Source organism: Temnothorax nylanderi, unplaced genomic scaffold, assembly GCF_030848795.1.
Source record: "Temnothorax nylanderi isolate EJ_2023f unplaced genomic scaffold, tnyl_v1.0 TNYL_tig0241_pilon, whole genome shotgun sequence".
NCBI classification, from domain to species: Eukaryota; Metazoa; Arthropoda; class Insecta; order Hymenoptera; family Formicidae; genus Temnothorax; species Temnothorax nylanderi.
The window spans coordinates 71,781-132,728 of NW_027249303.1; the positions used below are offsets into that span (position 1 = coordinate 71,781).

General features: G+C 34.8%; 2 protein-coding genes, 2 long non-coding RNA genes and 2 pseudogenes across 7 annotated transcripts in view; 3 read left to right on the forward strand and 3 right to left on the reverse strand.

The window, feature by feature from the left end:
• Positions 1 to 45, reverse strand: part of LOC139779766 (F-box/LRR-repeat protein 4-like) — a 7,753-nt gene extending 7,708 nt beyond the window's left edge. Inside the window, exon 1 of the mRNA XM_071718242.1 lies at positions 1 to 45. This exon is cut by the window's left edge and continues 33 nt beyond it. Coding sequence (XP_071574343.1) covers positions 1 to 45 — 45 coding nt within the window.
• Positions 46 to 21,549: 21,504 nt separating this feature from the next.
• On the forward strand, positions 21,550 to 23,594 carry LOC139779779 (uncharacterized; annotated as a pseudogene).
• A 312-nt stretch (positions 23,595 to 23,906) lies between these two features.
• On the reverse strand, positions 23,907 to 26,201 carry LOC139779780 (uncharacterized; annotated as a pseudogene).
• A 7,058-nt stretch (positions 26,202 to 33,259) lies between these two features.
• Positions 33,260 to 45,490, forward strand: LOC139779767 (F-box/LRR-repeat protein 4-like). The gene is made up of 6 exons (XM_071718243.1): positions 33,260 to 33,337; positions 34,577 to 34,753; positions 43,664 to 43,778; positions 43,868 to 44,316; positions 44,412 to 44,778; positions 44,855 to 45,490. The coding sequence occupies exons 1-6, from the start codon at positions 33,260 to 33,262 to the stop codon at positions 45,013 to 45,015; spliced, it is 1,347 nt and encodes a 448-aa protein (XP_071574344.1). The 3' UTR covers positions 45,016 to 45,490.
• A 10,034-nt stretch (positions 45,491 to 55,524) lies between these two features.
• Positions 55,525 to 58,034, forward strand: LOC139779785 (uncharacterized). Of its 3 annotated transcripts, XR_011719997.1 has the most exons (6): positions 55,525 to 56,008; positions 56,076 to 56,379; positions 56,492 to 56,736; positions 57,158 to 57,442; positions 57,694 to 57,734; positions 57,842 to 58,034. It is a non-coding gene; the product is annotated as an uncharacterized lncRNA (long non-coding RNA). The 3 variants fall into 3 exon arrangements; XR_011719995.1 differs by having other exon boundaries at positions 55,720 to 56,379; XR_011719996.1 differs by lacking the exons at positions 55,525 to 56,008; positions 56,076 to 56,379 and adding an exon at positions 56,413 to 56,427.
• Positions 57,655 to 60,609, reverse strand: LOC139779787 (uncharacterized). 2 transcript variants are annotated; one of them, XR_011719999.1, is made up of 6 exons: positions 60,455 to 60,609; positions 60,129 to 60,387; positions 59,618 to 60,041; positions 59,303 to 59,496; positions 58,616 to 58,770; positions 57,655 to 58,519 (listed from the first exon to the last, which is right to left on the reverse strand). It is a non-coding gene; the product is annotated as an uncharacterized lncRNA (long non-coding RNA). The 2 variants fall into 2 exon arrangements; XR_011719998.1 differs by having other exon boundaries at positions 60,129 to 60,574.
• Between the last annotated feature and the right edge of the window lie 339 nt (positions 60,610 to 60,948).

Here is a 60,948-nt window from a genome sequence, read left to right on the forward strand (position 1 = left end):
CGAACAACAGTCGGGCGATGACATCAGGGCGCATTGCGCCCCCATTTTTTAATATAAACGTCTCCACCGAATCGTCGAGCTCGAGTCACGATAACGGCTCGAAGCTCCGATACTCCTCCGAGCGTCGAGCGCCGAGCGCCGCCGACGGGGATCTGTAACTCCGATCCGCGCCGCTTTCATCCCTGGCGTTCGTCTCGCCCGGAGATTGGCTACTTTCACCGATTCTCGCCCTCCGACAGGGTATAAGACCTCGACACCGATCCGAAAGGAACCGCTTCGCTCTCGAGTCAGCTCCAGTCCGATCCGCCGCTGAACTCGAGATACCTATGAAACCATTCCGCTCCTACAGAGTCGACAACCGAGGTTGCCTCGGTTGAGTGATCTCGGACGTCCACTCTTCCCGAAACTCCGAATAATCCCCCCCGATAATCCCCGAATCACCGGCAAAACAGTGAGGCTGAGGGAACTCCGCCTCAGTCGAGAAATCTCGACGCCGGTGCCTCCGAATCCCGACCTTTTCCTCACGCCATAAGGGCATCGGGCCCGTACTCTAAAACCGGGATCATCGCGATACGGTTTCCGCCGCGCCATTGCCGCCGCTCATGCGTTCCGATCCCCACCGGATCGCCGTGTATTCGCGTCCGCAATCACCCAGTTCGCGCTGTATTATATTTTCGTAATCTTGTGTTATATTTTGTGTTATATTTTGTATTATATTTCGGTACTTAGATTCTTCGTGTATTATGTTCATTCGTTATCCGGGATACTCGCTACGTGCGCCTTTAGACCGCTAGCCCGAAGCTATACTGTCTCGACGACGCCCGAATACGTCCGTCCGTCTACATACTGAAGTATATTTCGGTGTAATAAATTGTTATTAAGATTGTATGTTAAATCTCCCGTGTTATTCGTTTCTGGACCTATCCCTCGAACCCCGGAATCCGCCGAGCTAGTCCGCGTTCGAGAAACGGAAGGTTGTTATACATGTGTACTGTCTATACACATACAGATATCAGCAAATTACTTCCTTTAGCATTAACACAAACTTATATATTTTTCAAACTTGTTTTGCTCATAATTTTAAATAAGCAATGACCGACGATTAAGGTATAAGGAAAAGTTACTCAGGGTCATGTCTTTGACAACATATGTCAAAGTCAAGATCATTGGAAGTGCCTCCCCTTATCTTCATTTTTACCAACTGAATCTTATACACATACAAACACAGTCTATCTATTCTCGCTATTAGCAGTTTGCAGGATTGGGTAAGTTAATTTTTGTTTAAACTAACAATAGATTAAGTTAAAGTTAATGGCCTATTAATTTAGTTATGCTAAAAGTTGCATTAACAAAAAAAAAACTGTTACTCATTAACAAAAAAACTCGGTTACGTTAAGATTAAATTAATTTAATTTAAATTAAAAGATAATTTATAAAAGCATTATTTATATTATATTAGAATGTCGTAATCTTTTGATTACTGGATAAAACCCGAGAATAGGCTTTAGTCGACACTATGGCGGAGAAGGAGACACTGAATCGTAAATATTGAAAGTAGATCGTGTAAATTTGTATATCTCAAACAATCAGAATTGCAGTGACTACATACGTTTAAGTATAAACATTTGGCATGAATAAACGAGTTATTTCAGTAGTACAAACAGGAAATAATTATAGTCCTTTCAATGAAATCAACAATATTATTGTAATTAAGTCTTCTTGTAATTTAAGAGACTTTCTTCTTAAGTTATAATATATATAACGTTGAGTGTATACCATAAATGTAATTCTCAGTTGAGAAGTTAAATATGCTATTTGCAGATCAAAGTTTTAATCTCTCAGAGAAAGGACCATGTAATCAAATATTTCGTAATTTCAATTCAATATACATAAATATAAACCATGCAAAAGAAATAATAGTAACTCAGAAGATAATTCAAGCATAGAATAATGCGTAATTCCTGGAAAGTTATAAAGCATAGAATATAGTAAATGTAAGAGTAAATTTGCAAATTAATAATTAATCTGTACAAAAGTAACAAATTCTGAAAGTAATAATATATTAGTTAAAATCGTTTATCATGTCTTCGACTCATAAACCAAAAGAGAAAAACTTGTTTATAAAGCATTAATCCATAACACATTAATCCATTAGTAATAGAAAAGTATCAGTATATATGAATATTCGCATAAAAAGAAATATAATACACACTTTGCCTCGCATAAATATACAGCGAAGGCCAATTAATCTAAATTTAATATAAAAGACTTTAATCTTAGTTAATTATACTTTTGGTTGCAACCAGAAAAAGCAATGTATTGAAAGTACTGACGTCAGAGTCCTGAAGGGACTATCATTGAATGCAAGAAGTAGCTTCCAAAGAAGTTTCTCGATTTCTTCTGTATTATCGAGATTTCTGGAACCAAAGATCGAAAGGTACGTAAAATGAATGTCTGTAGCTATCAAGTTGATAATTGGTTTAATCCAGAAATCTGAGAGTTACCTTCTCAATGTGAGTTCGCAGTAACGCGAAATGTACGTAATTCTCTGCTTAGTATAATTCTCTTAACAGAGAATGCAATGGCGGTTGCCGTTCGTCTCCTCGTGACTGAGAACAGTAATGGCGGTTGCCGTTCGTCTCCTCGTGGACTTCCGATTAGCCAAGCGTATTATGTAATCGTCTTCTTCACGTAAATTTCTCAATTTACAGAGACGGATACAAAGAAAGAACTGAATAGGAATAATTTTCTGTATTTTCCACAAGAAAAGACTCGTAAGCCCGAATGCCAGAATAATATACTAAGATATACTTTACAGAGAGATGTTACTCGAAAAAAGGAAAGAACGGGAATGTCGCTGTTAGCCGTGCACGCTCGTGCAAGCTCGTGCACGCACATCCCCTCTCAAGCGTTCCCCTTCCACGCGGTGCACGTGGATCAGAAACGGTATGCGCGATTAGAGTTCCTATAATAAAGCGGGGAGCACATACTTCTGCACATCGCATAATACGTAAGCATAAGAAAACTGATTGGTCTATTTCCTTATGCACATATGTGTATGGACCAATCAATTTTCTTATGCTTACGCATTATGCGTTATGCAGAAGTGTGTGCTCCCCGCCTAAGAGTTAAGCCAATGTGGTGACGATTTTTGATTGGTCCCGCCATATGTTTCAGCCAAGTTAGTGGGAGTGAGACAAAGCTATCATGGTCGCCATATGCTTCAGCCAAGAAGTTAGTGGGAGTGAGACAAAGCTATAACGGTGTCCTAACTCTTATTGTAGGAACTCTATGCGCGGTAAACGCTACAGCAATCAGTTACTAACATAGAGATATAAGAATAAAGTGCGCGAGTCATATGCTAATACGTAAGAGACTGCGATATAGGAATAGAAAAAGAACGCTGCATGTGGGCCCCTTCTGTCTTTGTCTATGCGCGCATGCGCCTTTGCGCTGCTCATTGTCTATAACGCATATAGAGATATAACCTATAATAACGCATTTATGTTCTAACCCTTTGAATCACTTTGAAAATATATCCTTAAAGAATAATTCCCAAAATTACAAAATTATTACAGCAAAGTACATAGTATTACTATAAAATATTACTTTTTTGAATATGGAATTGAATATGGAATTGAATATGGAATTGTATATAAATATACTCAATATATATGTTCTACGCAGTACAATATTGCAAATCTTTTAAAATATGTTAACTTTGTAAAATCTATCGGATCTCTAATGTATGGATATCTAATGTAAGGTGGCATCTTTGAATCCAGGAAGGGTATTAGGAAGTTTCTTATGAACTGACAGTTCTCCACACTCTTATCTGTAATTAAACAGTTTACATTGAATTCGCATTAATATCGATACGTTAATTTACGTTCGCGTTTCATTGGAATTCGTATAAGCTGCTACATGACTTTCAAGATAAGCGGTGCATTATTATTTGAAGATGTCGAATTTTATTCTTGTTTTTTCGAATATTTACCATTAGTATCGGTCGGCTCGTGTTCTGGAAGTAACGAGTCGATGGTTGTAGGATGTTTGACGTCAGTTAAGGGCGACTTCGCGGCCACATCATTGTCATGTGCAACAATCTTAGATTTACTGGATTCGGTGCTTGCAGGATCCGATCTTTTCCTTCGGTTGTGTACCATCTGGAGAAATATCGTTCTTATGAAATATTTAGTGACTTACATGATCAATTCGTGTACAAATAAAACACGATAAATATAAGCGTTTGTGTTATAATTACTCCAAGAAAAGCTGTTTGTCAATAATACAGTGACGTACATATTTGTCGCATAAGACAAATTGCTAGGTGTTATATATAGGTATTTCGAATTAAATATTACATTTAAACATATCAAATTAAATAAAATTTGAACTTTTAATAAAATGATAGTAATATAAATAAAATATTGCGAATGTTAAGTTAATGAAACATCATCATTTAATCAGATCAAGTAATAGGATAATGAGCATTCACCAAGGGTTGAATAAGAGAGCGGCCTCCGCTCATATGGTAAATAAATTGCTTTCTACGCCTCGATTCTTCCATTCTTTTACGCTTAGCCTCTTTTGGATCTTAATTTTTTTCTGTTGTCTGAACTCCCGGAAGATATCGCGTCGATTCCTGGTCCGGTAATTGTTCCGCGCGATATTGTTCAGTCGGAGATCGTATCCAGTGCTGCGAAACAGACTGATGTTGCAAATAGTGTGGATTGCTATCGTATTGATGTTCATAGCCGGGTTGAACGGGGACGCCGGCAATTGCTAACGAGATTGTCACTGCTAAGAACTGGAATAATTAAGGAAACTTTAAGCAGATTATTCTCAAACAGATGTTCGATATGGCAGAAATTTGTTCCCTAAATTATTTATTTAACAATTTAAAATTGTTGAGAGACATTACACACATATTTATGGATTTACTATGGCATATTATTTTGTTAATATAAAAATCGATTTAGAGGCAAAGTAAAATACAAAAGAGAAATAAATGTTTTATTATGTATTAATTTCTACAAAATTGCTGCCTAATGACATACATATAACTTAATTATTGAAAAGTTCTAATTCCAGAAGTTAAAGACTCATAAAAATATTAAATAAATGTAAAATATATATCAGAAAAGTTTACTCACTAATCCTCGATGCGAAAACATCGTGTTGCTCTTACAGTTTCACTTGATGGGACTAACGCGATTCCTCAGCGTCACTAACTGTCTGGAGTTGAATAACGGTTAGAAAAACGATTACAGTCAAGTGAGTCAAGAATGAAGTAACAGACCCGAAGCCGAAAACTATGTGTCGCCTCGCGGCGTTTTCCGCCCTTTTATATCCGAAATGGCCAGAACCCCCCGCGCGAGATTCTCACCACTTCCTACGCGTCTTAAGGGGAGAGGTTTTCTAGAAGTTTCTAGTGTCACGTTCTGACTGTTGTTCGTCCGTTTTTTGGTCAATGCATTTAAGCAATTTACCAGGGATTTGGACAAGTCGTGTGAAGGATATTATTATTGTTATTGTTATTGCTTTTGTTATTCGGGACCGAAAAGATATCTAAGTTTATAAATCTTATAACGAGGATCACTTTTATTTATTTGATTATAATAGGGATAATCGATGTCGAAATCGACAGGAATAGGTTTAAATGGAGGTGCGTTTTCTAATTGTTGCAATTGGTGAAGGAGGAGAAGAGGATCTTGATTAGAAATGACTGCTTGTTTAATCTGGAACCTAATCCTTTTAATTTGAGTTCGTCTGCCTCCCTTTTTCGTCATCTAACCCGAATCCTCGAAAATGAATTTTATAGCCCGCCACACTCTTCGTCAGCGCTCAAAAGCCAATCCGCCACACTCTGCTCGCCACACTCTTCGTCAGCGCTCAGATCGGCAGCGTAAAGGCCAAATTCACTTTCGGGAATTAATTATTACGAATTCCAAGAATCAACCCCGTAATCGCCACGCTTTCGGCAGCAATGGTATCTGCTCGCCACACTCTTCGTCAGCGCTCAGAACCAATCGCCACGCACTTTGTCAGCGACAACTGCGAGTCGAATCTTAGAAGTGATCGATTAAGATTTCTAGCATGAGATGAGATTCCAGATTTCGAGCTTTTCTTTTCCAAACTTATCTTACCTTTATTCTTAAAATTTAGTACAAGTTATGCGTGAGGCGCAGTCTTAAGATATAAGAGTGCAGGGATTAAGTCCCAAGATTGAGTTGAGGAATTGAGTGAGATTTAGGAAAACGATTTAGATATTTGGCTGAGCAACTAAAATGCTAGGGCCAAAGGAGTGGCTGAGCAATTGAATGCTAGAGCCGAAGGAATGGCTGAGCAATTGAATGCTAGAGCCGAAGGAATGGCTGAGCAATTGAATGCTAGAGCCGAAGGAATATCTGGAAGGAGCCGAAGCTCGGAACTATCTGGAAGGAGCCGAAGCTCGGAACTATCTGCTTTCCGCGGCGTTTTTCCGCCCTATTTATACCCGAAAAAGACCGGAATCTCCCGCGCGAGATTCCCGCCATTTCCATCGCGTCTTAAGGGGGGAGGTTTTCTAGAAGCTTCTAGAACATTCTAGAAGCGTAGTTTTGGGCCCCATCTGGCCCCCAGCCCTCCAAGGGTCGTCCGATAAGATAAACATTTACAGGAAACTGAGCGTTTGCTCGGAATTCCGAGCCTAGTGTGCGTCGTTTAAGCGTTCAAAACTTCTAACGTGCGTCGTCGAAAATGTAAAATTTCCGTACGTAACACTAGAAACGTAGTTTTGGGCCCCATCTGGGCCTCAGCCTATCAACAGCCGTCCGATAACCGTAGGATAAATCAAACATTTGTATTGATTTGAGCGTTCGCTCGGAATTCTGAGCTAGCGTGCGTCGTCTAAACCGTTCAAAAATTCCAACGTGCGTCGTCCGAAATTTTAGGATAAAATTTCCGTACGTAACAGTACAAAAGACCGAATTTATTTCGCGATAACGTTCACGCACCAGCGCTGATGATTACATCGCTGTGAACACGGTGCGTGCCTTTTACGTTTCGTTTCATAACTTTCAGCGTACTTTAAACGCATCAGTGCTCCGTTACTTCGACGAGTTATTATACGATGAGTTTACGACCTGCTACAACCGGCAGCCGTCAGCTACGCGTTATTTATCTATTTGAAGAGATCAATGATGCATCTCGATCATCAATGGATCTTGCGATTACTGATTACATTAGCTGAGGGTTATGATTTAATGTTCGTTCGATATTTGTTCATCTCTGTAGTTTGCTGAGACTTGCCATTCAATTCTATTCGGACAAATATAACAAATATAATTCTCTGACCAATTTTTATCGCGTTTCAAACATTGCGATGTTTGCCCCGTCAATAAAAATAATGAAAGATAAACATTCGCGCATGTCATTGAAAGTAGCTTTCCGCGGAATCGAGGAAATTACATTTCATCAGAGAGAGATGCACCCGGGGGCGAGTCAGAAATCTCGATCAGTGTTTGCCCTCCTTTTCCGGGACTCGCATATTTTACAGACGTACGGGCGGCGCCTCGATTCCCATCACGTTTGGCTCAATTAACTCTCATGGCTAACTAAAATTGAATTTTCATTTCATCGCTGTGTGCACTTACCGGTTACAGTCAAAGTTGGGATTGTTAGTGAAAGTGCTCCGGTGTGTTTATATTCCATGATGAAACTTTACGATTTTGGATATGCAGTCCGGATATTATCGGTTTTTATTTAGTCGTGAAACTATCTTCTCATTAATTAACTTATCTAAAGGATATACAGAATGGAAATATTAATCGACTCTACTGGCCATTATAGTCGCCAACTCGGTCGCCAAGACAATACGACCACGATTTGGTTCGATTATCGTCATGTAATCTTTGATACTTATATATAAGGATCTCATTTAAATAATTAAACAATAAGTATAAGATTATACGATCGTGTAAGATATACAATCAAACAAAGGGAAAACGCCGTAATCGGTCAGGACTGGATCTTGCTTGTCCGAATAATAGGTATATTAATTCTTGAGTGACTTTTTACGTACAATTCTTTTGCCCTGGCAGACCACGCGCCGTTACTTTCGGACATAACGCAGTCTCAACATATCACCACATGCCTCAGTGGTCGAATTGGTGAGACGCCCGTCACGGAATGAAGGAGGTCCAGGTTCGAATCCTGGCTGGGGTGTTATTTTTCGCAACATTTCCTTTATGTTCTCAGTGTATCCTATCCTATATATATATATATATATATATATATATATATATATATATATATATATATTAGGGCGACCCAAAAAAAACGATTATTTTTTTTTTCAAGTCTCCTATGAAAATATGTTAGTTTATCATGTTTTAAGAGCCCCCTCCAAAGGACAACTCAAAAAAAAATTTTTAAAGGGTCGCTCAAAATTTTTTAAAATTTCCAAAATTGTCAAAAATCGATTTTTTTTTTTTTTATATAATTTTTCTCGTGATTTCATTTCTTTCTACATGAAAAATCATGAAGATCCTGAAAATTTCAAGTCAAAATTTTAATATTTAAAGGTCGCTCCAAATTTTTTTAAGTTTTCAAGTCGAGTACTTTATATCTTTTCGAGCTACTTCTGAACATGAATATTAACGAACTTAATATTTTTCTTCTTGAATTTGACATGCTAAAGAATGGAATACCTTACCTTTCAAAGTAATTAAGAAGACGATGATAAAACTATATTTTTGACTTTTGCTTGTCATTAACATGAACTGTTGAATCACGTATGAATTACGCTCAGTACAAAAAGCAACGCAAATAATACAAAGACAAATTGACAAAGACAAATAATACTTGACTGGCGCGCCTAACGTCAATAAATTGAACTAAAAATAATTTGAAAATATATCTAATAATTGACTATTGTTGTGTTTAAAAATTATAAAAATGTAAAAAAAAAATTATAAAAACATTATTAAAATGTTAATTTTTGTAAAATAAATTAATTTACATAATTTAAAAAATTATGATTTTTTTACAATTATACTAAAATAGTGAAAATTGTTCATTAAATTTTTTTTTGTTTCTCGTGCTTTAATTCCATTCTTTAGCATGTCAAATTCAAGAAGAAAAATATTAAGTTCGTTAATATTCATGTTCAGAAGTAGCTCGAAAAGATATAAAGTACTCGACTTGAAAACTTAAAAAAATTTGGAGCGACCTTTAAATATTAAAATTTTGACTTAAAATTTTCAGGATCTTCATGATTTTTCATGTAGAAAGAAATGAAATCACGAGAAAAATTATATTAAAAAAAAAAAATCGATTTTTGACAATTTTGGAAATTTTAAAAAATTTTGAGCGACCCTTTAAAAATTTTTTTTTAAGTTGTCCTTTGGAGGGGGCTCTTAAAACATGATAAACTAACATATTTTCATAGGAGACTTGAAAAAAAAAATAATCGTTTTTTTTTGGGTCGCCCTAATATATATATATATATATATATATAGCCTATCATATATATATAGGATAGGATACTGAGAATATAAAAGAAATGTTGCGAAAAATAACACCCCAGCCAGGATTCGTGAGACAGGTTAGTTTTACCCTACTGATGACCAGTCATTGCGATAGTAATCCTGCTCAGTACGAGAGGAACCGCAGGTTCGGACATTTGGTTCACGCACTCGGTCGAGCGGCAGGTGGTGCGAAGCTACTGTAAAGTTATTACTTTCTGTTATGCACCGCTGCTTGATTACGGTACTGACCGCGAGTTTCACGGGGAGAATGTCAGGGAAAGGACGGATTGCTGGGAGAGACACAATGAGATAGTTTTATATGTGGAAGGGTTAATTTTATTCCACCCGAGTCTCAGACGCCTACTCAGTTCGACACCTGTACAACGACTGCCGGTCGTCGCCGACCGCTTACTCTTCTTCATCCCGTTCTGCCAATCCGGACGCTTCTTCCTCCGCATAGCGCTACGGCGCATACCAGTATCTCAAGCGGCCAGTCACATAACTTTCAGCCCATTCAGGCACGGCGCGAGATTTATCAGATCGGAAACTTAAGCACAAAACAAAATCTTACAGTTCGGCCATTCTGCGCATACATTCGTCCCGAATGTTCACAATGGGATTTTAATCTCGAAAATAACAAAATAAAATATGCCTTAAACAAAATACAATTGTTAATACAAATCAAAACATTCAAATAAACCTTTAGTCATTATTCTTTGGCATAAATCACAAAATTATTATAATTATTTATTCAGACTTTTCATTCTTATGACTGTAATCTTAAATTTAACGCACGCAAAACTTACACTAATTAAACTTATAATTTCCGCACGAAATAAACACTTTGCTTACAATATACAATCAAATAAAATTACAACTCTGGTTGTTTAATCCAATGTTTTAATCGATCTGGGGAAAGTATAGAGTTATAAGGCCTGGAAGTTACATTGAAACCTGGAATGTCTTGAATCACATATCTATTATTATTTAAGGCCTTTGTAACCATATACGGACCCTTATAACACGGTTTTAATTTTCGATCTTCACCCTGCTTTAGAGTAGTATCTCTTATCATAACATAATCGCCCTCTTTATACTGAGTTGGTTTCTTATGCTGCTTATCATAATAAGCCTTATTGTAATTTTTTATTTTTTCAGTTACTTCTAAAGCCAACATACGAGAAACATCTCGCTCTTCTAATACCTTTAATTCAGTTTCAGCCAAATGATTTAAAGTTTTTACCAACTCACTATCCGAGTGATTACGTTGCTCATAACCTAAAAATAATTTTGAAGGAGAAGCCTTCACTGACGAATAAAACGTATTATTCATTACATATTGGATGGTTCCAATCACGGAACTCCATGCTTGTTGTTCCTCAACAATTCGTTTTAACGATGTTTTTAAAAATCTATTAACTCGTTCTACAATACCGTTCGCCCACGGTGCTGCTACAGCAACTTGTCGATGTTTGATATTACGCGATCGTAAAAATTCTGCAAATTCGCTTGAAGTGAATGCGGTACCCCTGTCTGACACTAACAAGGGAACGGTCGGAAGTGTCCCTACCCGATTTGGATGCGCTTTGGATATGTTGTTGAGCATCAAAAAATATTAGACTCGTATTTTTTTTTGCTGCTTATCTCGACGTTTATTGGTTGAAAAAAACCGATTTGGAACCTACCCGATTTGGATGCGCTTTGAATATGTTGTTGAGCATCAAAAAACATTAGACACGTGTTTTTTTTTTTGCGGCGTATCTCGACGTTTAGGGGTTGAAACAACCCCTCGAAAATAACGGATTTTATAGTTTTTTGCGAATATCTTCGAACATGTAAGGCGTAACGACAAAAAATTTGTACGAAATGTTTATGGCTTTTTGTGCTCTTTACAATGGCGTAACCAGATTTTTCAAATTTGTCACATTTTTTAATTTAACTCCACCCCCACCTATTATTTTTGCCAAATATAACAATTTTTCCAACGCAAATTTAATAGCGTCAAATGCCAAATACATCCATGTGTATTTTTATTATGATACCATTATTAGATTTTTGGCAAGACGAGATGATATGTGGTATAGGCGTCGCGCTGTAGGTAGGTGTTGCGTTATTTCTGTTCAGTTGCGCCGTACGCTTAAAAATTTCCATTTCAACTCCGGGATGACCGAAAGCGCTGATGCAAGGGCCAGCGCAAGGCACTGACAGCGAGAGGTTAACGCTATTTCGAGAATCCTAGACTAGCAACGGAATGTCGACTCCGACATTATAAATACCGCCGAATTGTAAGATTGGGCGGGCAGTCGCAAATCATAATCTGAATGAACACGTGCGTCACATTAACCGCTACAATAATATACTATCCCGGTTACGGCACAACAAAATCAACAACCAAATTCACGCATTTGAATATCATTTGCTTGTGTCATAATTCCGAAAAGCAAGCATTTCAGATCATAAGTCTGAAGTGTAAAGAACTGTGTTGTACGCTGTCGTTTTGTGAACATGTAAGTGCATTTTTATTGTTAACAGTAGGTATAGTATAGGCGTTCTGGGCCACTTTGTGGAGGGGGGATGACGTCATCGGCGTGGAGGGGGGATGACGTCATCGGCGTGGAGGGGAGATGACGTCATTGGCGTGGAGAGGGATGACGGCGTGTTTGCATCATTAATTAAATTTTTTAATTAAATTATTATATTAATTAAATTAGGTTATAAAAATTATATTAATTTATAGGTTATAAATAATTAAATTAATTAAGTTAAGTTGTGACCGAACATTTGATCAAGGATCTGTAGGACTTACTTGGATATAAGTATTTAAGGTCGCCACTGTGTTTTTAAGCGATTACACAGAACGCTGATATTCTCGGTCGCCTTGATCGAGAAGCTTCCTTCCTTCCTTCCTGAAATATTATCTTCCGGCTGCGTGGCTTGTCACGTTTTTCGGCACGATGTCTATCGACAAGGGCACGTACTCGCACTCGGTTCGCGTTTCGGATAATGGAATTATCGGATAGGAAATGTGAATGAATATTTAGATTTGTATTTAACAATAACAAAAATAAATGTATATATTTGCTTCGGCACAAAGTACACGAAATAAAGAGAAAAGTTATCTCTGAAACTGGTAACGGATGTTAACCGGGCTCAATCCCGAATCTTAAACTCTACCCGCTTTGTAAAACACGCTACGCGAAAAACTATCTTTCCTCTGAACGTATCGCAAGATATTTCCGAGTGATTCTATATGGAATAACCGACGTTCACTGTTCGACGATTTCCCAGGGAAAGACCTCGAGCGGTTGCTCGAGCTAGCTTATACACCCTCACTGGGCTGGCGTTCCCACCAACAGGCTCTCAACCAATCAGACTCGGTTGCGAAGCCCGTATTCGCTTTCTCTCTCTATCATGCAGTCGACTGGTCTGAACACGCTCGACGTAAACAAACTAAGATATCGTATTACCTCGCCGGCTCGAAGCTCGCGGCTTGCATCAAAGCAATGGAATTTTAATCGATTCTTTGAAAAGACATGCGACTACATGACTAACATAACTTATTCTTTTAGCAAACAAATATATGTAATAAAATTGATGAATCCTGCAAATATCATTCCTAACATTAATTCTTATTAATTTCCTTTGATATATACATTCTCGCACGCTATACAATAAGTACGGATTTCCCTGCTCATTACATAATTATCTAATCCCGTATGTACATTTGTTCATGCATACATCAATTAATTCCTTCTTTTATTTTCAGATTCATCACGCTGGCTTTAAGATTCTTCAGGATTCACCAGGTAAGTATGTAATATATAAATAATTACATTTTCTCCCTTTTGGCCAAAGTAAAGTAAAACGCTTATAATTTGTGTAAAAGGCATCCAACGTATTTATATATGTTCGCGCTACATGATTCTATCGTTAATATTTATTTAACACGCTTAATTCGAAATATCACGTAACTGACCTATGACAACACGATAATTATATACGCATCTAAATGCAATTCTGACTTGATATATGTCTTTCTTTTCTCATCACAATATATTTTATGCAATAAAACACGTATATATATTATTTATTAATTATTTCATAAAAATAATAAAAATCTTTAATACTGGCTCGAATTGAGTAATCGATGGCTCGTTGGATTCGTTTTACCTCTCAGAACTTATATCTATAGATAAAATATCAAAATTACGCCAATTACGGATTTTGACCCTAATAGGTGCATTTCTTAATTAATGCCTTAAAATGAATTTAAATAGCATAGGATGTTTTCTCACATCCCTCTGAACATGAATCTATCGTAATATCACGAAAATATTCGCTAATTAACAATTTTGCAAAATTTAGTAAAAATCCGTAATTATGGAAAAATTCAAGGTTTTTTCCCATAGGTGACTTTGGTTGGTTCCTCTGAACACGAATATCAAATAAAAACTTGAAAAAGTTAATTAATACGAGTTTTGACCCCGAATGGTCATTTTTTGAATTATGATGAAAATTGCATAAGTCACGTCAGATTCTCTTTCCATGTGTCCCCACGAACACGTACATATCGTTGAATCATCATTATTCGACTTAACAACAATTTTCACCATTTTATTGAAAAGCTTTAAATAATTAAAAAGTTTGAAATTAAACTACATGGATCGCTTCTAGGGATCACTAGGAATTGTTTAAGACGATTCGCAACTCGATCGGTCGCTAATTGGCAAAGTGCACCCTAAATGGTGAAAACTCGTAATAATGAAAAATATTAATGTTTAACTATATGGGCAGTCTTTGTATGACAAGACAAATCATTTAAGCCCTTAAAACTTGAAATCGCATCATAAATGGCGAAGTTGCCCCCGAGGGGTGAAATTCTAAAATAAAGTGAAATATCACAAATAAAACATATAGGCGGTCTCCTTGGAACCTAACAAAACGTTTAATACGCTAATTATCGAAATCGCATCACCATTGGCAAAGTAGGCCCAAAAGTGTTAAAAACTAGAATATGACGATTTCTTTGAAATAAACTATATAGGCTCGTTCTATGGGACGATACAAATGTGTCCATGTCATTTTTTAGTGTAATATATCCAAAATAGAGAAGCTCGTTGAAAAGTGTCAAAATCTTACTTATTGATCTAAAATCAATTGTGAGCATATATCTGCTATCCGGAACTTGTATGCAATCAAGATCTATCATTATATCTTGGAATTTATCGTTATTTCCGATCATCAGCTGATCGCATTTCACTATTGACCCACTTACGTTTCTATCGTATCTAAGGCACATTTGAACACGTCTTTTCATAAAATTTAGCAAAAAATATAATTAAATTAATAAACTTTGACTTCACGTGTCAAACAACATAAAATAAAACATATAACGACTAGGTCACTCTTGCGAGCTGTCATGCTCTATCGGTCTTGTTAATATTACAAAGTAATTATCGTCATGCATCACGATTATGTGATAAGTCTTATTCTCTACACGTGACGTTACTCTTATCGTTATAAAACTATATCTAGCCATTATTGTAATATTTAGCTCGTTTGGAAGAGCTCTTGATTATTATCTCAATAAAATAAATGTATGACATTGTCATAACAAAAGAATAAATAGTGACACGAGTCACTCGCAAGGTAAGTCTATATCTAAATAGGAACTTTATTCTTTATCTTTTATTATAATGTTCCTTTCTCTATTCTAATTCTCCAACCTTTGTGACTCTGATGTCTCGGTGTCATCTGGCTTCATCAGCTGACTGCTCTGCATCAGCTGATCGACCTCTGGCGTCTCGCTGTCGCTGCTGTCCAACGGGATTGTTATATCCAGGCTGGTGTCATTATCATTGGGATCTACCTCGGGAATAGGAGTCGAGGAACGTAATTGTGAATCGATCGACTTGATCGCCGCCTTGGTTTTGACGGGTTCACTCGTCGGTGTTGCCTCTCGTCCTTCTGTGCTTTGGCTCGATCTCTGGGTCGTCATTGCGGTAACGGATGGAGTCGATGAAGCCGTCTGAATTTTTACAGGCGGTTTCAAGGTTATGATTAATTATAACCTAATTTAATTAATTTAATTATTTATAACTTATAAATTAATATAATTTTTATAACCTATTTTAATTAATATAATTATTTAGTAAAAAAAATTTACGTGACTTAAACTATAGAGTTAAACGCAGGAAGAGATGGCGTCGAAGACCTTTTTTTCTGGGTCTACGTTCAATAAATAAACAATTAAATAGATTAATAAATAGATAAATTAAATAGATTAATAAATAAAAAATTAAAAAAATAAATTAATAAAATAAAAAAATTAGATAGATTAATAAATAGATAAATTAAGTAGATTAATAAATAGAAAATTAAATAAAATAAAAAATAGATAAATAGAAAAATTAAATAGATAAATAAATAAATAAATAAATAAATAAATAAATAAATAAGTAAATAAATAAATAAATAATTATGGTGTCGAAGGCCATTTACTAGGTCTGCGTTCAACAAAAAAATCAACAAAAACCATATTTACGTAACTTGAACAATAGATAATTTATGGCCTACACGTCCCTATAATTTATGATCTATAATTTTCTCATCCTTTGATGAGCTATGTGTCGGGACATGGTTTATGTTACCATTCGGACGAAATTTTTTTACTAATAAGCAAATAGCTTATTTGCTTATTGAGACCCAAAGGGTCTAAGGGATGTCACCTCTCTGTGACGTAAGCTCTAGAAGTAGAAGAGGAAGAAATGATTAAGAAAAGAGAAAGAGCGATAAAAGAAAAGTATAAAACGATGGAAAATAGTGTTAAAATTATAGTATTCTCAAGCAAGCAAGTGAGCGAGCAGTCTTTGATGGTACACTTCTATATATATGACATCGAGAATTGCAATTATGGTTTTTTAAGTTTTTCAGTTAATTTTTTTTTTTCAATTTTTTGATGATTTTTTTGTTGAATGCAGACCTAGAAAATGGTCTTCGACACCATAATTATAAAGCTCGCCTTTGTACTCATACCTGTGTGATGGTCCCCCTCGCCGCCGAGATTCCCTCGCCCCGCACCTCCTCGCCGTCGAGATCCCCTCACCCCACACCCCGCACAGAGCACCACATATTTATGCTGATATTTAATTTTAGAAATTACATCATTCATTCAGTCATAAAAAAATCCGTTTATTTAATTCTTTTTACATAATATTTCATACTTCATACGCGACGACCCGGCATTAATAAAATAGGAAGTTTCTAATCTGTTCGCGTAAAGATGTAAAACAAGTATACTTGGCGCGAAACACTGTCATGTCTCTTGACATAGTCAGACAAGACATTCCCCAGATATTAGACTCCAGATAGACACATGTGGATATTTTTCCTTCATCTGAGCAAAGAAGTCGCTATTGTGATCATGCATTACATGAATCGCTCTCAGTTTAAGATGCTGCTCGAAAATTGCGGAACTAGTTAACTGCCGCAAGTATACTTGTTTCACATCTTTACAGAGCGTCAGCTCGTTGATATCGTCATGATAATCCACCAAATTGACTTCTTCCAAGCGTTGACAGGAAGAAAACAATCTATGGAACAAATGTCTAGTGTAATCGTAGTTCCTGTAACAAAAACCACATACTATTACTATACGGTTCATGATGTTTGCAAGAGATGTTTCGAAAACATACAAATTTCAATAATAAAGAATATGATAATATGCATTAAAAAAGTATAGCACAAACTTACATCCATAAAATACACAGTTTTCGTAAATTTTTGCACTCACAGAGGTCATCAATATTTCGCGACGAAATAATACCTCCCGATATATCTAAAATTTCCAAGTCTGGACACGAATTTCTTAACTGCATTGTAATTGCGTCTACATCTAGATCTTCTGCTACACCGCCGGGGCAAAGTAAGACACGCATTCGTCGAGTTTTTTGCAGTATTTTACAAACAGGTTCAGCTGTTCTAAATGTCATTCTAAGGTCTAAATGTTCTAGACCTTTTATGTTGCGGATGTTCGAGAGACCTTTATCCGTTAATGCGCCTCGATATGCAGCGAGATCCAATACTAAAAATAATATATACATATATATATTGGTATCACATCCAATTTACCCGTAATCTTAACAATTCATATTTATAATATTAAATTAATTTAATTACCTTTCAAATTTTTACATATCCTCGAAATTTTAAATAAAATAAGGTTATTAACAGAGTCGCAATCTCTTAACCACAGGTGAGTTAAAAACCTGCCAAATTTGTTTATCAATCTTAACAAATGTGCAACAGAAAATCCACTTGATGTTAAATCCAACTGTTTTAAAAATTTACTTGTGGGTGCAAAAAAGATATTATATTATGGATGTGAGTAGAATTTTTATATTGTATATTACGTAAATTTAAACATTTTAATTTAAAGAGACTACGATCCCGTGTTATTCTTTTGAGACGTTTATTTACTGCATACATGTGACTCAACGATCTCATATCTAGGTTTTTAAATATTTTTAGAATTATTTTGTCCTGCAAAGATAAAAAAATAAAATACATGAGATTGCATATGGTGGTCACGTGTACCCCTACCAAAGATAGCACTACACTAATTAACCGCGTTTTCTTGCGAGCGCTCGGCCGCGCTGACTTAAATATGTAAACAAATTCGACAACAATATTTATTGCCCCAATCGACGCTCTCACCGACGATCTCGTCAGACGACATAAGCTATAGGCGAACATGTACATGTGGAGAGTCATATCATCGTGACCCGCAGAGAGTCACATGGTATTGTTGAGGACTCATATTCCACACATCTAACCATACACTACTACTCTCCACAACTACATATGTTAGCCCCAAATACATTTCGAATACTTACAGGAAGTACTGATAAATTCTTGCAGAGTGACTTCTCCTTAATTACTGATGGCAGTTTGATATCATCTCTTGTATTATACTTTGTATTATTCAAATGATGATTTCTGTGATATTTCTTATCCTTAGAAGATATACCACTGCAAAAAATATTAAAACAAATTAATTTTAATTGTCATGGATGAGGATATACTTGAAATGTTAAAAATTTTCCATATTAATTGCACAGCATCTAGCCTTGTAGAATACTTTGAAGAGCTGGACATAAAATTTGTTTTTAAAACAATAATAAATATGTGTGAAAATTTTCGGAAAGAAACCTCAAACAGTTTTAAATTTATTCTATTTTAAAAATCACCTCCAAAACAGCATTCTAGACTGGGATACTCCCTTAAGAGAATAAAAAAAGATTGAATATTACATATAGTCAATTATTATAATACCTTTCACAAATACTACAATATTCAAGAAATTTCTTTTGAAGATCGAGTATATCCAAGTGAGCATTTTTAGGATCAGGTGTCAAATTGTGAATATCCTGATGGCACGGATACATGCAGTTAAGTCTTATTAATAGATAAGTTAAACTCTCTTCAGGATTTCTGGGAAAGATCAATTCTGACGTCCCTATCAACTGCACAGCATCTAGCCATGTAGAATACTTTGAAGAGCTGGACATAAAATTTAGCCTTATTGTTTTGGTTTTAAAGTTGCATGTATGCGATAACGGTGGAGAAAATATCCTCGATGTCGCAGGAACAATCTGACGCTGACCATTCCATAATAAAAACCACCGATCGTCAGAATCTTGAGCCCAAATTTTAGTTATGTATCCAGGATTATATACTTCATATATAGACACTCTGATTGGATATACAGCTTCGCGAAACTCGAGATCTTCAAAACAGAAAATTTAATTACAATTCTTTCTGAACACAAACGTATCTTCTTCAACAATATTTTATTTAATTAAAATCAATTCAAATGTTATATATACATACCAATATAATTATAATGGCTGTTCCTATGATTTTGTGATACATAATTATCCTGCCATGGGGATCCCGAGATATCGAAACCATAAGTTCTCTGTGCAAGAAAGTTGTGCAAAAGTTAGATTACATTCTACTAAACAATAACACACGTAATAATATCATCAGAAAATACGTACCATGACTAATGTTTTCGAAAAATCTCCATAATTCGGAAAATTGGTAGGTGTTCCAATTATATTTCTAGCTGTTTCGGTTAAACTTCTATTATTAATATGACATCCTGTCGCAGTGGCACCATTCACAAATTGATACATGAAATCAACACGATCCATTATATGCTATATACGCCATATACGCTATAACGCTATTTGTAAGCCGAACAATAGGGTAACTCAGGTAGGGGAGACCGGGGCCTAACCGTCATTTTTTTTTCGGTGCCGATTTTTAACAAGAAAATAAATAATTTTAGTCAAATGTGGTATACCACTGTAAAGAGTGAACCTTTAGCTACAAAATTTATATAGGACATTTTTATCTACGTCGCTTTGTTTAACCGGTATAGAGCAAAAACGACAACGGTGGAAAAATTGAAATCTCAAAAATGCCGGGGTTTAACCGTCACCCCCCGGGGTTTATCCGTCACACTGCATTTTCAATACATATACATACATCTAATCCTGAAAAATGATAGGATACATTTTAATAATTGTTTTTTAAGAAAAAAATATAAAAATTTATTAAAAAATAATTGTTTTACCTATTCCATAAAACATTTTAGGCACGTGAATACAGATCCTGACAAGCGCACGCATGTGTTGTGTGCCCTACGCTCGCACGCAATGCACTGTTTCCCATATGCTCTGTTTATTGTCAACTTTTTTTAGCACACGCAGCACGTATTATCCAAGTCTTCGTCAGAATCCAACCGCTGCTGCTTCCTTGATTTCGATTTACGCCCACTGCTCGTCGAAGGCTGCGGTTCTGTTTGTGTGGCATTTTTTTATTTTATCTTTTCTCACCGCAAGAACTGCCTTCTTGAGTTGCTCCTTGTCGACGGGAATCGACGGCGTCCTCGCGCCGATTCCTCGACGCGCCGACGACGACACGTCGTCGGAATCGCTCCGTCAGGACCCAGGGATTCTGTGATTTACGTCGCTTTGTACGGAGCAACGACGACGACGACGACGACGACGACGACGACGACGACGACGACAACGATGACCACCACCGACACCACCACCACTACAACGGCGGCGACAATGACGCCGAGACGATGCGGCGAACGCTAGACGATGCGGTCGCACGCGCGACTGTCACTGACACAACGACCAACAACGACGATTTACCGCGGCCGGGAGTCGGGACGATCTACCGCGCGCGCGGCATGTCAACTCTCGCGCGGAAATCGCGGGATCTCAGAGCCGTGCCGTGCCTCGCCGTACCTCGCCGACGTGCCGTGAGCGCGAGCGATCTCGAAAACAACGGTCCGCCATCTTTTCGGTCGGCCAAAACACCCGTTTTGCGACGATACGTGCGTACCATTTCTCTCCTATACAAACTGACGCACGTGCAAGGAAAGACAGAATCACGCTCGAGGGAAACCTAACCTGAAATCGCCGTGAGCCGAAGTCGTGCGCCCGGCGCGCCACAGTGACGAGACTGACGGATAAACCCCGGGTGCTTACTGACGGATAAGCCCCAAGCACAAGTTTCAGGTTTGATCGCCCACGAAATATTAGACATCAACGATAATGAAAAAACTACACTGAATTCGTGTTCAGCATGCATTACTCTTTATAATCACGTACTTTGAGATTTGGAGAGCAAATATTATTGCAGATATTACAAAATTTCCACGCGCAGAAAATTTTACTTTTACCTTCCGAAAACACATTTGCCTTCGTAAAAATCATAACACGGCAGATAACCTGCCGAAACTCCGTTGGTCACATGGGTACCATAAGCAGCGTTTACAATGTTAATAGCGAGTTCGCACAATATACAGGTTCCGAGATATTTGATTTGACGGTTCAACCCCGGCGACGGTTAGGCCCCGGTCTCCCCTATATGGGTGCGTTCGGAAACGTGAGAGTTGGTGAGTTTCGGTGGAAAGGTAGTGGGGGAACCGTGTGCCTTCGAGTGTCGAGTGTCGCCGAACGCTTCTCACAGAATTTGGTGTGGGACGCCATCTTGGTACTACATCCGTGATAGACGTGTCTTACGTGCGCTCTAGCAAAATTTGCAAAAAAGCCTGGAAAATTAGCTCTTTTACTGTGAAAACAGCCAAGAAAAGGATAAACCCTTTGTGTGCCCTCTCGGACAATAAAGATTTGGGCGTCCTTTTTGGAATTTGTCGATTTTGGATCCATCGCCACTTTGACCACGCCGGTTAGCCTCACTTCGAGAAAACCTGTCCAGCCCCATTATAAAGGACGGGAAAGGCCATCCAAATTTATAGAAGAAGAAGAAGAATTTGATGTGTATACAAAATGGAGGAGCGTCGACGAAATGTCATCCTTGCAATTGCCACAGTAAGTGGACACAATTTATTGAGAACAGCAATTGAAAACCTTCAGTATGAGCAGAGCAGTGATGAAGATTGTGACCGATGGAATCAAGAAGCCAATGCGCTTACAACAAGGATTCGCTGTCGCAGAAATTTAAGACATCGTGTTACAAGAATTGAAGGCTATGTTGCTATAACAATAAATAACTACACAAATAGACAGTTCAGGGAACATTTTCGTGTGACTAGAAACACATACGAAAATTTGGAGCGAATATTGACACCTGAATTGATTAGAAGAGCAGACACTGGGAGAACAACTTTAGATGTCCGAACACAGTTATTGTCAATTCTGTGGTTGCTTGCAACTCCAGATTCATTTAGGTAAGTTTATGTAAATGTTTATGAAACACATTCAATTTTTGTATTAAATTAGCTAACAGAAAATAACACGTGGTTCTATTTTTATAGATCTGTATCTGACCGGTTTGGAATTAGCAAGTCAATGTTGCATGATTCTATGAGAAGAGTTGTGGCTTCCTTAAATACCTTAGCGGACAGGTTTATAAAATGGCCTGTAGGTGATCGCTTAGACATAGTGAAATATCGTTTTTCACAAACTGGCTCTCTTTCTGATGTGATAGGAGCAATTGATGGATGTCATGTTCCTATCCCAGCACCCAAGGTAACTTGTGTTCTTTTTATAATTTATAGAAAACGCTTCTAAACTTTTTTGCTAGTCTTCAAAATATGTCTTATTTTCTCAGGTCGATTCTATTTCATATAGAACAAGAAAAATGGAATATGCAATTACGCTGCAAGCTGTCTGTGATGCAGACATGATATTCACAGACTGTTTCGTAGGGTTTTCTGGATCTGTTCATGATGCCAGAATTTTCAGAACTCTGATCTATGGCATGCAGTAACGGAGAGTGAAAATGATTTTTTTCCCAATAATGAAATAATTATTGGCGATAAAGCTTATCCAATACTGTCGTGGTGTTTAGCTCCGTATATTAACAGAGGCAATATGGCTCAGGTAAGAAAACTTAATTTTTTCACACACGCGCGCGCACACACATACACACATACATTTTATTTACAATTGTGTTCTTAATATAAAAAAATTAATTTATTTTATTTTATATTATTAGTTTTACATATAATTTCTTTGATTTCTACGTTGCTTTAATTAATTTTTCTTTTTTTTTATAGGCACACAAAAATTTTAATCAACAACTTTCTAAAATGAGACAAGTCATTGAAAGGGCTTTTGCTCTATTAAAAGGAAGATTTCGACGATTAAAATATTTACATATGAGTCGTATCGATCTAATACCATATGTAATTTTAGCTTGTTGTGTTCTTCACAATGTTTGCCTTGAAGGGTGTGACGATGACATACGTGATTTTATAGAAGAGGGTTTGGAACAGGATCCTGATAACAACGATAATGCGGATGAGGAAGGCAGGGAGGTTATCCCTGATCGATTACCAAACGATCAAAGAGGAGTAGCCCGTCGCGAATATTTGACAGCTCTCTTAGCACAAAATCTTCCATAAATAGTGACATACTTATATGTAAATATGTATATTTGATTTTTGATAAATAATTATATTAATTTAATTATTAATTTAATTATTACTTAATTAGTTTGGAATTAAAATAAAAAAGTACAATGAAAAAACAATTGAGTATTTTTTATTTATATTATATATATAATGCGTGAACATATTAATAATTGCTTCGTATATCATGGACTTAAATAAAAAATTCTTGCTTTGCGATATACAGACTTTCTAAAATATACATAACGTCAGTCATAAAAAATGCATAACTCAAGAAATTAAAAAAAAATTACATGTCTCTTCACTAAAATACTTTTAAATTATATTCATTAGTAGACAACGATATACATTAAGAATGTAAAAAGAGAAACAAGAAACATAAATGAATATTGCTTATAATCTATAAGGTACATCAATCAGACCGTTAAACGATATTGTGAAAAGTGAGTAAACTTATTTTAAAGCCAGACCCTAAGATATGGAGTTTATATGTTAACATTTGGATCTTTTCATCACAGTCTTTCGTGCATAACATTTGAGCATCAATTATGCATTATGTAATAAATCATTTAAGTATATCTATAATCTTATTAGTCAATAATATGCTTTCTTTTTGTTCCATTTTCATCATGCTGCGTACATTGCATGATACATAATTGACGCTTTGACTAGCAAATGTAGCATATATATATATATATAAAAACATCTACATTTACTTCAACAGTTACTATAAAGAAAAGATACAAGAACACTTATAACACTAACCAACTGTCTTATATTATATTTTATGTCTTATATTTTATATTTAGTTAAACCGTAATTATCACATAATTCCGGAAAACTGCCCAAGCAAAAAACATTAATTTTTAATATTAATTATTGCAAATAATATATGTCGATGTTTAAGAAACGTACACTAAAGTTTTACTTGTTTATTAAATATTAATGTTTTCTACTTAGGTGGTACACTGCGCACGTCAACGATTCGTTCCTTTAGCGAGTTTTATAAGAAATTTGTGTTATATATAGCCCGTATCAAGTCGCTAGAAGAACGAATCGTTGAAGCGCGGTGTACACTGCCCATCATTTATTAGTTCCATTTCCCTAGCAAATTTATATAAGATGTGTTACATATCCTATATCAATTTGCTAAAGAAATGGAAAGAATTAATGACGAGCAGTGTACAATCATTACGGAAATACAAAATCACAATTTATCAATAAGTTTCCCCATCATTTCTTTATAGATATCAATTGCTACCTTAGATTCAGCAATGACTTCTTTGTGGCGTCTTTCTCTTGCCTCTTCACGAACTTGTGCATCGGCAAGAAGAGCAGCGGACCAATCTTTTAACTCTCGTTCAACTCTAGTCATCTTTTTTTTTGTTTTCGGAAGACCTTCTTCACTTTGACTTGTCGATGACTCAGAATCTCCAAAAATTTCGTCGAAATCATTTTGCTCTTTAGAATTTATCATTGTTCTGTGTCTTTTATTGAGATTAGAGGCAAGAGAAACAGGCTTGACACACGGCTTTTCGCCTAAAATTTCATCTAAATCTTCGTAAAACTTACAAGTTTTGGGATCATTCCCCGATTTATTATTGTGATCCTTTGTTTCCATATATTTCTCTTGATATCCTTCCATTTATTTTCACACTGGATGTGAGTTTTTTGCTTCCATTCAGGATTAGTCTTAATTAAATCCTTGCTTATTAAAGACCACACATCCCGGCTCTTCATGGTTTTAAAATGGTTTTCATGGTCTTGCCAAAGATGAATTAAACATTTTACTTCATTATCATCCTTCCAACATGCTGCAGCAGAAGTTGCAGAAGAAACTGTAGAAGAAGCTGCAGAAGCTGCAGAAGAAGTTGCAGAAGGAGCTGTAAAAGAGACTGCAAAAATTACATAGACGCATTAATATTTTTTAAATATGACAACATATTTATTTTCTGCTTTGTAAAAAAGCATTTAAAAAAACAATAAAGTTTTTACCTATTGATTCAGGTTGTTCAGTCATGCAAATATTGCCTGAGTCACTGTTATGTATGGACGACTCCTCAGTCAATCGCAGGTTGAAGAATTTTATTGTTTCTTCACATACAGGCACGACGAAAATGTTGTTATCTGCAAAATGAAATAATAATTACATTCCTCTAACAATACAATAATTGAGCATTGTGAAAAAATCTTTAATTTTTATGCAAAATTAGGATTTTGAAAATTAGAAGAATTGTAAGCGAAAGAGCTGTGTTACTATTGCTTTCAATATTAACAAAAAACAATTATATTGTAATTATTTTAAATTTATAATATGATGCAAAATATGAGGAAAGGATACAAACTTTATAATTTTTGTTTATATGATTTGAATATCAATGTAACAACTCACCTTGTACATCTTGAACGAGTAGATTCCATCAGAATTAAATAACGGGACATCTCCTGCCATTACAACTTGATGCCGTCCTTTTATCAATGTAATGTTATTATTCATTATTTTTTGCTTTACGATACTAATAATCTTTACTAATGATAGGTTATAAACAAGTCAACAACACGCGCCAAGCGAACACATGCCACCGATTCCACCGACTCCGCCCGCTTTTTTGTCGAGTGGGTTAGTGGCACTCGGTGTGTTCCCCTGTAGGTTTTCGAACGGCTTCACGCGAGTGCACACTGAGCATTTCCGAACGGTTGGTGTGTGTTAGTGTGCACACGAGAGGTGTTTCCGAACGCAGCCTAAATGTCGCACCTAAGGACAACTCAAATACTACTGCAGCTTGACGCATCCCTCGTTATATACCCTTTACTCTCTCCCACTCCAACTGAATCTTGAAAGATCATTTCTTCCTTTGTTTTGCATTTCTTCCTTTGTTTTGTATACTGCATCGTGAAAAATAGTGTGAAACAGATACATCTACGCAATAACCGCCCCTCCCCTTTTCCAAGAAAAAATTTGTTTATAGCACCATGAAACACGAATAGTCCTCGAGTGGATAACGTATTATAAGAAAGGATATTAATAAAGATATCGTACATGTATTTCATATTTCTAACATTTAATATGTTACATACGTCTTATATATTTTTATATATTTAATATCTTGTATTTAATATTTTTTACATAGTTTATTTTGTCATATGTTTTAAAAATACGATCTGCATGAATTAAATCACATTGTCCTTGTGTATCCATGAATTGTGTGATCCATCCCACAATCCCAGCCATTTCACGTGGACCTTGTCACCCCTCCTGCGCAGCACTTTCTCCATGAGATACGTGTCCGGGTAAGTCGCGCGATGTAACTCGTGCTCCGTGAGCTAGAACGCTCCAGCAGTAGATTTTCCGCGATAGCCCTCCAGCAGATAGGTTACGGGATTAGTACGTTGCACTTTAACGATCTTAAACACCTCCATCGTCCAATTCGGTGTGTAACCCTTCTCGAAGATCGTCTTGTGCTTGCTAACGCGTACCGAGTCGCTTGCTTTGAACTTTGCCGGACCAGCGATCTTTATCGCGCTGTACACCGTAACCAAGAGTCTTTCGGCGATCGCAGGGATTGCATACGTACATACATGTGTATACATACATACGTACATACATACATACGTACATACCTACATACGTACATACATACATACGTACATATGTACATACATACGTACATACGTACATACATGCGTATGTAAATACAAAAGCATGGGGAAAAGCATGGGGTTGATTTAGATATCATCCGGAAGACAGCCGGATGGACAAGCAACTCGAAAACATTCGCAAAGTTTTATAATCGAAATATCGCGAAAGCGTCCGATGTATTTGCGAGAGCGATATTAGACTCATAAGAAGAATATCGGAGATTGAGTTAGGAAGGCCGTCAAAAACCCGACGCCATATTTCATGGCTTGTAAAACCGTCGAGAGAAAAAGAATAAATAAATAAGAAATTTTTTTTTTTCATTCTACCATTCGGAGTGCCGGAACAGAACTTTAAACATCTACATCCTGATCACAAGGAAGAGGCGCGAAATACAATTATAGATTAAACGAACTTACCTAAGTGAAGTTCGATCATAATTGTATGAGCGCCTCTTCCGAAGTGATCACTCCCACCCTTAAGCCCAGATCTACATCATAGTCAGATCTTTCTCTCCGGGAGTTACGGCACAGCTTTAAAGAATGAACTCGGGAGTGGCGACGGTAGCGGCGACGGCAGCGGCGACGGCAGCGGCGGCGGGTGCGTCGCTTTGTTTGAGCTTTAAAATGGTGGACATTTAGGGACGCTAGCTCAGAATTCCGAGCGAACGCTCAAATCAATACAAATGTTTGATTTATCCTACGGTTATCGGACGGCTGTTGATAGGCTAAGGCCCAGATGGGGCCCAAAACTACGTTTCTAGAAACTTCTAGAAAACCTCTCCCCTTAAGACGCGTAGGAAGTGGTGAGAATCTCGCGCGGGGGGTTCTGGCCATTTCGGATATAAAAGGGCGGAAAACGCCGCGAGGCGACACATAGTTTTCGGCTTCGGGTCTGTTACTTCATTCTTGACTCACTTGACTGTAATCGTTTTTCTAACCGTTATTCAACTCCAGACAGTTAGTGACGCTGAGGAATCGCGTTAGTCCCATCAAGTGAAACTGTAAGAGCAACACGATGTTTTCGCATCGAGGATTAGTAAGTAAACTTTTCTGATATATATTTTACATTTATTTAATATTTTTATGAGTCTTTAACTTCTGGAATTAGAACTTTTCAATAATTAAGTTATATGTATGTCATTAGGCAGCAATTTTGTAGAAATTAATACATAATAAAACATTTATTTCTCTTTTGTATTTTACTTTGCCTCTAAATCGATTTTTATATTAACAAAATAATATGCCATAGTAAATCCATAAATATGTGTGTAATGTCTCTCAACAATTTTAAATTGTTAAATAAATAATTTAGGGAACAAATTTCTGCCATATCGAACATCTGTTTGAGAATAATCTGCTTAAAGTTTCCTTAATTATTCCAGTTCTTAGCAGTAACAATCTCGTTAGCAATTGCCGGCGTCCCCGTTCAACCCGGCTATGAACATCAATACGATAGCAATCCACACTATTTGCAACATCAGTCTGTTTCGCAGCACTGGATACGATCTCCGACTGAACAATATCGCGCGGAACAATTACCGGACCAGGAATCGACGCGATATCTTCCGGGAGTTCAGACAACAGAAAAAAATTAAGATCCAAAAGAGGCTAAGCGTAAAAGAATGGAAGAATCGAGGCGTAGAAAGCAATTTATTTACCATATGAGCGGAGGCCGCTCTCTTATTCAACCCTTGGTGAATGCTCATTATCCTATTACTTGATCTGATTAAATGATGATGTTTCATTAACTTAACATTCGCAATATTTTATTTATATTACTATCATTTTATTAAAAGTTCAAATTTTATTTAATTTGATATGTTTAAATGTAATATTTAATTCGAAATACCTATATATAACACCTAGCAATTTGTCTTATGCGACAAATATGTACGTCACTGTATTATTGACAAACAGCTTTTCTTGGAGTAATTATAACACAAACGCTTATATTTATCGTGTTTTATTTGTACACGAATTGATCATGTAAGTCACTAAATATTTCATAAGAACGATATTTCTCCAGATGGTACACAACCGAAGGAAAAGATCGGATCCTGCAAGCACCGAATCCAGTAAATCTAAGATTGTTGCACATGACAATGATGTGGCCGCGAAGTCGCCCTTAACTGACGTCAAACATCCTACAACCATCGACTCGTTACTTCCAGAACACGAGCCGACCGATACTAATGGTAAATATTCGAAAAAACAAGAATAAAATTCGACATCTTCAAATAATAATGCACCGCTTATCTTGAAAGTCATGTAGCAGCTTATACGAATTCCAATGAAACGCGAACGTAAATTAACGTATCGATATTAATGCGAATTCAATGTAAACTGTTTAATTACAGATAAGAGTGTGGAGAACTGTCAGTTCATAAGAAACTTCCTAATACCCTTCCTGGATTCAAAGATGCCACCTTACATTAGATATCCATACATTAGAGATCCGATAGATTTTACAAAGTTAACATATTTTAAAAGATTTGCAATATTGTACTGCGTAGAACATATATATTGAGTATATTTATATACAATTCCATATTCAATTCCATATTCAATTCCATATTCAAAAAAAGTAATATTTTATAGTAATACTATGTACTTTGCTGTAATAATTTTGTAATTTTGGGAATTATTCTTTAAGGATATATTTTCAAAGTGATTCAAAGGGTTAGAACATAAATGCGTTATTATAGGTTATATCTCTATATGCGTTATAGACAATGAGCAGCGCAAAGGCGCATGCGCGCATAGACAAAGACAGAAGGGGCCCACATGCAGCGTTCTTTTTCTATTCCTATATCGCAGTCTCTTACGTATTAGCATATGACTCGCGCACTTTATTCTTATATCTCTATGTTAGTAACTGATTGCTGTAGCGTTTACCGCGCATAGAGTTCCTACAATAAGAGTTAGGACACCGTTATAGCTTTGTCTCACTCCCACTAACTTCTTGGCTGAAGCATATGGCGACCATGATAGCTTTGTCTCACTCCCACTAACTTGGCTGAAACATATGGCGGGACCAATCAAAAATCGTCACCACATTGGCTTAACTCTTAGGCGGGGAGCACACACTTCTGCATAACGCATAATGCGTAAGCATAAGAAAATTGATTGGTCCATACACATATGTGCATAAGGAAATAGACCAATCAGTTTTCTTATGCTTACGTATTATGCGATGTGCAGAAGTATGTGCTCCCCGCTTTATTATAGGAACTCTAATCGCGCATACCGTTTCTGATCCACGTGCACCGCGTGGAAGGGGAACGCTTGAGAGGGGATGTGCGTGCACGAGCTTGCACGAGCGTGCACGGCTAACAGCGACATTCCCGTTCTTTCCTTTTTTCGAGTAACATCTCTCTGTAAAGTATATCTTAGTATATTATTCTGGCATTCGGGCTTACGAGTCTTTTCTTGTGGAAAATACAGAAAATTATTCCTATTCAGTTCTTTCTTTGTATCCGTCTCTGTAAATTGAGAAATTTACGTGAAGAAGACGATTACATAATACGCTTGGCTAATCGGAAGTCCACGAGGAGACGAACGGCAACCGCCATTACTGTTCTCAGTCACGAGGAGACGAACGGCAACCGCCATTGCATTCTCTGTTAAGAGAATTATACTAAGCAGAGAATTACGTACATTTCGCGTTACTGCGAACTCACATTGAGAAGGTAACTCTCAGATTTCTGGATTAAACCAATTATCAACTTGATAGCTACAGACATTCATTTTACGTACCTTTCGATCTTTGGTTCCAGAAATCTCGATAATACAGAAGAAATCGAGAAACTTCTTTGGAAGCTACTTCTTGCATTCAATGATAGTCCCTTCAGGACTCTGACGTCAGTACTTTCAATACATTGCTTTTTCTGGTTGCAACCAAAAGTATAATTAACTAAGATTAAAGTCTTTTATATTAAATTTAGATTAATTGGCCTTCGCTGTATATTTATGCGAGGCAAAGTGTGTATTATATTTCTTTTTATGCGAATATTCATATATACTGATACTTTTCTATTACTAATGGATTAATGTGTTATGGATTAATGCTTTATAAACAAGTTTTTCTCTTTTGGTTTATGAGTCGAAGACATGATAAACGATTTTAACTAATATATTATTACTTTCAGAATTTGTTACTTTTGTACAGATTAATTATTAATTTGCAAATTTACTCTTACATTTACTATATTCTATGCTTTATAACTTTCCAGGAATTACGCATTATTCTATGCTTGAATTATCTTCTGAGTTACTATTATTTCTTTTGCATGGTTTATATTTATGTATATTGAATTGAAATTACGAAATATTTGATTACATGGTCCTTTCTCTGAGAGATTAAAACTTTGATCTGCAAATAGCATATTTAACTTCTCAACTGAGAATTACATTTATGGTATACACTCAACGTTATATATATTATAACTTAAGAAGAAAGTCTCTTAAATTACAAGAAGACTTAATTACAATAATATTGTTGATTTCATTGAAAGGACTATAATTATTTCCTGTTTGTACTACTGAAATAACTCGTTTATTCATGCCAAATGTTTATACTTAAACGTATGTAGTCACTGCAATTCTGATTGTTTGAGATATACAAATTTACACGATCTACTTTCAATATTTACGATTCAGTGTCTCCTTCTCCGCCATAGTGTCGACTAAAGCCTATTCTCGGGTTTTATCCAGTAATCAAAAGATTACGACATTCTAATATAATATAAATAATGCTTTTATAAATTATCTTTTAATTTAAATTAAATTAATTTAATCTTAACGTAACCGAGTTTTTTTGTTAATGAGTAACAGTTTTTTTTTTGTTAATGCAACTTTTAGCATAACTAAATTAATAGGCCATTAACTTTAACTTAATCTATTGTTAGTTTAAACAAAAATTAACTTACCCAATCCTGCAAACTGCTAATAGCGAGAATAGATAGACTGTGTTTGTATGTGTATAAGATTCAGTTGGTAAAAATGAAGATAAGGGGAGGCACTTCCAATGATCTTGACTTTGACATATGTTGTCAAAGACATGACCCTGAGTAACTTTTCCTTATACCTTAATCGTCGGTCATTGCTTATTTAAAATTATGAGCAAAACAAGTTTGAAAAATATATAAGTTTGTGTTAATGCTAAAGGAAGTAATTTGCTGATATCTGTATGTGTATAGACAGTACACATGTATAACAACCTTCCGTTTCTCGAACGCGGACTAGCTCGGCGGATTCCGGGGTTCGAGGGATAGGTCCAGAAACGAATAACACGGGAGATTTAACATACAATCTTAATAACAATTTATTACACCGAAATATACTTCAGTATGTAGACGGACGGACGTATTCGGGCGTCGTCGAGACAGTATAGCTTCGGGCTAGCGGTCTAAAGGCGCACGTAGCGAGTATCCCGGATAACGAATGAACATAATACACGAAGAATCTAAGTACCGAAATATAATACAAAATATAACACAAAATATAACACAAGATTACGAAAATATAATACAGCGCGAACTGGGTGATTGCGGACGCGAATACACGGCGATCCGGTGGGGATCGGAACGCATGAGCGGCGGCAATGGCGCGGCGGAAACCGTATCGCGATGATCCCGGTTTTAGAGTACGGGCCCGATGCCCTTATGGCGTGAGGAAAAGGTCGGGATTCGGAGGCACCGGCGTCGAGATTTCTCGACTGAGGCGGAGTTCCCTCAGCCTCACTGTTTTGCCGGTGATTCGGGGATTATCGGGGGGGATTATTCGGAGTTTCGGGAAGAGTGGACGTCCGAGATCACTCAACCGAGGCAACCTCGGTTGTCGACTCTGTAGGAGCGGAATGGTTTCATAGGTATCTCGAGTTCAGCGGCGGATCGGACTGGAGCTGACTCGAGAGCGAAGCGGTTCCTTTCGGATCGGTGTCGAGGTCTTATACCCTGTCGGAGGGCGAGAATCGGTGAAAGTAGCCAATCTCCGGGCGAGACGAACGCCAGGGATGAAAGCGGCGCGGATCGGAGTTACAGATCCCCGTCGGCGGCGCTCGGCGCTCGACGCTCGGAGGAGTATCGGAGCTTCGAGCCGTTATCGTGACTCGAGCTCGACGATTCGGTGGAGACGTTTATATTAAAAAATGGGGGCGCAATGCGCCCTGATGTCATCGCCCGACTGTTGTTCGGTCGAGCGGCATCCGGTCGTTGTTCGCCGGGAAGTACGATGTACCGTTTTAGGTACACATCGTTACACATGTAAGCGGGAGTGGGTGGGGGTGAACGTTGAAAACCTTAACCGTACAATGATAGATCTCGTTTCGCCTTAAGCAAGGGTGGGGTGGTGTGGGATGGATCTCGCGCTTCATGGAAAGTACAATAATGCTGTCCAGAGTTTTTTATATCAAATCTTTCATACACATGTGATGAAAGGATTTATCCACTTAGTGTGTAAAAGTATAAAATACTGAAACACATATTAGATTTAATTGACAATAATGACAGTTACAATAAGTTGGCGCCAGTTTTTGATATTAAATTTTTTGTAGAAATGTTTATAATACAACAAAGAGTGCGTGTATTTGGCGCCATTTTTTAACTTTTTTGAAAAGAATTTTGTAAGTCTAATAAAGGAGCCAAAAGAGGCTATAACGTATCTCGAGGCATCAGCTATAGCTATAATATAACTTAATTGGGAAAGAAAAAGACAACATATATTGTATGCCTGCGCTTTTCTACCGCCCGAAACTGACAAAAGTGCCGAGCACATACGGTTGCTCTTTTGTGTCGCAGGGCGTTTGCACAAGAATTTAATTCATAAAGTTTTTTTTTAATAATTCATATTTAAGTATTTAAATTTATTCGTACTTTAGTTAATAACTCGACAGAGCTAATTTTATTGCCCTAATAAGATTACTTTTTTAATCTAATATTAATATAATACATGCAAAATCATCTTTACTCCCTAATAAAGATAAAAACGTGTAAAATTCATTTATTACTAAACTTTTATTAATATATCTTTATGTATCATTATTAAATCTTAAGAATCATTGTTGATTATTGTTAGATGCAGCATTTTTTTAATATTTTGATAGTAGACGCGCTAATTATTATTTGGTTAACCCACCAACAAATAGCGTTTGTATGATATACGCTAACGAACGAACAAAGATGCTACTTCTGTATTTTTGATGATTTCTGTTGATTATTTCTGATTATCAGTATTGATAGGATGAAAGCAAGGAGATAAATTTATAATTAGATATAATCTTTGCAGGATAATTACAATATATAGATATATGATATATGTTATATAATATGACATTTTAACATATGCTAAAAGAAGCTCAAAGATTATTACACATAGTGTACATGACGGAAACTATATTATATGTAGATTTTCAGAACTGGCAGTAAATATCAGAACGCAGCCCATATCTTACATCTTTTTTTTTCAGGAAGAGAATATGGCATCCCATTCTCGACTATATTACCAATATGTGAAAAAGAGCAGTAGCATTGCTGGAGAGTATGGCGGTACGAATACTGGAAGCATACAGTATACTTCTGAGGCGATAATTGGACCACCTAACAAGTACCCAAGCTATGGAGAATTTCCACCAGCATTTATCATGGTATGTGTATCTCCTGATGTTGTCTACCTAGTGAGAAATATATATAGTTGACCCGACGTCGAATCAATGTCGATAATCTGATGTCGAAATAAGTTGAAATTTTGGTTGATTCGGCATCGAAGTCGTATCAAATATCAACGAACTTTCAACTGTCGTTTCAACTTCGTTTGTCGAATCGACCTTCTTTCATAACGATTTTTCTACGTTGATTTGAATCCGATTATCCTATACATTTACATACTTCCACTAAATCGGTTTTATAATAGCCTCAATTCTCTTATTGCTAGTTAAAAACTAATATGTTTAAAAATTAACATTTTTTTAACTTAAACATTTTATGTTAGTAGTGTAAGAGAATTATGTGAGTTTTTTTATTAACCCTAATCCCTCCAACGTTTTTTTCCGCCACTTCATTCCTCCAACCATGCACTTTCGAGTCCCACGCGTTTTTCAATATGTTAATAGCTTTGAAAAATTCCCCAAAAATTATTATAATATCTTTATACCTTCGACTAAAAATTAATGTAAATAAAATTTGGAAATCATTTATTTAAATATTTTTTTACAACAATTGAATGTTGAACAACTCACGTTACGACATGTTTTATTTAAAAAATCATAACTCACGAACAAATTGACGAAATTTAATGGCTCAACGCGCAAATTAAAGCTAAAAGTAGTGCGAATGAGAAAAAAAATATGAGATAATTAATAATTAAATAGGAATACTTAATTTCGTCGCCGCAAATTTGGTAATTTTTAAATGGTACAGAAGGACTTTAAGGACTTAAAGAATGCTAGAAAAAGAATTTCTGAATAAGAAAAGACGAATTTGAAGTGTGACCGATATTTTTATATAAAAAAATTTAATTTTTTTTATAATCGTAGCTCCTCCCTGCCTCTTCCGCCTGCCTCTGAGCCATAATAGTCCTCTGTGAAATGTCAAATTTTTTTTAACGACAAAAATATTTTAAATACGCTTAAATTATACACAAAAATACATTTTTATCGAAAAAAAAATTCTCACTTACCTACACACAACACTGACGTAATCCTCCAACCATGCACTTTCGTGTCCCAACGCGATTTTGACTGTTTGCCATTTCGAGAGTAAATGAGCTAGGACTTTGAAATTTCTACCTGATGTTTTCTACTATAACAACTTTTTTTAGGGATGGGGGGGATTATTCCACGGCCGTTGGTTTTCCGGAACGAACGACCGTTAGAAACACGTGGGACACGAAAGTGCATGGTTGGAGGGATTAGGGTTAAACCGATTAGTGGACCGATTTGTAAGCGTTATAGTTATTCACATATTTTTATCTAGAATAGTATTAAATTAATATGACTTTTATGTCGCATTTCTATATATTAAAATGTACATCAGAGTTTAACACTTTAATTTCGGTTTAATTTATCTTTTATCTCTTTCTAGTTATCAAATTTAGAAAAAGATAAAAGGTAAGTTTAAAATTCTATATTGATAAAGAAATAGACATTATAGTAGAACATTATATTTATATATGTATATACATATATGTATATTAAATCCCGCGAAAAACAATTGTATTAAAACAATATTAGAAGCTTATATGAATTCAATAAAAATCTTATTAGGTCGAATATGCAAATCAAATACGATTTAAATACAAGTTATATTTAAATCAAATTAAAGTACCCCAACCTGATATAATCTACATATGGAATATACTGGACCTTGTTAAGATATCCAAAATCACCCAGGTATATTAAGCTATCTAAGTCAAATTATCAAAACACAAAAAATTTTACATGGAATTAATTTGCTAATTATTTTCTATTTTTTGCTTTTAAAAGTAATTTTTTTTCTCCAGCTATTAAAAAGTTACGAGAGGCTGGATAGTTTAAGATTAAGCTATCCAGCCATTGTAAAAAAACATATTCATAAGTCAAAGCAAAAAGTTAATTATACCAAAATTATTTGCTATTTTTTTGCTATTTTTTGCTTGCAAAAATAATTTATTTGCTCACACTATTAAAAAGTTACAAAAGGCTGGATAGCTTAAGAATAAGCTGCCACGCCATTGTAAGAAACAGCATATACATAAATCAAAGCAAAAAATAATTCCTGTAACTAATAGGAATATAGAAAAAATAAAAAAACGAGATATTTTATATATATACCAGACATCACAGACATGCGCAACGCGCGCGCTATTTATTTATTACATTTTACTGTTACATTACAATATTAACCCTTTGATATACAAAACTGTCAAAATATGCGACATGACATCAGATGCTCATGAAGTAAGCGCAGTAAGAGAATCAATCAGCATCGCGAAGTATTGACAACAATACATCGATAGATTCAAGTATCGATGACATGCCTTTTTTGAAAGGGAAACAGACTTATATAATGAGTAAAATATAAATTTTTTAAAATTATTTCGCGAGCAAGAAATTCGCGACTTGGATATCTTGAGAACAAATAATTCAGGGAACATTATTCTGATGCTATAATAATGCGAGAAATTAATTTCTTTAACGCGTTTTACTCTTAAGCGCCGCATTTTGATCTTGATGTCTTCTTAAAAGCTGGAGCAAAAAAATTACTTTTGCAAGCAAAAAATAGCAAAGAAATAGCAAATAATTTTGGTATTATTAACTTTGTGCTTTGACTTATGTATATGTTTTTTTTTTTACAATGGCTGGATAGCTTAAGCTATATCCAGCCCTTCGTAACTTTTTAATAGCTGAAGCAAAAAAATTACTTTTAAAAGCAAAAAATAGCAAATAATTAGCAAATAATTCCATATAAATTTTTTTGTTTTCTGATAATTTTGCTTAGATAGCTTAATGTACCTAAATCAGCAGCACAAATATAATTAAGGAAATGCAGTGTTAATATGGTTTTAATATGATTTAAATCAAATATTTACATGTTAAGTCCGACAAATATGGAACAAATTTTACTGCAAATATTATTTAAACCAAAATACGTTTTAACCCGTTGTGGTCACACCTCTTTTTTGAACATTTTTTAAAGGATTTTTTTAAACATAATGCCACTCAAAAAGTTAATTTTTTATAATGAGAATACATTCTACAATGTTTAAACTTAATTCTAGAATTTTTTGCGATTTACTTAAACTGTTAGTTTTTGAATAGCATGCAGCTGTTTGAAAATTGGTTGGGGTCCTATGGACCCCTGGTGACCACAACGGGTTAATAAGAATCAAAATAGAACCAAATTTGGGTTAAAGCCGTAATTGAATCGAGTAAAAGTCGCATATAGAACACATTAACTTTTTATTAAAGTCTCATATATGAATATTCTGCATCATGTATGCATGGTTCTGGATCATACATATATAATCCGCATAAGTAATGTTATTGAATGTAAATTAAAACCATATATTTTGTTGTCGACCATATTTAACCCTTCGAGGCCACACTGGGTGGCGGCCATCCAGAAAAAAATTCAGGCCCGATATTTTTAATATAGGCTTTATAATCAGTGTCCCTCCATCTAGGATCCCTAGTTTGAGTCTCTCTCTCAAAGACAGTAGAAAGGCTTTAAGCCATGTCAGTTATGTTTGATAAACAATTTGAAAATTATTATGAGTGGTGGCCACCCAGATGTGGCCTCGGTGTATATTTCTCAACGCGACCAAAAATTACAACATTTTTGTTCATCGAGCATATTTCGGGTTCTGCACCATACACATTTTTGAACAATATCCTTAAGATGTTTCATGAATTTTTACATGCACATTAATTGAAATTATGAGACTGAATCCGTCTGGGTGTCGACCACCCAGTGTGGCCGGGGCGTATTAAAAAAAGAGGTGTGACCTCGGAGAGTTAATCACTTTGAACGACATAAGGGGAAATTTTTATATCTGTTTTAAATTGATTCCTAGGTAGCACATATTAGTTTTATATACGTTTTTTGAACGTATACATAGTTTCATAACCGTAAAGAACCATTAAGAAACGTTTGAACAAAAATGTTTTTGAAACCATGATTTAAGAAACGTATTTTTTACGTTTCTACAGTTAACAAAAATACCTATTTGTTAAATTTTTCCTTTCAAAATTATAATTTGCTTTATATATATATATACATAGAGGAAAGTGCCCTATTATGAGACAGGATCCTAATATGAGATATGTTAAGCTAAAAGGCCCTATATAGGCCCTATCTGTTGATCCCACCATGAAAAAACCCCGCCATCTCATATTAGGATCCCATCTCATAATAGGGCACTTTCCTATAAATATATAGATATATATAATAGCTTTAATAGCCTTTTTTGAAATATTTAAATTTATATTGGACTAATTATTGCACAAAATAAATCATTTTATCCATACACATATATTTAATTATTTACTTAAATTAATTTTGTTCTACCGGTCTCTATTTGTCATCGAACAAATCTGGGCTTAGAAAACTTCCAACAGTTGCAAAATAAACGTTCTGCTGAACGCGGCAGGGGCGTAAACTAGGGGGGGCTAGAGGGGGCTCAGCCCCCTCTTGGGCTACATCGAGCCCTCCCCCCCTGGGCCACGAGCGACTTTTACGCGCGACAGAGTACTCTCTCTCTATCTCACGCGGCGTCTGTCTCTCGCCGCGCGCGCGCGCGCGAGAGAGAGAGAGAGAGAAAGAGAGAGAGAGAGAGAGAGAGAGAGAGAGAGAGAGAGAGAGAGAGAGAGAGAGAGAGAGAGAGAGAGAGAGAGAGAGAGAGAGAGAGAGAGAGAGAGAGAGAGAGAGAGAGAGAGAGAGAGAGAGAGAGAGAGAGAGAGAGAGAGAGAGAGAGAGAGAGAGAGAGAGAGAGAGAGAGAGAGAGAGAGAGAGAGAGAGAGAGAGAGAGTACTCTGTCGCGCGACAAAAATCGCTCGTACCTTTTCGCGATCCAGTATCAAATGTCGATAAGTCCGCGCTAGTCGATCGCTGCCGGCTGATGGCGCCTTTTCTTATCTTAGAAAACAAATCATTAACGACCAGTATATATGCCGGTATTAAGGTGACGTGAGCGAAATAAGGTTATAGTCAGCCTATCATAATATTCATAATATGCAATTATCAATTATGCATTATGCAGGACATAAGGAGTTTCTTTAATAAGAATAATAAAAAGAGCAATACAGTACAGAGACAGAGCAGTACTGAAATATCTCAGTCACCAAAGCAAGCGTTAAAAGAAATACCATCCGATATCTCTAAGTAAGTTACTATCGAATTTAATGAATTAATGATTTTATGTTGTATACAATGTGCACGTAGTACCTGGTAGGTACTAAATATATTAATTATCGCTAATAAGTAGGTTTAAAATACTGAAATATAATAATTAATTTCTTCGTCCTTATAGCACTAATGTTAATGTACGTACCTACAGTAAGCTGTTGAGATTTCGCGCAAACTCACTTTTTGTTAGGATTGTCAGTTTTAATGCGAAAATGTAAGTTAGTAAATCTAAAGGATTACTGACTTCGTAAATCATAAATCGTATAAAGTCAGTAATTTTAAATTTTCAGTACATCAATGTCAGTCATGTGTATTGCCCATTGAAAATGTATTTCCCTATTTCCTATATTAAACTAGCCATCACCTATTTGTCCTGTTTTATATTAGATGCCCTGGCGATCCTCTTTCTCAGCCTCGATTAACAGAATATCCCAAGTCTTCATCGAGATCATTTCAACAGTCATGGTACAGTAAATACGACTGGATCGAATATTCTAAGGAAAATGATGCAGCCTACTGTTACCCATGCAGACATTTTCCATCTGGCAACACGAAAACGGAGAACATATCGCTAACGAAAAATGGATTTAGGAACTGGAAAAAAATGATTGAAAAATGTGATGCTCATCAAGACAGCTTCAACCATCAGAAGTCAATTGAAAGCTGGGTTAGTTTTATGATTGCTGAAAAAAGAGGGTCTGTTGTAGAACAAGTTGTTTCCCATAAAGTGACGATAACTGCTGAACATCGAGAATACGTAAAATATCTTGCAAAAATAGCACTGTTCTGTGCAAGGCAAAATGTAGGACTGCGAGGCCATGATGAAAGTGATGACTCGCCGAACCGAGGTAACTTTTTGGAATTACTTGATTTGATTGCAACATTGTCGTCAGAATTTGCAAGACTGAGAGAAAAAACATCAAACTCAGCACAGTATACTTCTCCTCCATACCAAAACGCATTACTGGAAGCAGCAGCAAAGGTAGCAAGAGAGACTTTAGTCAAGGAAGTTAAAAGATCTGGCAACTTCTCTATTATATCAGATGGAACGACAGATATAAGATTAAAAGAACAAATGACTCTTTGTTTGAGGTTTGTCGACACTGCAGGTGTGATTCAAGAACGCTATCTTGATATTATCGATATACACAAATATGATGCTAGATCCATCACTACTGGCATTCTGTCAATGCTTCAACGACATGGCTTGGATAAAACCAAATGTGTAGCACAGTGCTACGACACCACAAATGTTATGAGCGGAGAATATGGGGGTGTACAGAACTTTATGAGAGAAGAATGTGGAAATTCCTGTCTATATGTCCACTGCTACGCCCACCGGTTACAACTGGTGCTGTCTCACACAATTAAAGATGTGCCAATTGCTTCTGATTTCTTAGACTTAGTTTCAAGTACTGTCAAACACATTCGATCGTCTAAGATTAGACATGATCTGTATGTGGATATTCAAAAGGAAAACCCTGACATGAAGGTTTTAGAGCTTCCAAGAGTTTGTGTTCACAAGTGGGAATACAACCACACGGCAATATCTATACTTCTACAACGGTTAGGGTGTGTTCTACACGTTTTGCAGCATTCTTCACGGCAAAATAATACTATTGAAGAAAGAGCTGTTGCTTCCGGGTTGCTGAAATTATGGCAGAAATTTTCTTCTATCCTGTGCCTGGTAATTTTTGACGAACTCTTTTTAATGACATCTGTCCTGTCTAAACTGTTGCAGAGCAAAAGAATTGATTTATGCGAGGCAATCGACTTAACCGAATCCTTGATCAAGAAATTGGATGAGCGTCGCACTCATGATTCGTATTTCACAGCTGTATATCAGAGAGCATTGACAATCGCTACGGAGCACAATATTGAAGAAGACGCACCACGACAACAAAAAAGAAAGAGAACTGACAGTGTGCTACTAAAAGACTCTTACGTATGCAGTACTATAGGTAGACGTGCTTTGTCCGATCAGAACGACGATGGCGACGATGCTTCCGACTTTCAGAAATACTTTCGCATTAATGTTTTTAACGTTGTTTATGACAGATTTATCACAGAGTTGTCATCTAGGCTTTTAGTAAACAGTGAACTATTTGCTGCGATTGCTGCTTGCAACCCCAAATCTCCCAGTTTTTTGAATGCAGAAAGACTGTTTGTTTTGGGGGAGAAATTTGGTATTGATTGCTCAACTCTCACAGCAGAAATTGTTGTTGCAGAAGGTTATTTGAAAGAAAAGTCTCAAATGAATACCCTCACCGATGTCTTAAAAGAACTGAAGAAACTTGAAGATGGATTTATTTGCCTTTGCAGACTATTTACACTAGCAGCAACTATTCCCATAACCAATGCCTCTTGTGAAAGATCCTTCTCAGTCCTGAAAATGGTTAAAACGTACACCCGTTCCACAATGTCCGAAGAGAGGTTGGGTCATCTAATGTTTTTAAGTATCGATAGAAAGCACGTTGATTTAGACGCTGTTGTGGATGAGTTTGCAAGTATGCACATTAAAATAAACCCGACAAAAACGAGTACAACGAGAAGGTTGTCTTTGACAAGAGATATCCCGTGAATACAGCTGCACACGTATATAAGTTGCACATACATTGTTGACTAGCTGAGCTTTTTATGTTAAAATTTTATATATATATACACATATATATATATGCATATTTTAAATTACGGTACAAATAATAATAATATGTGCAATAATAATATATAATACGAAAAAAATTGTATGCTTTAATTTGGTTATACCAAAAACGCTAGCGCATTTTTTTTGCTTGCTTGGCCGTTGATGCCAGCCCCCCTCTCTTAAGAATCAGCCCCCCTTGTGAGAAGAGTGAGGTTACGCCCCTGGAACGCGGTCATTAAAAAACATTTATACGTGTGTTTCGTTTTGAAGAACTTCCTGAACTGGTGCACATCAGTAATGCAATTAAGTTACATAGAGTGAGACAAGTATATTTTGTTTCACTTTAACTTATTGCAGGAATGTGCACCAGTTTAGGAATTTCTTTGAAAAAGAATAGACGTCATAGATAGTATATGCATAAAGCTTCTAGAACATTCTCACACATGTCTCAAAAACGTTATAAACACGTTCAAAAGACGTTAAAAGTGGGAATTTTAAATGTTTTTATCTAAAATGTCTTTATCATTAAACAAAACGTTTCTATAATAGTTTTTTAAACGTTATTTTATCGAAAAAAAAACGTTTCATGAGAAACGTTTCTAAAAATCGGTTATAAAACGTTTCGGAAAAATGCTTATTAAACATTTCTGAAACGTGTATGTGCCACCTGGGTTATAATAATATTTATATTATATGTGCATTGTCTATCTATACATATAATATTAATAATTATTTTATTATATAAATTTATTTGTTTCGATCTGACATTCGATGTCAGATCAACATTGATTCGACGTTGGGTCAACTATAATCAGTCAAGAAGTTCATCGATCAACAGTGATTCGACGTCGAAGACGTCGATCAATTCGATTTAACCAGCTTTCAACCTCTTCGACGTCAAATTAACGTTAAATCGACGTCACATTTCTGACTGGGTATTATTGTTATGTAGAAAGTAACCGTAATCTCTAACTTTATGATATGAGATTTTGATATTCAACACTTTTAGATATTTTTCTTTTTAACACAGCAAACTGATGGTTTTAATATATCATCAACGTCTCCATGGCAGAAAGAAACTCATATAGCCGCATATGTAAATAGCAAACCACAAAATGATCGCACTATGTACTGTAACTATATTGGTAGGTAACATATTTGGATTGATAAATACAGACATTGTTCAAGAAGGTACGTTTGTGAAAAGATCATAATTAATTGTTTTATTTTAAAGATCTCGAGTTTGATGAAGCTGTATATCCACTCAGAGTCTGTATATATGAAGTATATAATCCTGGCTACGTAACTGAAATTTGGGCTCAGGATTTTGATGGACGGTGGTTTCAGTTATGGACCGCTAAACCGTGCCGGCGTCAGATTGTACCTTCGACATCGCAAATATTTTCACCGCCGTTACAGTCTTTCAACTTTAGAACCAAGATAATCAGATTAAAATTTATGAACAGCTTATGGAATTACAGCACTCAGCTAGATGCCGTCCAATTAATTGGGACAAAACAATTGATTGTTCCGAATAATCAACAGAGTTTAATTGATCTATTAGACAACAACTGCGAACGTTCTTGTCATCAGGACATTATGTACAACTTAACATCTGATTACAAAAATGTATCCGACAAATCCAAGGAGCAATCGTATGGTCGCAATTTTGATGATCTTCCTGTAAGTTTAAAATGTTAAAAGATGTCTATTTCTCGTAATAATATTTATTATAATGTAATTTCATGAATTAAAATTTTATATTTTATCTTTTGCAGAATGAAATATTACTGAAAATATTAAAAAACTTAGATGTGACATCGTTATGCCGTATGGGCAGAGTAGATAAACGTTTCAATAACTTGACAAGGGACCCTGCTCTGTTTAAATGTTTAAAATTAAGAAATTTACGACCCATTAAATCGACCCGTATTAATACTTATAATAATATTATACCTTACTTTGAATCCAGATGTCATTTTTTAGAACAATTGGATCTAACATCAAGCGACATTTCTGTTGAAACTTTCGTAAAATTTCTTGATAATTGTGGCAGTCGTTTAACGCATTTACGATTAAGTAACTGCCCATTTGTTGATGACTCTGTCCTAGAAAAAATTTCAAAAGTATGCAAAAAATTGAAAGGTAAGTTTATAAATTAAATATAAATAATTAAATATAACTAATACATATATGTATATATATATATTTTCTTTTTTAGTACTGGATCTTAGTGATCTTATGTATGATAATCACATAGATGAAGGATTTTCGCATCTAAAAAATATAGATTGTCTAGAAGAGTTAAATCTAAATTGGACATTTGTAGAAATTCAACCTATTTGCGAAATACTGCGGAAGAATCGCGGGATACGTGACTGAAATTTGGGTGGCCCTAAGTTTTGGTGGTCTAGACCAGAAAATAAAGAAATAATTACAACAGTATTAAAAAATTCGTGCCCAAAATTAGAAAAAGTAAATTTAACCCGTTACTGCACCGGGTGCTGTTGCAACGCAGGAAACTGACCAATATGTCGAAGATGACACTTTGTTTATTATCCGATAGATTGCAATGTTTTCTTAGCTGTTGACGCGAAATTGTTTGTACAACGAGTGACACATGCATACTTTTCCAATTCTATCGTGTTAAATGTAAAGAATCTGGAAAGACTATATATTTCAAATCAAGTGATGAGTAGGCTTCTTATAATATTTTACTCTTCTTTGTTAAGATTTTTTATAATTATTTTTCATTGTGTGTGTGTGTGTGTGTGTGTGTGTGTGTGTGTGTGTGTGTGTATGTATAGCGGTTAGTACGTATTAAAATTATAAATAAATAAGCGCATTTTTTAAGCAATATGTGTTATTTTATTTAATTCTAATTCATATCTCTCATAAGACAAGCAACCAAAGATCCTGCATAAAAACAATTGACAGGATGTAGAGTACGGTGCAATAAAATATAACCAATTTCAATAACATACACTATAAAAACTAAGAACTAGCGCAACTTAACTAATAATAAGTACAATGAAAATAAAATATGATAAGAAGCAAGTAATACTAAGCAAACTAAATAGTGTATATAAAACTAAGAACTAAAGCGCATCGCAATCTACAAACTAATAACAAGGTAAGAAAGCACTAAGCCCTATAGCAAAAACCGAAAACTGATGTTATCCAATTCCATGCACAAGCAAGTCGATATGTCCACAAAAAGAATTAGCGTTAAATTTGAGCAATACGGAGAGAGAGAGGGAGAGAGAGAGAGGGAGAGAGAGAGAGAGAGAGGGAGAGAGAGAGGAGAGAGAGAGAGAGAGAGAGAGAGAGAGGAGAGAGAGAGAGAGAGAGAGGAGAGAGAGAGAGAGAGAGAGAGAGAGAGAGAGAGAGGAGAGAGAGAGAGAGAGAGAGAGAGAGAGAGAGAGAGAGAGAGAGAGAGGAGAGAGAGAGAGAGAGAGAGAGGAAGAGAGGGGAGAGAGGGAGAGAGAGGGGGAGAGAGGGAGAGAGAGGTGGAGAGAGGGGGAGAGAGGGGGAGAGAGGGGAGAGAGGGGGAGAGAGGGGAAGAGAGGGGAAGAGAGGGGGAGAGAGAGGGAGAGAGAGACTATTTGCGTGTCTTATTACATATGTCCTCCGGGGCGAAGCCCGGGTAACCAGCTAGTGTAATAATATTTTTAAAATTTTTTTTAAGCGCAAAAGCACTACATGACATGGCAGCATTACGGGTGGTAACGTTCGGAGACATCACTATTGTTCACCGAATGTTAAACAAGGATAAAATGAAACATAAAGGTACTCGAGTTAAGTTTCCGAACTCAGCCTATAATATATAGTAAAGTGAATTGCAAGTTTTTAAATAATGTTATTAAATTGTTATTTCTATTGCTTAAAACTATATAGAAAAGTAATAATTCTAATGTTCTCAATAATTTGAGAACAGTATTGTATTTTCTATATTTTCTATATTGAGAAAAATATATTTTTTAAGTTATTTCTCTACTTTTAAATAATATAAATTATAGTTAAGTTTAACATCACTCGAAAAGTTGTAATTAATTATGTATAATATTATTAAATTGTTGAAATAAAAAATAATTTAAAGTAATATACATAAATATTAAATATGTATAATACTAAAATTATTTAAAATAAATAATATAAATTATTAATATTAATAATACATGTATGTTACTTTAAATTTTCACTAAAATAAATTGTATTATATTAAATATTAAATATACGTACATTAATATATTTTATTTAAAATTTCATATATAAAACATATATACATATTTCATACATATATACAATTTTATAATATATATAAAATTTAATGCAAATGTAATTAATAACTAATATTATTTTATTATTATTTTACCTATATTGATATTTCAAACATATTTTTTTCCATAAATACATACATGCAATGCATTACATTTTTCCGTCCCACTTTAAACAGACTGCGGACTGTCGGATATCAAAATATCAAGAAATATTAAATATCCGGTGTGGTTAAAAAAGGTGATGCAATACACATATGTGTCCCACACATCACTTATACACAAGCACACACAGATTCATACATTACAATTGAAATATACAATGAAATAAACACTATGAATAATACATAATATGTATTACATATAAAACACAAATACAATAAAATATAAAATGAATACATGCATATACATACATAAATATTAAACACTCTATATTTTTTATTTATTCCACTACATTTCTTCTCAGATGCTACCATTTTGCTTTCGCGAAAACGTCACATCTTTCTTCCGATCTTATCTCCATCCCTAGCCACCCACAACCTGAAGTCATGCCTTCCTGTAGAGAAAACATGACTTCTTCAGGTAGATAATTGATCGGAATAGAAGGACCTACCTATGTTAAATTAAACTACTCATACTCACTCACACTATACAATAATAATTATTAAGTAATACATTGTTTTTGTTTTTGTCATTGTTTTTGTTTTTTATTTGTATTATTTTTATTATTTTTTTTATTTGTATTATTTTTATCATTTTTATCATTTGTATTATTTTTATAATTTGTACGCATTCGCCTACTTTCCAATATATCATTTAGAACATTGCGTTGTACAATTTTGATATCAAAATTATTTAATAATCTATATTCTTCTTATCACACCACAATACAATAGTTTTCAATGTAATTATACACATTGCAATTTTTGATATATCATTATAATATTTAATACATTCGTGCCAATCTATATTTAAAGTACATGTTTCCAAAAAATTTAATATAATTTTCAAAATATTTTGTTGATGACTTCTCGTTCTTAATAACTTATTAACTAAACATATTACTTGTCTTATATAAACTGGAAATTTACTAGTTCTTAAATAATAATCACATTCGATACAAAAGTTAACTTCTTTCAAAATTAATCGTATAATTTCTTCCCGATTATCTAATGACGATGCAATAATAGAGTCATCGCATATATTTATATTTGAAATTAATTCTGATTCTTCATTTTCAAATGTATTACAAATATTATGTTTATTTTGTAAATATTTTTCTAATGTAGATAATATTCCACTATCAGATACTTCGCAATTACCACGTGTTAAGGAAACTGATTTTATGTTATTAACTAATAAAGGGAGAAATGATTCTTCAAATTGTTTAGGTGTTGGATTAACATTACGTATAGCATGGCTTCTAATTTGTCCAAAAAAATTTTCCAACGGATCTTGATTACAATAACGTGTATTTAATTTATGAAAATTATATTAATCATGAAGTACTTTCCAAAGTTTTTCAAAACCATTAACCGTAAATAACCAGTTTTTTAAAGACGGTACTGATTTAATAATTTTATTTGACACTTTTTCTACATATGCCATATTATGTAATTTATTTTGGTAATTATGCAGTAATAGGGACCACCCTCCGATGACCTTGACCTTGACATATGTTGTCAAGGTCACCCTCCTGAGTGACCTTCGGAAGGTTTTAGCCGTCGCTCGTTATTCGTTAAAAAGTTATTAACAAAAAAAGTTTGGAAAATATAGCAGTTATTTTAAGTATTGAGAGGCATAAACGACCAATATTACGTCTTTTTTTTTAAGTAGAGAATATCTCGTTTTGCGTGAAAGTTGCTGCTTGACCAAAACACAACATTTAGGACCACTTCGACCAAACTCCAATTAACTTAATCGTTTATTAGTCCATTGGAAATGACCAATCGCATTTGCTCATTAAGCAGATTGACAAATGCGATTGGTCATTTCCAGTGGACTAATCAACGATTAAATTAATCGGAGCTTGGTCGAAGTGGTCCTTAAAGCAGTAAATTATTGATAAATTGAAGTCTTTTTGTTAAGGGGGTTGTCCGGTCCTTATACTAGAGAAAATCGATTTTCTTAGGATTTTCTTGAAACTGTAAATATACGTTAATTTAGGTGTGCTTTATGCGTGGTATAAATTTCAGTACCTCTTCCGGTATAAAAAAATAAAGATACTGAGCCTCAAAGTTTCAACTTTTACTAATGAAAAGGTTTTCCAGGCCAAACGGTAAGAGATACGAGGTTGGCCAAGAGGACCAAAGTTGCTCCTCTCGTCGAGTTCTATAAGGAAAAAATGCCAAAACTAAAAAAAAATTAAATTTAAATTTTTTTTTTAAAACTTTGAGGCTCAGTATCTTTATTTTTTATACCGGAAGAGGTACTGAAATTTATACCACGCATAAAGCACACCTAAATTAACGTATATTCACAGTTTCAAGAAAATCCTAAGAAAATCGATTTTCTCTAGTATAAGGACCAGACAACCCCCTTAAAGCAGAGAATACCTCGTTTCGCGTGAAAATCGCTACTTTACCAAAACACAACATTTAAAGCAGTAAATTGTTCATAAATTTAAGTATTTTTGTTAAAGCAGAGAATGACGAAATAGTTATTACTCGGAAAATATCCCGTAATACACTCATATATTTTAAGCTAGTTCTTCTAAACCAGCTAAAGCTTTCATATAAATGAAAGATGAACGATAACGATAATAACAATTTTATTGCTACAAATTATGAACGTTGCATCAAAATTTCGATTTAGATTATAAAAAGTGTTGATTAGAATAATGCAATTATGGATATTTAAATAAATGATGAATCTAGTTAATAATCTACGCTATTTCCCAATCCATATTACCACATTCTATTTTTGAACTTTCTATCGCGGCATCGTTAATTTTCAAGTTAAAAGAAACGTGATAATAGTTAAATATTAATTTTTGTTTTAAATAATGTGACGTACGTTCGCAAATTCGAAATAGGTATAAATGTACGAAGTTTACGTGTTGGTACACACTTTACAGGATATAGTCACGCGTATGAATGAAACAATGCGGCCATAAATGTAGAGGTATGCACGTGAACCATCGATAGGGCAAAACCGTTGTAGGCCAGTAAAATTAGCTCGAAAAACACCGAATATCTACAAAACAGATTGACAAGCCAATTTTTTGAGGGTGAGTAGAGGGTCATAGGAGATGCCCAAATTCACAAAGTTTAAACAAAATTTCCCTGTGCGTCGGCAGCCATCTTGAAAATAGGGGTGAATATCCAAAGTTTGAATATCTCGGCTCCTATTGGTCGAATTTTTTTTTGCTTCCTCATAGAGGAAGCTTTGTTTTCGTGAATTTCGTATATGAACTTTTGATTGCGTTTAAGTTGGGATTAGTCAACCAAATTTAAAAAACTTATATATGAAATAGGGGTAGAAGAAACCAACGAAGAGATTGGTTTTTGAGTTTTTTCTGCCAATATGTTCAGATTGTTGTAAAACGTCGAAATATCGCCTAAAAAAAAAATGTCCGTATGTGTGTGTGTATGTGCACATTTGATGTTGTGGTTGCTCTAACTTCCGCAAATATTGAGATATCGATCTATTTCTAATTTTATTATATTTTTCAGTATTTTCTACCCCTATTTCATATATAATTTTTTAAGATTTGGTTGATTAGACCCAGCTTTATACGCGATCAAAGGTCCATAATTTTGATCGCATATAAAGCTAAGTCTAATCAACCGAATTTAAAAAAATTAGATATGAAATAGGGGTAGAAAAGACCGAAGTAAAAATTGTTTTTTGAGTTTTCGATGTCAATGTGTTTCTTATGTTCGAAAACGTCGAATTTAAATTTTTTGAGGATCGGTGAAGGGATTACCGATTTCTGCTTAAAAAGTGTATAAGACGTACATGTAATTTTATATAGAGTATCATTAAAATAAAGTTGTTTTGAATTTTGCAAGGGTCGGTGAAAGGGTTATCGATTTTTACTTAAAAAATGTGTAAGTTATTTGATGGATAGAATATTATTTAAGGAAGGTATTGAATTTGGCGATGATCAGTGAAGAAGTTACCGATTTTTGCTTAATATACATAATCGGTAATTTTATATAGAGTATCATTAAAATGATTGGTATTGAATTTGGCGATAATCTGTAAAAAGATTCTTTCTTTATATTAAATTTTTCAAAATTTTAAATGCCTTTAACTCAAGAACTGATCAACCAAATCTTAAAGAATTATATATGAAATAAGGGTAAAAAAGACTAAAGAATATAATAAAATTAGAAATAGTCCAATATTTCAAAATTTACAAAAGTTAGAGCAACCAGGGGCATTTCTAAAAAAAAATTATTCTTTGTATAGGAAGCGAAAGCGTAACGAAAAAGATGAGGAAAAAGATGAGGAGAAGTGAAAGTATAACGAAAAAGATGAGGAAAAAGATAAGAATGTACAAAATTTTGAGGAAAAAGATGAAGAGAAGCGAAAGTGTAACGAAAAAGATGAGGAAAAAGATGAGGATGTACAAAATTTACTGCAGAAGAAAGAATAAAAATAACTTGAATGTTAAAATGCTTCATATATAAAAAAATATTTATTAATTTAAAATCGAATAAATAAAAATTTATTTTAAAAATATCTCTTTTCTTAAATGATTTGGTATTCAAGATCTCGAATATATCGTATTTACGTTAATTTGACTGCGTTTTTGGTTAAGTAAGTCTAATATTATACGTCTTTAAAGAATAATAGATTAGAAAAGTATTAGTTTGACCGTATATGTGTAAGAGTGAGAGATTGAAAGTAGACATACATATTTTAGAAAAAGAAGAATAAGATGTAAAGGAAGTCCAACAGAATTTGGATAGTAAATTACGTATATAATTCGGTGTTTCCTATTTTTATCTAATACAGTTTTCTTTTTTCTAAAAGATTTAGATAGTCGAATTAGATTGGAAGAAGAAGAGTTAAACTATTCTCGAGTTAGAAAGTGAGAGAGAAAGATAATCTTTGAAAGTAGATTTATTAGAGAAACTGTAGTGTCTTAATATAATAATATAAGTATCTATATATAATTCGTTAAGATTTGGTTGATTAGTTCTTGGAGTGGGCAGTCTTAGTATCCACTCCGTAAAACTAATTATATAATTTTAATATTGTTTAAATATTGTTTAAATATTGTTTAAAAACATAAAAACATACAAACAGCAATATTTTGAAGAATTATAATTTAATTAAGAGTTTGAAGCAATTAAATTTTCAGAAAAATATTGGTTTTTTATAAAACCATAATTAAAATTTACAAAACCCATTCACCGATCATTGCCAAATTCAACACCAATCTATCTTTAATGATACTCTATCTATAAAAAAAGTGTGCAAGTAGAAACTTGCACATTGCTTCCTCATAGTTTTTAAGTGTGCAAGTAGAAACTTGCACATCGCTTCCTCATAGTTTTTAAGTGTGCAAGTAGAAACTTGCACATTGCTTCCTCATAGTTTTTAAGTGTGCAAGTAGAAACTTGCACATTGCTTCCTCATAGTTTTTAAATGTGCAAGTAGAAACTTGTACATTGCTTTCTCATAGTTTTGTAGTGTGCAAGTGGAAACTTGTACATTGGTTTATCATAGTTTTTAAGTGTGCAAGTAGAAACTTGTTTAAGTGAGCAAGTAGAAACTTGGACATTGGTTCCTTTTAGTTTTTAAGTGTGCAAGTAGAAACCTGCATATTGTTTTTAAGTGTGCAAGTAGAAACTTGCACATTGCTTTCTCATAGTTTTTAAGTGTGCAAGTAGAAACTTGCACATTGTTTCTTTATAGTTTTTAAGTGTGCAAGTAGAAACCTTCGCTCACAAAGCTTCCTCTATGAGGAAACCAAAACAAATATATACTAATAATTATACATCGAATAAAATAAAAGCTTCCTCATAGAGGAGCTTTGTGAGCGAAGGTTTCTACTTGCACACTTAAAAACTATAAAGAAGCAATGTGCAAGTTTCTACTTGCACACTTAAAAACTATGAGAAAGCAATGTGCAAGTTTCTACTTGCACATTTAAAAACAATATGCAGGTTTCTACTTGCACACTTAAAAACTAAAAGGAACCAATGTCCAAGTTTCTACTTGCTCACTTAAACAAGTTTCTACTTGCACACTTAAAAACTATGATAAACCAATGTACAAGTTTTTTTATTTAGTTTTGTAGGGAAAAATATTTGCTACTTTTGTTTGAAAAAATTTTTAATAGCTGTCAAGGAAAAAAAGTTACAACCAAAAAAGTGCCGTCAATTAGGCATTGAACATTTTTATTGACACTTATATCGCTCCCTGTTAGTTTGATCAAAAAAATGTTCAAATAAAACTTGTAGAGGACTCAATTCTCTACAATTTTCGTATATTTTTTTTTCGGTGACTCAAAAAACACCAGAGATAGAGAGTGCCAAAGTTAAGTGTGTCTACTAAATGCTCTTTTTCGTAGGGAAAATTCGCGGTTTTATTGTGAATTGTCGTATATTATAAAACTCTTTTTCGCACCACCACTGAGGTAGAGTTTCAGGCGCATTTTTTTTTACGTGGTATCTCCAGTAGATATAATCCACGGGTCCGAGAAAGTGCCTTTTGTATATATTGTGAAAACAATTTATGCAAGTCTTTGCTTTTTTGTCGCTGGGCATGGCATATTTCTTTCATCAATATCATCGTCATTAATATCTCGACTTTCTTCGGTGACGACTTCCTCACTTTCGGAATCGTTGAAGTCAACCGGGGGAAAAACTTTTCACTCCACAAATTATTCTTCGTCTGTCAACGGGCAATGATTTTTGCTGTTTTATAAATACCTCATCAATTACTTCGGCGCAGAAAAGGCAACGTTTTTCAAAATCGAATGCCGGTGGATGGAATGCCGGTGGATGGTTCAAAGATTGCGATGACGACGGAGAAGATGGAGGTGATTTTGAGATCGAGACAGCACAGTTGCTCCGACGACGAATAGCCGCTGCAGCCATTCTCTCGTTGATGTATATTTTTCGACAGAGCACGTGCACTGTGATGTTATTGACCTCCAGCATGCGCGCATGTTCCTCGTCGCCCCTCTTAATAGCAAACGAATGTAAAGTTCGCACACCTCTTTTTTGAACGACAGTAATTCTGCCGTCGCTCAGCTCTTTCCCACAAATAAAACACTCGCTTATTTTTGTGAAATTTCACTCTGAAACGCTCGAAATACAGTTCACGACTGACCGAAAATAATACACAATAACACACAATTACACACAATTACACACACAAACAACACACACACACAATAACACATTGTACAGTTCGCGGAAAAGAGTTTTATAATGTACGACAATTCACATTAAAACCGCGAATTTTCCCCACGAAAAAGAGCATTTACTAGACACACTCAACTTTGGCGCTCTCTATCTCTGGTGTTTTTTGAGTCACCGCAAAAAAAATATACGAAAATTGTAGAGAATTGAGTCCTCTACAAGTTTTATTTGAACATTTTTTTGATCAAACTAACAGGGGGCGATATAAGTGTCAATAAAAATGTTCAACTCCTAATTGACGGCACTTTTTTGGTTGTAACTTTTTTTCCTTGACAGCTATTAAAAATTTTTTCAAACAAAAGTTGTAGCAAATATTTTTCTCTACAAAACTAAAAAAAAAGAAAAAAATTCGACCGATAGGAGCCGAGATATTCAAACTTTGAATATTTACCCTTATTTTCAAGATGGCCGCCGACGCACAGGGAAATTTTGTTTGAACTTTGTGAATTTGGGCATCTCCTATAACCCTCTACTCACCCTTAAAAAATTGGCTTGACAATCCGTTTTGCCATTTTCAGATCTAATTTTACTGGCCTATTGGCGGAATGGTAAGTACGGTCACCGTTTTGCTGTACACGCATCCGGTATCCGGTTCGAGCACGATGTCAGCGGTCGATGCCAATGTTGACGTGCTTTAAACACTTAAATACTTTTAATGCGCGTCACTAACCTACATAGGTTAATGACGCGCTTTAAATAGTTAAATACAAAATATCTGCTTTAATGAAAATAACAACTTCAAAATAATACATTCAATTTTATTTATTTATTAGATTCATATTAAGATCTAACATTTCTCTATCAAAAAGGCTGTAACTGTACACACGGCTGCGTCGCATTTGTCCCAATTGCTACAAAGAATTAAAAACAATATACTTGTTTGCTATAATTATCAATTAATATTTAATAAAATATAACAGGGTATGTTGCGCAGAATAAAGTCACACTAACGTTTTAACGTTGCGTTTAATGTTAAAAAAAACTCAAGTACAACAGAACGCTTATATATGCGCTACGCTTGCGGGCTTGCACGCTGAGGAGAATCTGGCGCGAACGCGGACGCGGTAAAATGTAAGAGGTAAAACAGGGAGCGCCGCTTTTAGGAACACGCAAGTGCTGCCAACGCAACATTTACCATTACCATCCAACAATATTGAAAGAATTGAATGAATGGAAAGAACCAACATAGCGACCTCCCGTAAGTTAGCCGGTCAACTTCGACTTTATTAATTTTTTTTTTTTTTAATCGTTTGTTGGTCGTTTGTTGGTGATTGTTGGCCTAATTAGAACGTTTGTTGGTTCTTAATTTTTGTTTAAATTAAAAAAGAAAAATTAGCCTTAAGTTAGCCGGAAAAATTTTATTTTTAATTAAAAAAAAGCCTAATCGATGCGTAATCGTTTGCTGATGATTGTTGGTTTAATTTTAGCGTTTGTTGGTTTATTATTAGTCTTAAAAACGAAAAAAACCGAAAAATTATCTCACATTAAAGTAATCGAAGATTGGTTTATTTGCCTACGACTTAAGGTTTATTTCTATCAATTTAAGGCTAACATCTATAAAACTGGCTATGAATACGGGCCTTAACATCGGCAGAAAATCGCGAAAAGATCAAGAAACATGGTGGTTCCCTTGATTTTATCAGTCGAAATATTTGCATTTTACTTTGAATATTAGAGATTAAATCAGTGTACAACAGCTTTAACGTGCACTGAGTGCGTACCAGCTCTGCCAGTGAAAAACGCTATAAAGAGGATTTATATCTTATTTTTTCTTGCATAGATAAACAGAATGTTATCGGAAAGTCATCTAAGCATTTTGAGAAGAATATTCGGAAAGATGAACGTAGAAACCAATTGTTGCAATTAAGAAGAAAGAAGCGCGAGCAAGTATTTGCGCAGAACAGAAATCTCGGTGGTTTTTCTTCGTCACCTGTTCTTATCTGGGTCATACCGTTGCAAAGTGACGTGGACATTGTTAATTAGTTACAGCAGATACAATTTAAAGAACATTGTATCTGCTGTAACTAACATGGACGAAACTGCTAATGTTGCTACTAGTCCAATAATGGCATTATACATATTGGGTACGCTATAAAGCAGGAAAAGAACTTGTTTATTCTATTATTAGTGAGGTAAATTAAAAATTTGTTAATATTATATATATATATATATATATATGTATTTGTATTAATTTAGTGTTCCAAGACTGAAACAGTGGTTTTCTATCATCGTATCATCGATGGGTGACGTTTTAGCAACATTAGATGCAGCCAAAGTTGCTACCACGTTACTCTTTGTTACTTCTGTCGCGAGTCAAGCAAACGATGGTACGCAGAGATATTATAGGCGATTGAGACAAGGAAATTATCGTGTCTTGCCTTGCTCAAGGTTTACCTTCTACAATAATTGCAGTGCATAATATTCAAAGACTTCATATTAAGGTAAGTAATGATACGTTTAACACTTTATATAAAATTTACAAAGAGTAAACTCTTCACAATAAAGAATTGATTAATTTCTATATTTGCTCCAAAGATTTATATGTTTTAATATTTTATTGCTTTTCTTATGTCTTAATAAAATTTACATTATTTGTTTAACGTCTTAAATATTTAGTAAAATTATTTTTAATTGGATAAATAAGACCGTCACTCACAAATGGACGACCTTTGCGGAAATTTCTAGCAGATGACACCCAGATATGGGTGACATGGCACTCAAAGTGTTAAAAATCTTAGAATAGAATATAGAAATTAATTCATTCTTTATTGTGAAGAGTTTACTCTTTGTAAATTTTATATTGCGCATGTCAAACGTGTTACTCATCGATTATTGTTTGATACGTTTTAAACGGTAAAATAGAAACGTCAAGAGTATAAACAATCTGTGCAACATGCAATTTCAAAATGGATTTCCGAAGAAAAAGTTCTTGAATTGGACACTGCAGCCAATTGCTTAAATATGTTACGGCGTGCTGGATCACAAAAGCAAAGAAGTTTGTTTTACAAAGATATCTTTTGGCCGAGAAAGTCTCATTTGAATGTGATGGATTACTGGATATTGACTCGCATCTTTATATTTTTGGATTTTCACGTTCATCCATCAGCCGCACAAAGTATTTTAATATTCTTCCTTCAGTTGCAGAAAGTATGTATAAAAAAATAATATATATAGTTTTACATTTTTTAATTAATAAAACTAAAATGTATGCATACATTTAAACGTATATTTTTATTTTTGACAAATATTGAAAATCTTTTTATTATTTATGATATTTGGATTATTTTAATATGTGTGTGTATGCATACTTTTTTTCTATTATTTAGAACTAATATAAACATGCTAATTGCACCTAGAAATATTTTTTGATATATATTCTTTTATAATTTATGTTACAGCTTGCACCTGTTTTACAAAATCTTCAAGGTTCAAATAAAAGGTAAAGTTATATATTTCTTTATAATGCATATTTAGTGTTACTTTGGTTTTACGTGTAGTGTATATATGATATGTTTACATAAGTACAATAAAATAATTGCTTTATAGATTCGACAAAATGCCACGCAAGATTGCCGTGCCACCAGAAGAGAGCATCCCAGTTGTAAAAAGATTTATGAAACAGTTTGAAATTGAACCCTTGCGGAATCTATCGCTGAGCTTTTCTTCATTTTCGATCAGATCGACGATCCACTTCTTGTGTACGTTGTAAAATACAGCCGAGAAATCTTTATTCATCAAATGATCTTGTAATATGTCCTTCTGTTCAGCCTCAGTGCCAATAAAAGATACAGATAACGATACATTTATGGCTAATTGATAGGGTTCATAAAATTGCGGTTCCAAAATCATGATCGAGTCTAGAGCAACTTCCTCAGTGTTGCCGTAGTCAATGTAATTAACATAGGCCATTGTTTCGGTGAGACTAACGATTCTTCCTCTGTACCATTGACCGTCGTCTAAATATTTCGTTGCGCATAATAAATGTACCTCTGGCTCGAGTCTTTGACCAGAATTAGTGTAATACTGTTGAAGATCTTCCGACAGTTTAGTCTCAATATCCACGTCCGAATACCGTTGCAACCAGATATTGGTAGAATGATCCGCATACGACACCGAGACCTTGTGAGTTAAACTTAGAATAGGCATCGGACATACGGGTGGTATCTTCTCCTCAGTATTCATTATCCCATTGCCGGATAGATCGTATAATTTTACGATATAAGTCTATACGAACAAAAGATGGTAATATCCAAGAAAATGTTAATATTTATTTGAAACTTACTTATATACTTGTAACTGCAGCGTAAAATTTATACAAACCTGCTATTATTGACTTCTTCCACATAGACTAACACTTCTTTGCCTTCGAGTTCCTTCAATTGTTTATCTACGTTGGACGACGCTGGCACATCTTGTAGGGAGCATTCTAACGCTTGGTTCTGCATGACTACGAGCTCTCCAGGTAGAGCTAAAGCCTAGATCATTAGATTGTCATATTAATAATGGGAATTAATGAATATCAAAACTACAAGTTTCTTATTTATACATATTCATAATTTACTTATAATTTCAACAGTTCCAATATGACAATTTCGTATTGCAACATGATATATGGCATTAACTCGCATCGTGGAAGCAATAAAACCTAAATTTTTAAATACATGAATAAAATTCTTTTCCATCACCGTAATATATTATATTTCAGAATCAAAGTTCAAGAAATAATATGAGTAATTTCTAATTTGTTTAATTTTCGAATCTTAGAATTTGTTTAATCATTTAAGAAATTGAAGAAATTTCAATTTAAATTACAATTAAATTACAATTTAAATATATGGATTTTGTTGTAATTATTAAATAATGATATCATAGCTTGTGAATAAGACAAGCCGTTAGTTCATGGTTGTTAGAAAATGAGAAATTACTTTTCTAATTTTCCATAAAGTTTATGAGCAATATATGACAGAATATGATTCGTGGCTGAAATGCATTTGTACTAAATAATACCTTTGTATCTTTATTAGCCATGTATTGATCAACAATGCTTTCACATTTTGAAGCAGATGGAAGCTGAACATAAAACTAGGTTGTATTTTTTACATTAGAAACTCTCGTTTTGAGAGTTTGGCCATTCAAGAGGCTTATGTCCACTCTTTCTATAACATTGAGTTCTTTTACTTCTGTATCATGTGTTTCTGGAGCTAAAATATAAAAAATATAATGTTTAAGTGTGTCAAATAATCTGGCATTTAACATATGAAATGCATAACTATTGTTATAAATGTGCATCGGAATATAAATGAATTTTGAAATAATTCTTACCACTGATTGTTTCAGTCGAGGTTTTTGTAGTAAAGGCTGCAAGATTCTTTTGCACCAAAATATTACTCACATCTTGTCCATCATGGTTTAATGAAATTATATATTGATCGTCATTAAAACTATGGAATATGCATTCGTATTTATCAGCACTGAAGCAATTATCGAGCGCGTTACTATCCACTTCAGACCAATTCGAGTTACTATTATTAGGTACGATATCTTTTAAGGAACACTGCACTGCTAATCTAGGCAGATGCATAAATTTCTTCTCGACAGAATAGATATTATATTGATCTACGATTGCGCAATTTCCAAAATCTATGTACTGAACTACGTATGCATCCTTCCACGTATCAATATTCACAACTTCCGCTCGATAAAGAGCTCTATCTTCAGAAAATATAGCTATAACTGCTGAACCAACCTAAAAAAAGTTACACTTTTATTAACTCGATCACAGTAAAAACAAAGTAACACTAAATATGCATTATAAAGAAATATATAACTTTACCTTTTATTTGAACCTTGAAGATTTTGTAAAACAGGTGCAACCGTGTAACATAAATTATAAAGGAATATATATCAAAACATATTCCTTTATAATACGCAGATAAGAACAGGTGACGAAGAAAAACCACCAAGATTTCTGTTCTGCGCAAATACTTGCTCGCGCTTCTTTCTTCTTAATTGCAACAATTGGTTTCTACGTTCATCTTTCCGAAGATTCTTCTCAAAATGCTTAGATGACTTTCCGATAACATTCTGTTTATCTATGCAAGAAAAAATAAGATATAAATCCTCTTTATAGCGTTTTTCACTGGCAGAGCTGGTACGCACTCAGTGCACGTTAAAGCTGTTGTACACTGATTTAATCTCTAATATTCAAAGTAAAATGCAAATATTTCGACTGATAAAATCAAGGGAACCACCATTTGATCTTTTCGCGATTTTCTGCCGATGTTAAGGGGATCCTGGAGTGACAGCGACAAGGCATAATCGGTCTAAGCAATATCTTTAAATTGGCTGAACAGAATGGAAAATCCTTTTACACGATTAAAGTACGCACAAAAATGTAGAGGGCTGTACATGATTTTTTCTGATAAACTAAAAAAAATTTTATTTTTATAAATATTGTCTTCACCTGACGACAATATTTGCTTTATACAAAAATTCTGCAGTTTTTCTATAGAAAATAGTGATGCAGCCCTCTACAAAAAACTGTCAGGAATAATATCGTGCAATTAGAAGTAGGATTTGAAGCCTAAAAAAAAAGATATTACTTAGACCAGTGGAAGATGCAAGGTTAGGTGCTATCCTTGTCTATATCCTTG

What these genes read in the sequence shown, in the direction of transcription:
- LOC139779767 (XM_071718243.1), top strand. Translation starts at nt 33,260, where the DNA reads ATGGGGGCGCAATGCGCCCTGATGTCATCGCCCGACTGTTGTTCGGTC. An exon ending in TTCCACCAGCATTTATCATG is followed by an intron (nt 34,754 to 43,663) that starts GTATGTGTATCT and finishes TTTTTAACACAG; the next exon opens with CAAACTGATGGTTTTAATAT. An exon ending in AGTATGCAAAAAATTGAAAG is followed by an intron (nt 44,779 to 44,854) that starts GTAAGTTTATAA and finishes TTTCTTTTTTAG; the next exon opens with TACTGGATCTTAGTGATCTT.